The sequence below is a fragment of the Telmatherina bonti genome (genome assembly GCF_933228915.1).
Source record: "Telmatherina bonti genome assembly, chromosome: 15".
Lineage (NCBI taxonomy): Eukaryota > Metazoa > Chordata > Actinopteri > Atheriniformes > Telmatherinidae > Telmatherina > Telmatherina bonti.
Genome location: NC_136613.1, coordinates 27,385,070 through 27,442,335, shown reverse-complemented (window position 1 = coordinate 27,442,335; position 57,266 = coordinate 27,385,070). Strand labels below are relative to the sequence as shown.

Below are 57,266 nucleotides of genomic sequence, written 5' to 3'. Positions count from 1 at the left end.
TAGTTTGATAAATGACACAATCACAAGCAATGCTGCACTTGTGACAGAGAGGTGGAAGAGAAAGAGACAGAAATGGGACGGGCGTAGGGAGATTTAGGGGAGCCAAGGGTGAGGGAGAGAGATGAGCAAAGAGATACATCGCGAGGTCATTTCAGTCTTTATCCACCCACAACAATGATTTGGGTCAATGAGTCTTTCTCAAGGCAGCAAGCGTTGTTTCAGGATGTTGCAATGATGACAGGTTTCTTGAGAAAAGCACTCACATTTTCCTGTATAGCATAGTACTCAAGGAGTGCAGTTAAGCTGCCAAAGTACATTTTAAACTGCATCTAGTGTAGCTGGGCTTCATCTGCAGAGCCATTTATCTGGCTTAGCACGCCACTCACCTAATGTTCAGGAGCAATCCTGTGCAAGATAAGTCGTGTCAAATGCCCCAGACATGTTTTGTAGTACAGTAAATGTCATTTACGGGTCCCGAGGCAAGCTTTACTGAAAAGGTGAGGATGTTTTGTTGTGCACAAAATGGATTATTAAGTCTCTTAGCACTAGCAGTCGAGTTGGGTGGGCTATGGAACTTAGGCAGCAGCTGAGCCATCACCTCCAGGGCCTGCATTAACTCATAAAGATCACTGTCTCCAAACACACACAGAGCCAGTGCAGAGGTTATGTGTGTGATTGAGTGCGATTGTGAAAATGTGCATATCTTTATTTTAAGAGTGTGATTAATTATAATTTTGGCACATGGTTCATCTGTAAAAGAAGCGAGATTGCTTCATTACACGGTTTGTGTTAAACATTGTTTAACACTCCCCATAATTACACTCAGTGGTATCAGATGGAACCCCACACAGAGGTGATCTCTAGATGTGCCCTTTGTGTAAGCAACATCTCAGCGCTAGATTGATAGAGGATTGAAGGAGAGTTCACACAAATGGAGGAGCATTATAGTTTCAAATTACCTCTTGGTTTTCTGTGCAGTTTTCTGTCTTACGTCCTCTATCTTGCCATCAGTTTACCCCAGCTTTTCCCCCTTTGCTCATTAATTTTCCCTTCCTTGTCCTTCAGTTCCACAGAGGTCCATTCACTTTTCATTTTTTTGTAAAATATCTTCCCATCAGTCAGCACTCCAGCCCGTTTCCTTGTTTTACTGCAAGTAAAGACATATTTTAAGGAAGATTTATAAAGAATCAGACCACCAAGACTCCACTGTGGCTGATAAGCGATGACAAGGGACTATTTATCTGATTGATCTATAGTTGCTTTATCCATTTACGGTGGCAACCATTCATTAATGCTTTGTGTGCAAGGCTGTGCTTGTTAGTGTGTAAGTGCTGAACAGTCAACATAGGTGGAGACAAAACTCATCTCTATTAGGGATGATGTTGCATTCCTCAGGCACTATTTCTCTCTCAAAGGGACCCATGGAAAAATACGCCCATTATAGCCTGGCCACACACTCCAACGGACACAAACTCACACTCACTGAAAAAGACAGCCACATGCAGACACATGCACACAGATGTCGACAGGCAACTATATTTATACCAATGCTACTATAAATCTATCTGCTCTCTTGTCTATTTTCTCTGGCTTTGCCCATGCAACACTGAATGCCTGCACAGGTTAATGCCAAAAGGAGCGGGGAGGAGAAAAGAAAAGAAAAGAAAAGACGAGGAGAGGTTCAGGGGGCAGAGGGAGCTGAGTGCCCCATGGCATTTTGGCCCTACCTCTCCATGTATTAAACACAACCTATGGCCCAAGTGTTGCACACCACCATGCAACAAATTCCTGGAAAAAATGAACTTGTGTAAACTTGTACAGCTCAAACTAGTACAGGGCTTCTGCCCCCACCCCATCCCCCAACATCTTGTCTCTTCTATTCTGTATCATAAATACCTCAAAACAATACCTCTACTTGAGTGTAACAAAGATTATAATCGAGAGAGGTGCAGAAGGAACCTGGTTCAGACATTAGAACAGAAAAAAATATATTTCGTCAAAGGCTTTAATTTTTCAATATTCGGTTTGAGATTGCTTTTACATAGCTACAGTATACTACAGTACTATATATATATATATATATATATATATATATATATATATATATATATATATATATATATATATATATATATATATACATATACATATGTATATGTATATGTATATATATATATATATATATACATATATATACATATATATATATACATATACATATGTATATGTATGTATACACTACACACAAAAAGTTAGGGATATTCAGCTTTTGGGTGAAATTTCACAACAAGCCTAAAATGCATCCAAACCTGTACAGGTGAACTTAATCTGATCTTCTCTAAGCTTATAAATGCACATGTCCAACTGTTAAATGTTTCAATAAATTTTGCACAAGTTGCTGTTCTCTAACAAGGAGCTTAACGGCAAAAATCACGGCAGGTGTGTGATCCTTGAATTGACCGATAAATGTCCTGGTTCAATTAGAGCTGGTGTTTAAACAGTTGTCCTCATCATGCTGTTCACATTTTGACATCATGAGACCAAGACGACACTTAACAATGGAACAACAGTCCCTTGCCATTGCGATGCTTCAAACAGGACGTTCTCAGACAGAAGTGGCCACTGAGCTTGGAGTGTCACAGAGTGTCATCAGCAGGTTGCAACAGAGATATCGAGAGACTGGAAGAGTCACAGAAAGGCCTAGAAGTGGACGTCCTTTGGCCACATCCCGTGCTGATGACCGCTACATTGTGAACACTGCCCTGAGAAACCGGATGATGAATGCCATTCAACTCCAGGCACGTTTAAGAGAGGTGAGAGGCACCCAAGTGTCACGTCAGACCATTCAAAACCGTTTCCATCAGCGTGGTCTGCGTGCTAGACGACCTGCACGGGTACCTGACCGCACCACCAGGCACAGGCATCATCGTCTTGCATGGGCCAGGGAGCATTTACGCTGGACGAGGAACCAGTGGGCCTCAGTGCTGTTCTCTGATGAAAGTCGATTCACACTGAGCAGAAATGATGGCCGGCAACGATGTTGGAGATGTCAGGGAGAGCGCTATGCATCAGCCACTGTTGTCACCAGGCGAGCTTTTGGTGGTGGCGGTGTTACAGTGTGGGCAGGGGTGTCCACTTGGTACAGAACTGCCCTACACTTTGTGAATGGTACAGTGACAAGCCCATACTACCTGAATAACATCATTAATCCAGTGATTGTGCCCCTACATGAACAGCACAGGCCTAATTTCATCTTCATGGACGACAATGCTCCTGCTCATCGAGGCCGCATCATCAGGGAACGGCTGTTGGAGACTGGTGTACCTCAAATGGAATGGCCTGCACTCTCTCCAGACCTGAATCCCATTGAAAACCTGTGGGATCAGCTGAGCCGTTGTGTAGAGGCTCGAAACCCTGCACCCCAGAACCTCAATGACCTGAGGGCTGCCCTTCAAGAAGAGTGGGATGCCATGCCTCAGCAGGCAATAAGTTGCCTTGTGAACAGCATGAGACGTCGTTGTCAAGCTGTAATTGATGCTCAAGGGCACATGACCAGATATTGAGACGTTCAAATTTTTTGTTGTGGTGTAACTACCATTGTTGTTACCTTTTGTGTTGAATGAATTTTTTGAGATGAGGAAATCAGTAGTGCATCCTTCTACTGAAATGTCTTACTTTTATGATATTATATCACTGTAGCATGAACATATTGCATTTTCCATAAATTTCACCTGAAAGCCAAATATCCCTAACTTTTTGTGAGTAGTGTATATAGGCATTTCTGTTAAGAGTTAAAGAAACTGAAATAAATTAGATAAGGGGAGCCCAACCTAACAAGTTAAAAAATAAATACTGTACATGGTTACGTATTTGTTGGGAAGAACCACTAATATCTTTGAGTGGTAAATGTATGTAAAACTTTGTCAGTACTTGGCTTAAACTTTTTTCTGTGTGGCAATGATCAGAAGTAAACTTATCTTTTAACTGCTGATAATTCACCTTAAGTTCGGTGATGCTTTTCCACTTTTCCTCTTTAAAGTATAGCTTCAGAATGAGGATGGAAGAGGTTTCTCCCACATGAAAGTCTCACTTCACATCCCTAAAAGAGAATTCAGTTGAACTTCATTCAGAACGTTGAGTTTCCATCTGAAAACATTTATCTTCATTCTTCTTTAATCTTGTCTTGTCCACCATCCTGTTGGGCTTAGGTCACAGACAGATGTGTTCATCAAAAATTGCTTGTTCTTAAAGTTGTGTTTTTAAATCTTTATTTCATTCATGATGGTTCAAAAGTAGAAAAACAAACTCAAACCATGGCACTACCACATTTCACAGGTAGGCTAAAAGCATTTTTCATTCTCCAAACGTCAGTCTTCAAATTTACTGAAAATATTCTGTGTTACACTTGTCTTTGTGATTTTTAACTAAATGCTGAGCATGAGCAATGCTAGTTCAGAGTAAAATTTAATTTTTTCTTTGATGTGCTACCATGGATATCATTGTTCTTCAGTGTTCTCCTGACAGCACATATCAGTGTTAGTTCACCTGAGAGGAGCCTTCAGCAGCTTAGAGCTCCTTTGAGTTCTCACAGAAATCTGCACACCTTGAGTGGTTTTTTATTTTATTCTTTTTTTGGGGGGGGTTGACCACCTCTGCAGAGGGTAACAACTCCTGATTCCTGTTTAAATGCTTGTACACATCATATTTTTACTACATGTCATTGAATGGGAATGTTTTTTTTGTTTGTTTGTTTAAATTTATTTTTTTTCTCTGAGGGTTTGAGGATTTTGCAAAGTTTTGGGTTGTATTTATACAGCAAAATAGAACGTACAAGCCCTCAGCCAAGCAGTCAAATACATTTCAAAGAGCTAAAACTGAATGAAATAATTAATACTTACTGTTTGTGCTTTGTAGAGTCATTAATCACTAAAATTGTTTACTAAACTAGAGTTTATTAAAACTGAAGAATAACATCCTATTACAAATTATTCCTGCAGCAAGGTGGTATAATGGTTAGCAAAGCAACGTTACAGTAAGAAGATGCTAGAGGGTAGGCTTGCATAGTGGACTTTCTGTGTGGAGCTTGCATGTTCTCCCAATGAGTGTGTACTCAAAGTACTCCGGCCTCCTCCTACCCACAAGACATGTATGTTAGGTAATTGATTACTTATCACATGTAAGTTGCTATGTATCAAAGTGTCTGTAGAATAAAATAAAACAATCAAGAGACAAAGTAAAATCCAAAGCAACACGGCACAAGCTGCATTTAATTACATTAGTCTTTGAGATTGGCACACTAGGGTTTGGCTGAATTATGTAATTGACAATTAAAATAATTAAAACCTATCACTACTGCCACATTTATGTTATATAAACTAAAAAGTCCTTATATCCCTCTTTAGTGCCATGGTCAGTTTTCCCCTCAAATTTGAAAGATATTTACATAACACCCCCAAAAAGATAGAAAGACTCAGGCTAGTGATGATTAAATAGATTTTCTTATTGTTTCCTTCCTATTTTACATATCTTTGTGAAAAGTAAAGCAATGGTCTTGTCTGTGCAAATATTTAAGGTTTTCTTTTGACAAAAGTGGATGAAAAGCATCAGTCAAAGATGTCAGTACCAAAGTTGTTCATTTGATATTTGCCCCATTAAATACCATCATACAGCAGATAAACCGTAATAAGGTGACTTCCAGATAAAGTATGAGTCTTAATGCACCACCAACTAAAGGATCACACGGAACTGTCTCCTAATAATTTGTAAGATAAAATACCATATAAACACTTGTTGAAACTCACACACACACACACACACACACACACACACACAGAAAAAAATCATTTATAGAACAAGTTGAAGCACACAATAGTGATGTAGTTCAGTATACTTCCCATACATTATAATAAAACTTAAGTGTAAATGACGGCATGATAGCTTTATGGGGAAAATCCTTCTTCTGAAAACAAAAAGACAGGATATTGCCTGTCTCAAACAGAGACAGAGAGTCAAGAAGTAGTGTGCTTTTAATAACCAGCATAGATGACAGACAGCAACTTACAGATACAAACTTAAGTACTGTCCACTGAGGGTATGGTGATAACTGGCCAACCTGCACAAACACACAGTCATGCATACGCTCTAACACACATAAACACATACACACTCACAAATATGCACTTACAGTATCAAACTGAAACTAACATCCAAAGTGCATTATTATATTAGCCCTGTATATCATAAAAGATTAACAAAAAGAAAAAAATTTACAGGTTTTGTTTTGTTTTGTTTTTTATACCTAACAATGTCAAGGAAATAAAGCTTTCTCTTTTGGTTAAGAGGAAACAGCCAACAGCAGACGTTTTTATCGCCAAATTGTTGAGGACATCCACAGCAGATACTGTATCCAAAGTGCTTCGGGGAAGGATGGAAGTGAGTATTCTTGTCACATCACTACATAAATAAGAGTCTTTGTTGGCAGACAAAGTCTACACCTGTGAAGAATGGTATTGACACCCTTCTTCAAACCTCATAATGTCACAGAATTTCCCTTTTTTGTGTGTGTTTATATGTTTGACACAGTAGTACCAGCATCTTTTTGGATTTGTGTCCATGTTCATAAAATGGTTATGGCAACGTAACCAAAACAGAAACACAAATTATATGAACAATTTATGTAATTGGGTAAATTTTGGCAAATCATTCCACTGGTATGTAAACCTTTCTGGTTTAAAAACACACAAAGTTCTGGTTTTGAAGTAGTTGTCAAAGAAGGAGACACGAACTGTGCCAGCCTGTAAAGATGAGAACATTCATGTGTAGGTCCTTTTATTTAATATAACCAAACATTCTTTGGTCCTTTGTCAAAAAATAAGAAAGAAAAAATAGGTAGTTCAGAGAAGGAACATATTTGGCTATCTGTTCAAAACTCTTAGGAATCAAACAATATTGTTTAAAATAAAGGTTTTGGGGGTATTAACTACCTGTAAAAAAAAAAAAAAAAAGAAAAGAAACAACTTAAACAAAAAATATCAACATGAAAGTCTAAATCCTGTCCTTCGTTCACACCACTCAGACTAAAGCAAGAACCTAAATAGTATCAGAAGTAGTTAAAGTGATGGTAATTTGACTACTCTTTGGCTCAGTCTATCAGTGACACAGACTCAGCTGTTTTCGCACCAAACACTTCTTGCACTGCACAACACAACACCAATGGAAACGGCACAAGCAGTTCTCCTCAAACACGACCGTTTCCTCTCGGTAACCTCGCTCGCAGCACAGCAAATCACAGCCGCTGATGTCCATGGCTGTGCTGTTGCACGTGCGCCCCCGCGTTCCCAGTGAACCTGTTTTTCGATTTGCCAGGCAAAAATCTGGAGACTCATCTGAGTAGATCAGATCTTGCTTATCCGGTGGCTTAATATTTTGGCCAACGGGGATCAAGGTCTTCCCATCGTTACCACCCATCACTTTGGATGCGCCGTTGAAACGCTCCAGCAGGCGGTCGCCCACCTCACGAAAATGAGGCATTTTCTTCCAGCACGTGCGCAAAGTGCATGAGCCCGACAGTCCGTGGCACTTGCATTCAGTCCGCATGTAGAGTTTCACTGCCTAGCAGGGGAAAGTGTAGAAGGGGGGGGGGGGGATAGAGAGGTTATGGAGGGCAAACAGGTGAAGAAAAAAAAAACAGAAAGAGAGACGGTTGATCAAACAGAAAAAAAGAGACAAAGAACTTTTAACTTATACCCTGAAGAGAGGCTTTTGACAAATGACAAGTTCACTAAAGAAAAATTTATTATTGTGTTCTCAATATATCACAGACAAAAGCCACCATATCATACACACACACACACACACACACACACACACACACACACACACACACACACACACACGAGCACACACACAAACACTGATAGATAGGTGAGATAAAAGCAGACGCTATTCCGAAGGAATTTTTACCCAACCCCCCTTTCCATCTACGTTGCCTCCGGCCTTCCTACATCTAACAAGCCTTGACAACAGATCATTCACTTATACTGCACATAATTAACCCATCCCTTTCACACACACACACACACACACACACACACAAAACACATGCACACCTGTCTTTTTATATATATATATATGTATATATATATATATATATATATATATATATATATATATATGTATATATATATATATATATATATATATATATATATATATATATATATATATATATGTATATATATATATATATATATATATATATATATATATATATATGTATATATATATATATATATATGTATATATATATGTGCACACAAAGAGTGTGTACAAGCACCCATGCATGCATGTGCATAAACAGAAACCCAAACACATCACAAGTTTATTTCTCAATCTTTATCTTTGGAATATGTGTGTGATCTCTTTTTTTTTTTTTTTTTTAACTGATGTTTAAATGGTTTGTCACTAATGCTACAATTGGACTCCATCCCAAAAAATCTTCTTTCTGTACCTCTCTACCTTTGTTTGACCCTAGTGCAAACAAACTCAATAGCTGTGTCTGGTTCTTGTGCAACATTTCTGCAACTGGATGGTAACACACTAAAAAAAAAAAAAAAAAAAAAAAAAAAAAAAAAAAAAAAAAGAAATTAAACTCTTCTGAGACAAGAAGAAATTATGTCCATAATTATTACCACTTTTTCAATAAAATGTTTGTCATAGCCATTACTCATTTTGCACTAATGCAGACAACAAAGAAGTTTAAACTTCTGCAAGGACAGTGGAAATGTTAGAAGCTACCTGCCTCGGAGGCTTATAAACAAAATGTGTGGCACGTTCTTGTTTTTTTGTTTAAGAAACCTGATTCTTGTTAGAATATCAACTTACAGCACTGCACAAATATGGCTAGGGGCGACGTCTTTCTCGTTTGCATGTTCATGGAATGAAGGAACATTCCAAAGAGCAAGAAAAACTGTTTCTGCTTTTCTGTTTGGTTTTTTTATATCAAGCTTGCTGATGTGGTGGAAAACGTACTGAGAATTTTAATAATGGAAAAAGTAAAACAAAACTTGGGAAAGTGTATCTTACCAGTCTGCCAGCCTCATTGTTGTGGAGGTCAATAAGGGTTCTGATATCGCTTTTGCCCCTTCTTCTCCTGGCGTCCATGAACTGTTTTGACTTTTCATAACCAAACTCCACATCATCTCCACAGCCTCCCCACTCCCACTTAACCCCGTCCCCAGATGAGGAGGATGACAATGGTCTTGGAGGCGCCCTGTTTCTTGTTGCTTCACAGCCACACTGCAGAAGGTCCCCCATACTGCAGGCCTGGGTCACAGCATGCGTTACACCCGCCGCTGTGATGGCATAGACGAATGCTGTCTCTCGTATATCTGCAAGAAGCGGGACAACACACACACAATGTGACCAAATACAGGGGCAGAAAGTCACTTCACTTGAACTTTGGTGGCACCAAGTGAAATCCATTTGAGCAGTTTACAGGTTTTAATAACCAAATATGAAACACTGTACAGTATAACTGTTTCTGGCTAACAAAAAGCCTGCTTAGTTAGCAAAGCAAGCTAAAAGGCTAACAGGTCAAGCTAACCTGACAGAATGAACTATGTAATAGACTGGAAAAAAAACTGTAAGCAGATAGCAATGAACACACACATTAACCTGAAACATTTTGTGGAATCAAATATGCTAGTTCTTACAGTACAAAACAGGTATTCATGTTTTCAACTTGCATAAATTTTTAAGTAAAACTTGTGAAAGATGCTAATAAACATCCATCAAGTCATCTGAACATTTAATTTTAAGTCCAGTCAGGCAGCATCTCCAATTCAAGGAAAAGGATAAAAGCACTTTTTTAGGTCCTGGTACATAGATACAATCTCAAACGTCACAGGATTTGTGGTGCTGAAAGAACAGCTGTTTCTCTCTAATGTACACACACAAACTTGCACTTTCGAACACACCACAGCTGCTAGCTTATTTTGGGTGCAGAGCTTAGCACTCCTGGCTGAAGGAATGTCCAAGCACAACTGCAAATTTATTCTATGTCCTCGCCAGTGGCCAAGGCATCATTCTGACCCTCAAGTTAACACGTCATCAACTCGACTGTTGTCATTTATTCCATTACAGGGCTAAAATTAGCAAGTTCTGATCTGTAAGTGATTTGTCTTTTTTAACTAGTTTTGAATCCAATGTGTACTGTTATGTATGTTTTGAATTTGTATTTAGTTATAGTATTAATTAGAAATTGACAATAGGGATAGGTGATCCCAAAATTATCCCTGTCAATTTAATACTATCAGGTTACTTCACTTTTCATCATAACCAATATATTTTCCCCATTTAACGAAAACCATGAACATAAATACTTGACGGTAATGATTATAAAATTATAACATAATGTACTGATGAGCAAAATCAATAGAATAAAATTAAAATAAATCTTTCTCAAGTTATAAAATGATGAGATTACTAATATACAATTATTTTCGTTTTTTTTCCAATTGAATATAATAAAGTATAATACTTATGTAATAAAACATAATGTGTATTTGCATTAAACCAGTAAGAATTCAACACACAGCATTGTAATCACCCTCACTAGCAGCATCATCATAGCATAATGAAATCTGATAGGCTACTATGGTCATGTGGCAAGGAAAACATTGAAGCAGCACCGCAACCTCACAGCAAGAAGGTGGTTTGAGCCTGAGGTGGGGAGTTTTAAACAGTGGTCTTTCTATGTGGAGTTTACATGTTCTCCTTGTGGAGAACTTAAGTGGGAAGTGGGTTCTCTCTGGGTACTTCACCTTCCTCCCACCAACCAAAGACACACATGTTAGATTAATTTGTCACTTTAAATTTTCCCTGGGTGCGAGTGCAATTATGAATAATTCTTTTTTCTTTTTATGATGGCCCTCCAACAGACTGTTGACCTGTCCAAAGTGAACCCTGTCTCTCACCTGCTTAAAGTGGAACTATTATGTGCATTTCAGGCTAATTTATTTTTATTTCTGAGACCAGAAGGGCTGGGATTGATTGAATTATTGTCACAAATCGCTTTATTTACTTCAGACTGACCCTCTCCGTAGGCTGTCAGATCAGCCTGTGGGCAAAACGAGTGGATTGAGACTCTTCCGCATTAAGCCCCACCTGCCGCCACTGCACTACATCAGGAGCACGTACCGCACCTGCTTTCGCCATCATTGTAACATCTCATAAACAGAAGGATTAGGCTAATATGAACTCAATAAAAAAAACAAAATACAATGTCAACACATAGCATACAGCCCTACATGTTGGAACCTGAATCAGACCCTGAAAACGAAGTAGAATACAGCAACCCACAGCAACGAATGCAGCAGGATGTTTCTCTTTGGTAAACTCACCAGCCATCGTTGGAAATAACTTTATCCCACGTTTTCCCCCCGCCTGATGTATTTGTACATGCCCTTGTTAACCAGTAGAAGATAACCAATCACCGAACCTTATCCCCCGGGACGTCACAAGGATTTCGAAGTAGAAAAAACTCTCTAAAACGACGCGTTTTTCGTCACCGTGGAAACCGAACGGAGAGAGTGCTGGAACTCAAACTCAAACTCAAACATGAGTTTAGGTGAAAAAAAAACAGTGCCGTTCACATGTCTGATGAGGATTCAACACTGTAACACTGTAGAAAGCTCAGAAAACTCAAAATACCATAATAGCACCCCTTTAAGGATTAGGAAGCATAAAATAAATTAATGATGAATCAATGAATTGGAAATCTAAATGATGTAACAGAATACAGCTGGGATAAAGCTGAAAGACTCTGTAAGCATGTGTGTATGTTTGCTTGTTGGTTTGGTCTAGGAAGATGGCCACCCTTCCGGTATCTGGATCTGCTCGAGGTTTTCCTTATAAAAAGGGAGTTATTTCCTGTTAAATTGTCCCTACTGCCCCATGCATGCTCAGGATGGAGGACAGAATCAAAGACTAGATTCAATGCAATCCATTGGTTTCTAATTAACCTGCTGATATAAACACAAATTGGATAAATCGGGTTATAATTGGGTCATAGCTGGACAACAAAGATTTGGATTTAATGGACTAAGTCTGTAATAGACCAATTAAAGCTGAAATAAAATGAAGAGACTGCTGAAGTTTTAAGGTTAGACTTGAGGCCCATTTATACTCAACCCAGAAGATGGCTAGGCAGTCGAACAGACACTTTCGTCTATCTCCTACGTCATTTACTCACATAATTAGTTTGTTTTTAGGGGCCTTGAAGATCAGCAAATAGGGCAACAATGTTGAGCATTGAGTAGTATAGCTGACACCAGCAAAGGAACAAACCAGAGGAGAAGAAGAGGAACATGAGGAAGAAGAAAAAGGTAATGATGAGGTGCCACAACTGTAGCAATGTGAATGTTTTTGAAGAAAAGTTGTGTGAATTTGTTTAGTGGTTGAAAACAATTTTATAGTGGTGCCTGGCTGTCACCAACCAATGTCTGAAATTTGTGTCAGAATGCAGGCGTGAACTCAACGCTGCTTACTAATGGATGAACTGATTTCATTGCTATGCATGGATGTATAAAAGGCAGCGTTAAATGACAATGCATACCTATGACGCACATAAGGGAACATAAATGAACCTTTGGCCTCGGCTGATGATAAGTCTTCCAAAACAAATTTCCATAACAAAACAAAAAAGGTCATATTCCAGTAAAAAACAAAGCTTCTTTTAACTTTGTGGTAATTGGTTTGGCCAGAAGTGGTTGGGGTAAGCAAAATTAAGTGGGTGTCAAGTCCTCTTTCCTTTTTAGGGAATACATCACAACTATGTGATAGAATTCAAGCTCAAGAAATCCTATCCACCCATTGTCTGAGTGAGTGTGTGTGTGAATGACTTTCATTTCTAAGAGTTGGAAGGCAGTGAGGTGCAGTCACCACCAACAACACTGCCAAGTCCATATCACATGATTCAGTGAATGGGATTCATTAGGAATGAGAACACACATACAAAGAATGGGTGGCCTGTGACAAAACCCGCACACTCCAGCATGCCGTGATATCAATACCAGCTGTACACCCTGACACCGTGAGATATTTCCACTGGAGACAAATTTGTATGTTTGTGTGCCTGTGTGTCATTGTGTAAGAAAGTGACACACCATGCATTTGACATTTCACAACATTTCACCTCAATTATTGTTTAAGTGGAGATTTTACCTTGTTTACCTTTTAGTGGAGTTAAACTTGATTCAGGCAGCATTTAGTCAATGGCAGAACATTAACTGCACACACATACAGTACCTGTTAAAAAAAAGTTGGACACACTTTCCCTTTAAATTTGATGAGAAAGTGCATCCAAATGTTGGACTGGTATTGTGTGCATGACACACAGCTATATGTCTTTATTACAGTTCAAGTAAACCAAACGTTATCAGAAGCTACAATATACTCGAATTATGACACATTGATTATTTTAAGGACAATATGGCAGTGGTGACCAAAGCTTTGTCCAACAGAGCAAAACCAAAATAAACAATAACCAAGCAAAATAATAATAATAAAAACATGTCCTCAAGTGCCCTGATGTCCTCTTCCAAAAAAAATCTGCAAGTGGTTGTTTTATTTTAAGAAAATATTTTTTGTCAATTTTTTTCTTAAACTTTCACTTACTTTCTTTTTTGACAAACATCATAGTGAGTGGAAATGAAAAAAGCAAAGGGTTGAAGGTGAAAGAGGATAAAGAGGAAAGTGTAAAAAAAAAAGAAAAAAAAAGGTATCAAAATTCTGATGATTTGAGGCACCCTGTTCCCATTTTCCTTGCAGACATGAATTCCAAACAAATTCTCTGCCATGGTGGGTGTCTGGGCCTGTCTATGTCTGCTTCCAATTCCCTCTGCAGCATTTAGCACATATCTATTTAATCACTTTTTAAAATTTAGACAACAGCAGGAATGATCGGGTATCTTAAAGCTCAGACAATGGCCTTACTGTTAAGCAATGGTTTACAAAACAAGAAAAACAACAACAATACTTGTGTATGAATATACAGGAATTACATACTTTGGTGTGATTTGGTGACACCTGCAGCAAATGGTCCTTACATCAAGTACATTTGGTAGTTGCACATGCACGACAGTCAGCAGTGCGAGCTGTCAAGGACTAAAATACATCCAGAATACATGAACCCCTTCATTTACTAATAAATTAGTCATATTTGAATGATTAAAACTTGTGTGGGATAGGTGTTGGCCAAGTCAGTGATGGACAGCAGTTCTACTGAACTATACTATGCTTACGGTTTTGTCATGCATAAATATCGAAGTGATTTAGAACACAAGAGACCTACAGACATTGCGTTAGCCTATGAGTTAGCTGAAATACATAATGTTTGCAGTCTGTCATATGAAAAAAATAAATAAATAAATCCCAGACTGAGAAAAAACATGCAAATTTAAGAGTTAAGGGTTTACCTTCTGCAAATCATTAAATGTACTTAGGCTTCTTTCAGACTGTGAACTCAAATGATTTTCTTTTTTTATTTTGCATGATAAAATCCAACAGAGAAATAATCAAAATAGAGAATAGTAGGAGAAAACTCCATCAAACTTCCAATATTTTTGCATCCCAGCAATGTCACTTCAGTTGGTTCAAGACTGGAACAACTGGAGGAGTGCTCTGTGTAGCTGTTGTGAGAGACTTTCTCTTTGTTAGAGATTTTCTGCAGATGATTTGGCCCAGTTTCTCTCTGCAAAAGTTGTTCACATTTGCAAGTGCAATAGATGCATCCTTAGCTGAAAAGGGGGTGCCCCGTGGAAAATCTTTGTTTACAATATATCAACATTGACAGATGAGGCTCCTTGATTACTGTCTGATTGTGTTTTTTATCAGTACCTCATGTCTTTGGACAAAAGCGCAATAATACTTTTGAATGCCTACAACAATACAGCTGTGCCCTGTGGAAAGCAAAGGGCTAAAAGAATATAAAACCAGAAGAGTATGCAGCCTCTCAGAGCTGCAGCTCTGTTCTTAAACTTCTGTGAAAACACCTTCACTAACCAGAGGGACAATATGGGAAGAGCCTTTTTAATTATCTTGTTCTCAAAGTACAAAATATATTTTACTTCATTTTTAATGAAGAAATTGAGATATAAAGTGTGTAAAGTACAGCAAAAATAAAGCACATGACTTGCAAATCAAGAGTCAGGTGCATTAGAGCATATCTCTTGACTTTTTATTTTTATTTTGAAGCACTTTCTTGTCAATCATTGGCTCATAATGCTGTTGACAGAAAGAGAGCATGTAAAGACCTACTTGTGTTGTCCATATTTTAGATAAGCTCTAATTACGCACAGATTCAGCTGGGTAATAAGAAAATTGTGAAATCCTTGTCTTGACTGTGTGTATGTGTGTGTTTGTGTGTGTGCAACCACTGGACAGCCCCAGGCAGGTTTTTGTTTATTCTACTTTGCAGACTTGCACACAAACAGACAATCTATTGTTACTTTACAAAAAGAACCGCAACTTCCATTCTGCGATTACCTGCATCAATGTGTACCGGTTGGCTCACACTGCGAGTCAAGACTGCTTCAGGGTCTTTATGTTATTTAAACACAGCCCAGATCAAGGAAATAAGGATAATAACCGCCAATTATTGACAAGAAAGCAGAAATTTGACCTTGTTTTAGAGCACAGTGTGTGAAAGGTTCAAGTCCAGAGGAAAGAATTTTTCAAAACAGATGCAAAATAAGATCTTGTGTCAACATGCTCATTTATTCATTTGCACTTTTCGCAATAAAGCTCCGAAATGGCACTGTTTCAGTTATGTTGTGAAATCAACTAAAACCCCTATTACATATACATATATACACACCCTCACACACACTGACACACACACACCCACAGCTCATGTATTTCCACATTTCACACTTTTTGTCTTGGCCAGATAGACACAAGTCAAAAAGTAAACATTTGCATCTTTGAACATTGGTATGTCTGCACTTATTTAATCCTACAACTGGAAATGTGATGCATCCATTATAATGCATTATCTAAAGTATGAAATACACACAGATATGCTGGCTACAAGTTTCATTTGATTGCCAAATGTAAGTGGTAAACTAACAGAATGTTGTCATGATGTGGACATACTGCTGCTGTGTCGCTTTAAACATGTAACAAAGTGAGAAACTTTTGCGACAGAAAGCACTGCAAGGTTTCAGTTGGAAGATTGGCTCAACACTTCAGATACATTCTTGCAGAAATCTGGGGGTGCAAGTCAGGTTGGTTCTTCTCAAGAAAGCCCTACAAGTATGGCTGTGTTTGCAACTAAATAAAACTTCTCTTGCATCACCTGTTCACAAACACACTATGATGTAGTTATTTTTGGAAATGTAATTTATTATCAAAACCAAAACAGGTAACTTGTTGTAAGCGTTCAATTAAAGTGACATTTTACTTTCAGTGGAGTTGTTTGAAGTCTTTATGGGTAATCTGTGGCTTACATTTTAGTAGACACCTAAATTTTAATACTGTTTAAAACAGCTCAAAATTTTTTTGGGACAGTACAAGAAAATGCTCCAAATAGTGAATTTTAGCCCATTTTAGCTTGGCACTAGGGAGTTGTTAACTTTCTAATTTCTCAATTGAACAAGGTCATCTTTGCAGTATTTCACCATGTGCAATTTTGCCAATATTAATTATGAACCTGGAAAATCCAAACAAATACCCCCAGTAAAGTTTTACCAAAAACAATACACCATCAGCAAGTTCTCCTAAAATCAAATTAGGGTTGCTGCAATCCTAAAAGTTTAAAATAGATACCCAAACTAAAGAAAATATCTGAAACTCAAAACCATTTTTGATGGACAACGATGTTGCCACAGTGCCATTAAACAAGTCAAAAACTCAGTTTTAAAGCCCAAAAGTTACATTGTGAGTCTTTAAATGGTAACTAAAATGATTTAGTTATGGCACACGAAGTCCAATGATGCTCATAGGGACTGACTTAAAATGGTTTTAGTCACAAACATTTATTTAACAATAAAATAAAATGAGATATAAGAAAAGATTCTAAAAAAAAAAAAAAAAAAAAAAAAAATAGATCAGTGGAGAATCGAATTTAACAACAAGATGTTCTTTGTTTTCATTAAATGTTGATTTACATTTCGGTCTCCTAACAATAAGTGAAGAACAAATTGCCTAAATGACATAAACAACAATAAAAGTGCAGTTAACAAACCACCATCTCAGACTAACACATTTTATTTTCTGTCATTTTTATATTAGAACAGTAGTTTCAACTGGAGCAACAAAGAAACCATCAGGAGTTAGGTCAAATTCAACAACACTACAGGCATTTTTTTTTTATCATTCACAAAACTGTTTTATGGGCTTAAAGCTTAAAAAAAAAAAAGAAAAAAAAAAAAAGTCTTCTTTCATTATCTGCTAAAAAAAAGCTTGAGTGATCAAAAAAATCATCTAACAGCTTATTTTCACAAAATCTCTAAATATATGTGAACAAAGTTAAGTAAACAACTTTGAGATGGTAAGTACAGAATTTTTTTTTTTTTTTTTTTTTTTTTTTTTTTACATTTACTGGTACTAGTCTATGATAAACACCCATTAAGACCAGATCCAGGTAATTAAGAGTGGAAGCTTCAGAGCAAAAGAGCACATCCGGATAGGCCAGAATTTATTCATTTGGTCAACCTTTGCTTATTTCCTTTTTTCTTTTTGATAATAACAATTTAGTTACATGAACAATGTCTTGAAACCATTACATGGGTTACGAAGTGTGTTTTTTTTTTTTTTTTACACAAATGTTGCCCTTGCTTTACACACATCCATGTTCTTTTGTGAAAAACCTTTGTGTACTGATTTATAGATGTGTTACAGGTAATAAAAAAATAAACACAACTGCTACACTGCATTCTAAGTAGTTTCCTTAACTAAGGGTTCATATTGCCATTTGAGGAATACTTGCAGGTTCAATATAAATGATAAAGCTTTGAGCAAATTATTAAAAAAAAATATCAAGTCAATAAAGAAAAACATGTGAAGTGTCAGTAGGGTTTGACATAATACATAAGTGAGAACAGAAAAAGCGTATACAACATATTTGGTCCACTGTTGAGCTGCCTGAATTAATATTAAATGTAGCTTGTTTGTTAACTAAACACAAAGACGGTCATTGGCAAGGTCTGGCAAAGAACAGACAAGTAGCTCTCTAAGAATGTAACCACACAAGAGCAAAGCCAACACAGTAATTGCAGCAGACCCAGCAATGACCCAATGTCACTTATATTACAGACTTCAAAGAGTCTGAGTAAAGATGCTCAGAGATCTTAAGAGAGATGCTAAGAGAAAATGCAATCTTGGCTAATCATTTCAAGTGCACCCAATCTGATGAAGAGGAGAGTCAGTCAAGTGTGAATATGTGTAGTCTATAATACAACAGCCGCCCTTGTCTGTTCTGACCTCACGTTGACGTAAGGACATCGACTGCACTCCCAAGATACTGATGGCTGAAAAATTAGAAGTGACATTTTTGTCATGTGTTTACAAAAGCTTAAACTTAAAAAGATTTCGGGAGAATTAATGGAGAAGGCAAGGGATATTGTGTCGGTCTATGTCTACAAATATCAAGTTAAAAATGTAATAAATCTATAGAACTTGACATAGTTAGAAGGTATTGTTTGAATTTATTTTAACAGCTGACCAAATCCAAACAACTGCTATGATTTTTATAATACAGTTTATTTTATATGACAATTACCTTGTAAACTACTGTTCTAACTACTGGACTGCTTTCAATGCATTTACCAGCAATGCATGCCTCAAAACAATCAGGCAAAAAATAAACAAGCTGCAAATCTTCAAGCAAATCTGATGTGTCATGTCTGCTTGGCCGTGTGCCCTGTGTTACATACATTTTTTATCCTACGACTGTCTTCGATTGTTCTTCTCTGTGGGCAAAACAGATGGAGCTCTAAATTTATAAGCAACTTCCTGCACCACTTGCACATATACTGGATGTTTTTGTTTTTTTTATTAAGAGAAACAAGATGCCAGATTAAGAAAACATGGAATCAAAATAGTCATAGTTATTCTAATGTCACCAATTCACTGTAGACCAAATAAATGCCCATGAATGAGAAGCTTTGCAATTCACCTATAGGTTTCAGTGTAACAAAGTTTTCTTGCACTCTTACTGGTAGTTTCACTGCTTACCATTTCAGCTATCAGAGAAAGGCCATAACAGCTACAAACCAAGTCACTATTATCTTCCTCAGTACCACAAAGTGGGAATTGCACTTAATTGGAAGAATTTCTATTGAGGATGAAAAGAACTGCACAATCTCTATGGTAGACAATCAATCAAATTGGCAACTCGGTCATGTGTTTTTTGTTTACGGGTCAATCAACATTTGCTCACGATAAGAGAAAAGGAAAAAAGACAAAAAAGGTGTCTACTGCCACTTAGAAAGGGATATTTAACTAATAGCAGAGTAAAAATGGGATGATTAATAGATATTGTTGAATGTTTATGTTAAAAATGATAATAATAATAAAAAAAAAGGTAATGTTGAATAGGCAGGAAGTGATAGAGTTGCTATAATATAAAGTCTGTAAGAAGGGAAACAGAAAGCTGTGTCACAAAGAATCCCATTACAAACCTGTTAGATTTTACTAAATTTGAATGTTTTGACTAAACAAAACAAACAAAAAAAAAATGCTTCTGCACAACTATTTACAGTTTGGTACCTTTTGCTTATACTTTTGGCCTTTGTGCTAAGCTACTTTAATTGACTACTTACTGTAGCTTATATCTGAGATGTACTGTAGACACACAACTTACAGCTGTATTCTCATCAAATCCACAAAAAAACTAAATAAGAATACTGTTACTTCAAAGAGGAATAACTTCATATATTTTAATACAGAAAAAGACAGGACAAAATTATACACAAAGGCTATCAGTACATAAGCAAAAGTGACTCACCTTGCTGAAGTATTTTGCCAAAGTATTTGTTGTGACTGGTGCAGTTCCATCGGCGGTACCTGAACTGGTACTGGCACTCCCTGACACCCAGTCTGGCTCCTTTGGCCACCTCGCTGACAATCTCCGGTTGGGTCTGGCACAGCTCAGCTTGCTTCCCTGCCAGGCGTTTCGCTTTCCTGCAAATGCTGTTGGGGTCCATGACCAGAGGACTGCCCACAGCCCTGCGAAAATTTAAACCAGGTTAGGAAAGAGGTCAATCTCTGAGCAACATGTCAACAAAGGAAAGTTCACACTGCAATCAGTCCCTGCCAAAAACCAAAGCAAGCTAAGATTGTCTGTTTGGCAATTGAGCCTGCCAGCTCTGCCCACCACATCTGAGCTGTGGCGACAATGTGCTTGTTCAACAGGCACGTGGGAGACAACAGAGCACAGTTTCCCAGAGGCATCTTAGCTCTGACGTCAGAGTAACAAGTCTGTATTTTGCTGTTGAACTGCACTGGAAAGAGCTGTGTGGTCCTTACAGAGTTGGAAGTCATATATTTGGAAGCCCCTCAAGCAAAAGACATTTAATGGTTTATCTTAATGTTGCTTAAGTTGATTTTGGTAAACCAAAAAGTAGACTAGATTTCCTGATTAGGAAGCTTTTCTCTTAATGTTTTGGCAGTAATAAACCTAAAACCTCACACACCCCTAAAATCTGTTCTCCTTCAATCTTCCCCCCGTTTTCCCTTTAATCAAACAGAAAAACATGCATTTCATTATTTTATTTTGCATTGAAATCATTGCTGAACTTTTTGTTAAAGCTTTCTGACAATGATTTTGAACTCTGCATAAGAACAAACTGATTCATTCATTCGTTCACACTGCTCAAAAAATAAAAGTAACACTAAAGTAACACATAGTAGATCTGAATGAATGAAATATTTTTATTAAATACTTCTTTCCATAGCTGAATGAGCTGACAACAAAATCACACAAAAATTCTCAATGAAAATCAAATGTATCAACCCATGGAGATTTGGAGTTATTCACAAAATTAAAGTGGAAAAACACACTACAGGCTGATCCAACTTTGATGTAATGTCCTTTAAACAAGTCAAAATGAAGCTCAGTAGTGTGTGTGGCCTCCATGTGCCTGTATGACCTCCCTACAACGCCTGGGCATGCTCCTGATGAGGCGGCAGATGTTCTCCTGAGGGATCTCCTCCCAGACCTGGACTAAAGCATCCGCCAACTAATGGCAGTCAGGCTACCCCTGGCGAGCACATGGAGGGCTGTGCGGCCCTCCAAAGAAATGCCACCCCACACCATTACTGACCCACTACCAAACCGGTCATACTGGAGGAATTTGTAGGCAGACCCTGTCATGTCTTTCACATGTGCTGTGTGAACCTGCTTTCATCTGTGAAGAGCACAGGGTGCCAGTGGCGAATTGGCCAATCTTGGTGTTCTCTGGCAAATGCCAAACATCCTGCACTTTGTTGGGATGTAAGCACAACCCCCATCTGTGGACGTCAGGCCCTCATACCACCCTCATGGAGTCTGTTTCTGACTGTTGGAGCAGACACATGCTTATTTGTGGCCTGCTGGAGCTCATTTTGCAGGGCTCTGGCAGTGCTCCTCCTGTTCCTCCTTGCACAAAGAAGGAGGTAGTAATTCTGCTGCTGGGTTGTTGCCCTCCCATGGCCTCCCTCACGTCTCCTGATGTACTGGCCTGTCTCCTGGTAGCGCCTCCATGCTCTCGACATTATGCTGACAGACCCAGCAAACCTTCTTGCCACAGCTCGCATTGATGTACCATCCTGGATGAGCTGCACTATCTGAGCCACTTGTGTGGGTTGTAGACTCCGTCTTATGCTACCACTACAGTGAAAGCACCGCCAGCATTCAAAAGTTACCAAAACATCAGCCAGAAAGCATCGGAACAGAGAAGTGGACTGTGGTCACCACCTGCAGAACTACTCCTTTATTGGGTGTGTCTGACCAATTGCCTATAATTTCCACCTGTTGTCTAACATTTGCATTCATTTGCAACAACATGTGGAATTGATTGTCAATCAATGTTGCTTCCTAAGTGGACCGTTTGATTTCACTGAAGTGTGGTTGACTTGGAGTTACATTGTGTTGTTTAAATATTCCCTTTATTCTTTTGATCAGTGTACATACATACATATATATATATATATATATATATATATATATATATATATATATATATATATATATATATATATATATATATATATATATATATACATATATATATATGTATATATATATATATATATATATATATATAAATGTACATGTCTTCATTATGGCTTTTTTTATTGATAACATAGCATGTAATCAGTTTTAAGACTAAGTTAGTGCAGGACAAGTGGGACAAACCAGATAGATACCAACCACTGTCATTGGTTGGCGTTATATTTTTGCTCATAGGCCAACTGCAGTCAACAACGTGAATATCACCTCACACCAATGTAAGACTGATTTATGTTGGGCTAAAATGAATCAGGCTTGCCTCGTGTAATTTAAATATTTGAAATGTTAAAATATTTATATATCATTCATTTGATAAATACAGCGCTGGACCTCCTAAACAGCTTTGACAGATGAGTGTATATAATATGGGTAAATAGTTTATGCTAACTCTTAATGGAGAAAACGAGCCATGGCTTTACTATGTTAAAGCATTGCCAGCATCTGTGGACATTCAATAGCATATCAGGAAAGTGGCTGTACATGATGACTTTACTTCCACTCTCAATCCCAAAACTGTCACCGACTCATCCTCTGTGCACTTCTGATTCAGTGTATGTACGAGACAGGTTTTCAAACAGCCTCATGTCATTTAGTTCATATCACACCCCCATAATACTTATATGTAAGCCCAATGGATCCAGTGCTTTAGGTTTCAGCATGAAACACGGAGGGAAGGAGAAAGTGGGGGTGAGTAAAGGGCTACCTCAGTTTTTCATTCAGCCTTGTCCCTGTTAATCACACCTCCTGATATCATTCATCTGTCTGGATAGTTTGTTTTAAGAAGCAGAGCAAACACTCTCACCAGTCCTCTCCCTAGGCGATCTTGATTCTCAACAAGACCTGTGTGTGTGTGTGTCAGTGTGCACACGCAGACACACATGCATGTACACTTACTGTAGCTGCTCGATTCCTGTAATAGAAAATAGAAAATCAAAATCTATTTTTGTACTAATAAAGCCACTGATATGATATCAGCAGAAAACAAAAAACAGACAAACTGCTTCTTTATAAGTTGTGTTATGGACAAACTGATCAAATAAACACTAAGACATAAAACATATCATGAGCAATGTAGACAGCATGGATTATAGTTATTTCCATTTTTAATGGTATTAAATCCATCTAAATCCTACATAATCCACCATTATAACATGTAAACCGGAAACCTAGATGGATAAAAGAAAATTATGTGTTGACAAATTTACGTGCAGAAGTGCAGCTTGAAAGCTAAACATGTTTGTCTGTGTACTGCGGGGACCATTCTCTCTATGACTGTTTCGTGTATTAACAACATTGCTATGGAAACAAAGCATTGCTTCGATTACAGGTATTTGTGTGCTTACAAAGTGTGTGTTAATGTAGATTACTATGTGTGTTGGCGTTGTCGTCACATAGATAATTAAGACATCCAGACAGTCTGTAAGTGTTAATTAGCAGGTAGAGGTACAATACTTAGCAACATATACACTCCCTCTCAAAAACCGCTTATTATCTAACCATCAGGGAGAGTGTGTGTGAGAAACAACACAGGGCTTCATGCAAACAGGGAGAATCAAATTAATGTGCAAAGTGTATTTTCAGTGCACTGTGATTGGATTTTTATGGATTCAAGGAAGAGAACTGGCTTGTTTGGTCCTCTCTGTGTGTCTGTGTTTATGTGTGCCAGGGGCAGTGTTGGGAAGCCAGCTCTGTCAGCAGATTACAAAAGCCAGTCTGCTTTTTATAATGGGAGGTGTAGAGTTGTAAAAGTGGTGAATGCACTGGATAGAGTCCTGTGTCACTGTTAGAGAGAAAAGGAGTCTGGACTTGGGGAAAACTGGGATAGTAAGAGGGCTTTGACAAAGTGTGGAAACATTTCTTATGATCTCTGTTAACACAAAGCAAACCACTGCAAAGTGGACTGGTGAAAGAGATAAAGAAACACTAACACAAGAGTAAAACATTAAGTTCTGGCTTTGGCAAGCAGGCAAATTTCTTTTTACACTACAAAAAAAAAAGAGCTATTGTCATTAAAATGTGGATATTAATCAGAATGATTTTAGTAATCACGTTTGTGTTAATTATTTCCTACTCTGTCTTCTATTTTTATCCAGCTGTACGCTCCTGAAAACGCTCCACTCTAAAAGCAGAACAACATGTGATTTTTCACATTACTTCACACACTGCCTCACATCAAAAACATTTTCCATTGTAATGATATAACAAACCATGTGATAGGTTTGGGCAGGACGTTTCAATCTTCAAATCATCCACTATCAGTCCAACATTTGATGTGGTGAATGTGCACGGAAAATGGGGAGTCCCCAGCTCTTACATGTTATTTTTAAGCAGATATGTGGAAGAGAAAAAGTACAAAATTATCTAAATGGAAATTTTTAAACTTTGACGGATGGTTGAGCATTTATGAGTCGGCCAGAAGCAGCACCTCTGACTTCTCCAGTAAAGCTAAACTCCACTGGTCTTAATATCCTCAGCAAGTAAATGTGTCGAATGGAAGCTGGGATTTTTCACATCTTTTCAGACTTTCAGCTCAGCAAAAGTCTCAGCCAAATACCAAAAGCTGATTTATTTAACCAATCATTCTAATGATGAAGTGTTCATACGTTCTAAATATCTTTTGCTTTCTGTTTAATGAGTTTCTAAAATGGACACTGACACTTTCTGAATGATTTATATTTGCAGAATGAGCTTTTGTTTGAATATGCATCATCCTTTCTTCTCCTTCTATTCCCACTGTAAAACGATCCCTCATCAAAACAAAAACAAAAAACACAACAGTCCCACATGTTGTCTTCTTCAGCCTGAGAAGATGCATGTGAGCTGTGAAGTGCTACTGGTAAAGGTTGAGGTTAGCACACTTTTCAAGTGTAATTACGTAACTACCCTTTGATGAACTCAAGCATAATGTAACTTAAGAGTTAAGCAATGAAGACAGCCATCAAAGTAACTTGTTTTTAAGGAATTCTAGCACATCAAAACAATACCTTTTGACATGGTGTTTTTTTTTTGACAGGCTGGAGGATGTGCATTAGACTGCCTTAGAAGTTTAGAAATGGGGTGTGATGAGGGAAATGGGATTGCTGGAAATGGGGTGAACTCAGGTGGAAAGGCACATCGCTGGAGATAGAACCAAAAAAGGGATGCATTAATTGGATGAAGCGATAAATGTACTGAGAGTACCAAGCATTCTTGTCCTTGTTTGGAGAGGAAAACACTGAAATCCTCCCTATAAGGTGCAGTGTATGGGAATACTCAATTAACATACTTCATGTGCAAAAAAGAAAAAAAAACAGGCAAATAAAGAGGCATTTGTGAAACAATGAAAATTGACAAGAACTGTGCTGGTTTAAAGGTATGCTTTGCAGGATTTTTTTTAATTCTGATTACAATTATTAAGCTGTTTTTATGGTAATTTACTGAAAAGACTTCTTAAACTGGTTGTTAAGATCAGAGGTGTGAAAATTGTGAATGTTTAGGGCACATCATTCATCATGGGCAATTTTATATTAGTTGACCACAATCAATAGTTTAGATTTATCAACCATCAATAACGTGAACAGGAAGTTTTTTTTGTTGTTTTTTTTTTTTTTTTGTAAAATGTCCCATTTCCATTGAATTAAAATGAATACATATCTGCCTTGACATAGAGCTGCATTTCTGACCATGAACGGGGATTTTATGCATGTGGATTCTGTGATTATTTCTGGTATTCTCAGCTCCACTAATGAACTTAACTTTACAGAAACTGTATTCTGCAGTAGAGTTTAACATACAGTCTGTGCAGTACAGAGGTCGGTACTTATACGATAACATTTTTTAAATATTAAAGATAGCTGTCTGATTTTATTTAATGCCAAACAGCATTAATTCGAGTTAAATTAATGCTTTTATTATTGAATTAAAGCTGTGTGTTTGAGAAATGAAAAAAAAAACAAAAAAAAAAAAAACATCATAATGCCTACAGAAGCATTAAACAGGAAAGAGGTTCCTGGTCTTACAGTTTAGACAGTAACCAGATCATATTCTGTCATGATGTGGTGTTTTGTGTTTCTCCTTAGCTCTGGTTTCCTGTTTTGGTTTGTAGTTCTCCTTGTTTAGTTCTCTGTTGTCCAGGTTCCTGTTCATTAATTACACCTGGTTTGATTTTCTGATTAGTTTCACCTGTGTCTCGTTGTGTTCTGTGTATTTATACCGCTCAGTTTTGGTCTTGAGTTGCTGGTGCATTTTATTAGTCTGCCCTCGCGTTTGTTACTGGAATTAAAATCTTGTATGGCTCCTGCATACTGGCTTGCCGACTCCTGCATTTGGGTCCACATCCCCACCGCCACTGTGACATATTCATAACGGGATGTGCTGTTTTACATATGAACGTTGAGAAACAATCAGGAAATAACATTTTATTTTCCTGATTCACTGCTTTCTGTGAGTAACCACAGCCTGTTTTACTTCCTCATATCACTCATGCCTTTAGTTTTTTTTTTTCATTTTTGACAAGAAATACTCAGAGAAAGCCCAAAAGCAGCAGGATTCACAGTAACTTGGGTATTTTCCAGAGAGACAGTTAACTATTTGAAAATATATATATATTTTTTTATCTTAATCCTTAGTTTAATGTCACACATTGACATCCGTGTCTTTTTCCGCACAAAAAATAGGAAGGACTACATTTAAATTATTAGATTTACAAACACAAAACACTTAAATTCTCTGAAATACGCCTTTAAATATCAACTGTTTAAACTGGTTAGCCTACTGGCTCTCCTGTCGTCCAGATGTTTAAACAACCACAATAAAAAGCCTGAAGTCTCATAGATGCAAAACCCCCACACAAATGAAAATTTCACATATCTTACATTAACATGTACCTGGACAGCTTCCTAAACAGGTGCGTTTTGTACAGTGCAGACATGTAGACAGATAAAATGCTCACATGCACTTTCAGAACATCAAAGTTAGGCAGTAATCAGAATCTCTCAAGCAAAGTGCCACTCTCCTTCAGTTTGCCATTCATGATACAGCTCCTGAATAGATAACTCAAGCAGGATGTTCAGCCACTGATAGTATCACGGCCTTTGAGGAAACACTGCCTCGCATGGACAGTTCTACGTAATGATAAAGACCCAGACAGAGAGAGAACAGAATTACTGTCAGAGATAAAAACAGATGAAGAATCAAAAGCTCTCAAATCAAGTCTTGATAGGAAGGCTTCCAGTACTACAACCACAATGACTTCACAGATTGTCCATCAAGATCCTGACTTTCAGTCTGCATTTCAGTTTGCTATGCTTTGTTTGTGGGTGTTTATTTTCACATTTTATTGTCTTTTAGACAATATCAAAAGGTTAAATTTTTTTCACAACAGTGACATTAAAGATCAACAACATCTCAACTGCAGATACAGTATCATAAAAGACACTTTATAGAGTATTTTAAGAGGTCTTAGGGGTCTCAGGCAGGGATTAGACGTTAGTGCTCAAAGAGATCCTCAGTATTCATTAAAGATCTCAAAGCAACATAGATATAGGTCTGCAGGGGTCTTCTGTTTTTCTTCACTTTACCTACAAATGTGTGAATTTCATCTCCCCTTAATCTCTCAAGTATGCTGAAGATGAAGATAGTCATGGCAAGCACTAGTCTTCGATGCCAGAGTGGAAAAAAGGAAAAGGGCCAAAGGAGGACAGAGGGGTCTGAAAAGGGAGAACTTGCTAAAAAGGTTTAGGGTGATGTAAGAAAGACTGGAGGTGATGTGCAAAAATATGTGTAAAGTGATAGAAAAATATGTAAATATTCTTAAAGTCAAACAAATAATTTTCTATCTCAGGATAAATCAAAAGATCAATCAATTCAGAGTTCCCTTAACAACTATTGTTCTCAGTATGGTACATGTCCTTCAGTGTAAAACGTGTTTGATCATGTTGCTGATGTAAAACAAGGCTGAGAATCATGAAATGTCTCGTAGAACAAAACAAAAAAAAGTTTCACCTCTCATAATTTCGGTGCAACCACCAGCAGAAACAATTCAGTATGGCCGGCAGGAGAGCAGCAAGAGAAAGCAATTTCACATGAGAAAAACATTTGTTCTGTTTTAACAACAGTGGCACACCCAACAGCATCGCAGCCAAAAGATACACATCAGACTCAGACCACAGAAATATTCAGACAAATACAAAAGGTTAAAAAGGTGCGGATGAGCTCAATGCTACCTACGGACTACAGAGGGAAGAATTTTGAAGTTAAAATGAAAACTGCAGCTTTTTGTAAAACAAGCGAGACTAAGAGAAGTGAACTTCATTATCTACAAAATGAAGTCAGCTGCACCGAGTTAAATGTATATCAGCTAGATAGGGGCCATTAAACTATCACTTGCCTTTTAACAAGAGCATATGACATCAACAAAACCCCTGGCTAATTATGATATGTTTTAGACAAGTTAAAAACGTACTTTTTCGTTCTATTGGAAGCAACTTCTGGCAGTCATCAAAGTGGTATCGATGTTTTTAAGTGGTAGCAAGATCCAATTTATTCAACTGTCTGTTATTATGCAACACTAAAACAACGTTTAAAAGTCAGCTAGGACCAACTAGCAAATCTTTTTTCAGATACTTATACAGTGTAAATGTACATTTAGTAAAGGTGTGCTAGCTGGATGGTGGTGCTGCAACTCAAAATGAGAATTATTATTATTTCTTGAGCCAGTTAGTTTTACTCCAGATGGCCACTCAGATATTTGTTTGACTTGACCAAAAATAACTTAAACTCAAAGACCAAGCACACCTGATATCATCCTGATATTTGAAGAGAAAAACTGCAGTAGGACAAATGAGAAAATTAAATTTACACATTTTTGACACATTCCATAAATGTAAGGAATGAAATCGTGTATGTGACTATTATCTCGATGTGCGACTGTCTCGTTTTCATCAGCTCCTACACACTCAAAAATAGAGGTACCATCTTGTACCTAAAAAGGTACAAATGCTTGTCGCTGGGGGTGTACTCTTTTGAGAGACATTTCTGTACCCTTCAGTTCTGGTCTATTTTTGTACCTTATCAAGTTCAACCTCACCTTATCAAGTTATGGTTTTTTTATGTTTTCACAGCATTAGGCCTGGTCCATGCAACTTAGCAATATTATCTTATCTTTAATCTAGAAATAATCTTCAAAAACCAAAATACTGAGCGGCCATACACTTAGTTTGCAGCATCTGACCTTCATTGTCTGGTCTAGTAAATGACTGTTAAGTAGTACTACTGTCATCACTCAACTCTGCTCTAGTTTGTAACATTACAGCCATTAACATTACATTTTTCAATGCTGCAGGTACCCTTATGGTCGAAATGGTACAAATTTGTACTTTATGTCACTTTGAACCCTTTTTCATACTCTGAAGGTGTGCTTCTGGTCTCTTAAAGACCAGTATTGTACTTTTGAGAGAACATTTCTTTAAAATGTACCTATAGGTACAGAAATGTCCTTATCTTGTACCTCTATTTTTGAGAGTGTAGTAGTGATAGATTATTTCCACTACAAGGTGGTGTGAATTTACAAAGCTGTTTAATAATCCCAGGAAATGAGTGATAGAAGATTGCTTCACTACTATTGTACTGTAAGAGTCGATACTGATACAGTACAATAATAAAAAACGTGGAGCCAACGACAACAATCACCAAAAAGCTCTATATGAAAACCTTTGATGAATATATATATATATATATATATATATATATATATATATATATATATATATATATATATATATATATATATATATATATATTCATTCATTTTCCGAACCGCTTATTCCAATTCAGGGTCGCGGGGAAGCTGGAGCCTATCCCAGCCGGCTTTGGGCGACAGGCAGGGTACACCCTGGACAGCTCGCCAGTCCATCGCAGGGCCTATATATATATATATATATATATATATATATATATATATATATATATATATATATATATATATATATATATATATATAAATGTAAGGTCCAGTGCAAACTCTGGCAGACTCTAGCGTATCCTGAGTTTACCACAGCTATGCCCAGTCATTTGCAAAGTAAAGCCGCCAACAGAAGGTCTGCAAATCAGCTGTTAATAGCTAGCTTTGTTTCAAAACAAAGTAAGTTGGATGTTAGATGGGAAATACTAATAGTGGGCCGAATCTGAAAGATGATAGCTGCAGAAATGGTTGCCATTAGTTTTGTAGAAGCTAAAGGTTTGATGGATTTTATGAGCCTAAATTGAAAGCCTCATTGTGAAAAAATATTAGCATATACATAAAAATACTTAAGAAAAAACATGTTTACACATTAGGTGAGCACATAGTTAGTGTTAAAAACTCTTACTGCAAATACATGACAGTGTATACAATGGGGTTGCATGTCACACATCATTACATGCATACGGATATCATTATATACTATATATTATATAGTGCATAGTACAGTTTCCAGGCACAAGTCATCCTATTGCAGAAAACCTTGCCAATGTATTTTCCACAGGCAGCAAACACAGAACTAAACGGTAAAGCAACAACAAAACAATGTATGTGACAATGTTAGCAACATGACATTAGTCAATCTCAAACATTTGCCTAGGCTTCTCTATGGTGCGTTAAAAAGCTCAACTTTCTCTAAGGCAAATTCCAAATAGGAACTAAAGTTGGGATTGCTGGGATAAGCTCCAGTTTCCCCACGACCCTTAATTGGACAAAGCAATTAAGAAAATGGATGGGTGAACTAAAGATGGTGGAATTTTCCATTCCCATATAAATGACTCATTTATAAATACACAGGTAAATTATAAAATAGCTAAAACATTTATGTGATCCAGATTTCTTTAAGGGATTAAAATAGTGAATCGTAAATCTTCATTAATCACACTAATATCAATGGGGTTTAGAAATAAAGGCTCTTAACTCCTCCAAAAACTGAAGTAGACAATGGTGTCTGCCTTCATTTGAGGCGTTACTGTAAATCTACTAAACCTATAAAATTAAAATGGTTAAAAAAAAGAAAATATATATAAATGCCAGCTCTTGGCCCGGTATGATGAGAAAGTACAACCACAGTTCAATACAGCTATTTTGTAGATGTAAATTTAACCCTTACAGTTCCAGATTCTATATTTAGCATGTAATGTTGTTAAAAGACAAGCAACTCTTTTCCCCAACCATGGCAAAGTTAAAACGAAACAATGTCCAAGGAGAAATAACACTCATTCTGTTTGCAGTTGTAAGAGTGTTAACAGATTAGAAAATTCACCTCTGAAACAAAGAGCAGCATCTGTTTACTTTCTAGTATAAAGTTAGGTAATACAACTATTTCCATCCAATCCATGTATTTTCTGCAGGGTCACAGTGCCAACCCTCAAATCAAACAAGAGGCAGGTTACACTCTGATTGAGTAAATGATGTACACAGTCAGTCCAGGTCAGGTCAAACTTTAAAATTAATTGAAAATTGGTATATCTTTACATATAAAGCTCTTAACCCAGTCTTGGATAGTTCTCGCCCTCTTCTCTGTGTATTTTTGACACTGGTTGACACCGTTGGCATGCGTGTCTACACAAAAGCTTCCATGCATGTTGCAAAGGGTAGATACACGCAATCCAATTCACACACACATAAACAATTTAATGTCAGTTCTTTACTGAACACGTTGCCAAACCCACATCGCCACTTATCTCTACCCATCTCCCTGGTCCTGATTAGACATTTTGCTTTTCAGAGCAGGACTGGAGTGGATGAGATAAGATCTGTTACAATGACGCTCTCTTGCAGTGATTGAAGCTCTGACTGTGCACTCTGTGCTTTGTGTGTAAATGTGTGTGCGTACAGCACATATGCCCAGAATTGCAGCATATGACTAAATGAGTGCTGTTTTGCATCTTTTAGTGCATATTAAAAGATCCACTTTGGACATATTTGGACAAACACAAACAAGATCTTACAAAGTGAAAGGTCAAAACATACAAATACACACACAAATAGAGTGTGTATGTACACATGCGGCACTGTGGCATGTTCCAGGCAGGCTGACTGCCAAACCAGGGCTGTGACAGATGCCCACAAATAACAAAGTTGGCCATGCTAAAGCAGCGCAGTCAAAACTAGTATAAGAGAGCAAAGACATTCCTCACTCCTCTGAGCTGTGCTCTCTGCTCTCAAGCCAAATGATTAGAGTGCTTTAATCAGCGGAGGCTCTGAAAGGGCAGCTATCTCCCAGCATTTCATATCTCTCACTCTGCGTCTCTCATTGCAGCTCTCTCTTTTCCTTCAGCGACAACCTATCCATACGATAGTCATTTTCCTTCAGAAGGCAAACGGAGATAGAGACATTCAAAAGGAATGAGCATGAGACGGAGAAAGAGCGATGTATGATGGTATGTCCAGCATCTTTCAACAGAGAAAATCATTGTCCTGGCAGACTGGAGACCAACCCGCAGGTGTGGCTTCACCCCGGCTGCATCACAGTCACTCACTGTGTGTGTGTATGTGTAAGTGAGTGTGTAAGTGAGCCAGCGAACAAGCGAGTGAGTGAAAGAAGATGACAATTTATGTCAGTGAGGATAAAAAGGAAGTAGCTGATTCTTTAGTGTTGATTCCCTTAATCCACAACAGCTTTGTTTAAAATACAGTAAATGTCCAATTCCCAAATAATAAACGGCTAATTGAGCACTTACATAAAATCTGCAGAAATTTTGTAGATATTTCAGACACAATTAGCTATTATGCCTTTTTTTCTTATTTTGATTCAGACTGGAGGATTGGCTTGAATAAACCATATCAATTGACAGCTCTAAAACTAATTACTGCTCTGAAATTTTAACGCTGAACCAATGATAGTTCACCACCCAAATCTAATCATGTATTTCGTAATATACAAACCGAATCAATTACTGAATCAATTGCACTTAATAAATAAGCTGAAGGAAGTATATGACTGTAACTGAGTTTATTGAAGTATGTCAGATATTGCAATGATGTGAAAAAGAGAATTCACATCCTTTTGTTGATAATATCAGGTTCATTCCATTTTTAAGTCCAGCTTTGGTTTTAATGACTTAGTTATTTTTCTATTTTTTGTAACATGTTAACATTAAGACTGAAACCCCCCCCCCCCCCCCCCCCCAAAAAAAAAACTGATACAGCTCCAAGTCATATGTTCATAAAAAACCAGGGTGCCAAGCAGGAGCACACACCTGGTGTCCTGTACCAGTAATCGATATAAATCCCTGAATATGAGTTTTTTCATTTAATCAAATAAAACCTTTAGTGATACTTTAATGTGCTTGTCTCCCTCTATGTAGTTATTTTACATTTCAGTCTTACAAGGCAATCTATAACAGGAAGGTTTTGTTTGTTAACATGTTCACAGTCCATGGTTAGATTTGGAAAGATGACAAAATGAAATAAATTGTGTGGTGTGGGTCTTGGATACAGCCTCTCCAGCATGGGAATAGGGAAAACTTACGCCTCCAAAAGTCCCATTTTCAGTCCTTGTAAACTTTTGTGGCCAAATCAACAGAGAACACTGATGTCATGAAAGATGTCGTGAGTCCATTGAAATCCAAGTGATCAGACTGTGACACACCGAACAACATCATCATACGGTGAATCAGAGGCTGCATCGCTGCAGTTATTATGGAAAGGTGGGAGTACAATTTCTTCAGCGTTATTAGTGAAATAGCAGTGTTTGGCTCTGTGCACCAACTTATATCAATGCACGTTGCTGTGATCCTGGAGGTTTTGCAGATGCTGCTCCAAGCTCCTTAATAGTTGCCCAAGCCGGAAGAGTTTTTGGGTTGAACAATGATTACTCCTACCGATGGTCCTTTTCATTGATATGACTCTAATAATATTCACATATTGTCTACTTTTACATCACATTTAAAGTATGTGAAAGAAAAAACATCTCAGTTAAGGGCAGCCATTTGCCAGTCATACAAGTACATAGACTTGCAGAGCCTTTCTGACACTACATCCCACATTGACCTTGACTGTGCAGTGAATGAACAGTGGGAGGATTCAATAGAACGAAACCACAAAGCTTCACTTTCAAACACAGCAGAAGTGTGTGTGTGTGTGTGTGTGTGCATGCGCGCAGGAATAAAAGACAGAAATGGGATTTTTTCTCTGACGAAACACTATGCAGATGTCAATGGAAGCACTTCACAGACAGAAGCGTGGAAACCTGAGTGAAAAGAAAATATGTTATCAGCTCATCTGCTGCACATGTCTGTCTGTCTGTCTGTCTGTTGAACTGTCACACACCTTGTGGAGCTGAGCCTATATGGATTGTTTTATGATGACATATCCTCTGTGCCTAGAGGGCCACCTGACATTCCTCACCCTGAACTCCTTCCACACACACACACACACACACACACACACACACACACACACACACACCATCAACACCACCTCCACCAATCTCCCAATCTTCTAACTCACTGCAGGGAATGAAGAGCACACACCTCGCACCTCCTTGTTTCTGTCTTTCCTCTTACACAAACCTGCTGTGTTTTTCTCTCCACTCCAAAGATGCAGCTTATCACAACTTTGTATTCACATCTAGGGGTTTATATCTATCCGGGGTGCAAGAACTTCAGTATCTATCACTCAGTAGTTAATCCTGTATCTCTGTAGGAAGAAGGCTTGGATAACTAATTTTCTCCGAAATGAATGGGTGAAATAAAACAGATTTAACCTGCTAACCGAAAGATTTGTAGGTTTGTTTTTTTTTTTCTGAATCATGCTTTGTGTTCTTTGCCTTTTGTTTATTTTTAATGCAAAACATATCATGTCCAAAACAGAGGTTAATTACTATGATGACCTTACTAAAAAAGTTAATGGGAACATGCTAAATGATGGCGCTGCATTTAAAAGACTGGACGTGCTTAAAAATTAAACATAGCCTATTTGATTTCTCTCCAAACAAAATAGCTCTTTCGCAAGAGTGTGAGGCACATAAAACACGTGGAAACTTACCACCAGAGTCCGATGATATTGACCGGACAGAGCAAGATGAAGAAGAAGGCCAGTTGGATCCGTGAAAGACGGACCGTCATGTTGATCGCTGCAAATCCTCAATGAGATTCCTCCAGCAAACTTTAACGTGACGAGCTCAGCCAACACCAACTGCAATTATTTCTTAAATGCATAAGAGGTCCTCTTTTTTTTTCTCTTTTCCTGACAGCACGAAATCATGAAAAGTTTACGGCTAAGTGTCTGTGAACGAGAGCGCAAAAGTTCGACTCCTCTTCTGTTGGGCGCATCTTAATGCGCAACGAAGTTGGTCAAGTGGCTACTGAAGAGATGTCCGCTTTCAAAGGTGTGGTTAACCTCTTCATTGTCGTTGTGCTCTGTCTGTCGTTACATGCTTTCAAAAAACGCTTTAAGGAGGGGAGAAAATACTCAAGAGAGCGGCGGAGGTTTTATCTGACTGACGCGAAAAAGGCTCCGACTGTGGAGTCCCAGAGTTTCGCCACTCTGAGAAGTTGGCACGCGATTAGATCATTAAAAATAGACAAAGATTAAGCAAAAGAAAGTTGCCGACTGTTCTTCTTTTACTGATTGGTGATGGTTGCAACGCGCACTGGACTGACGCACCGATGGAGCGGCTGAAATCATTCCCGGTGCCCACCGGCTGCAGGTAGAGGCGTCTCTGCTGCGCAGTCTGTCAGTGTGTTTTCTTTGGATGATAAAGGCAGGGAAAAATGAGCTCGTCTTCTTCCACCTTAGTGTGACGTCGCTTCGGGCGAGGCGAAATCCTCGCTGTCACTCTGGGGAGGGAGAGAGAATGAAACTACAATTAGTTTTAGGAGGACCTAAGAAAGCTGAGACAGGGAAAACACACACACTGAGACACATATCTGGTATAAAAGGTGTTTACAGTCACCCTGAGTTAGTTTGTAGAGGTGGTGTCAGTACAGGTGTGATGGCACCTCTCTGCTGTTTGTGCCTTGTCTATTTTTGGATTACCCATCACCTCTTAAGAGCTCTTCAATATCATATGGGATACCTGTTTCAAACAACTTTTGCACACCAAAGAAGTAATAAATGACTGGATTTGATAGGTTAGTATAGTACAATATTGCATATGTGTGTAATGTGTGTGTGTGTGTGTGTGTGTGTATGTGTGTGTGTGTGTGTGTGTGTGTGTGTGTTTGAGGTGGTGGTGGCAGGGGTATATTATCACCTATCTGGCCAAGGGCATATCCACTGAAATTCAATACCACTGTACTGTGGTCGCCCATAAAAGACCTGTCACCCGACTTAGTTCCACAGCAGTGATGCAATTAATCACAAGCAACACAAGCACACTCATCCAGACAAGTATCACTTTCATTAAGGGTCGCCAATGCCACAACCATAACTGGAGATTAAAAGAAGCCATAGTGATTGTGCTCATTTACAAATTCACAGCTTTATTTCAGGGATCTACAGTAGGGGTTTAAATGCTTTCATGGTTCCAGTCCACCTTATCTTTCTCATGCTGTGGATTTCTGGAGCACCTCATGCCCCTCTGTCTGTCTGGTTCAGTTTAGCTTGTGACGTTTTAATGCCCACCTCAGGAAAATTCCTTACTCGTAGGATGGGTCAGCCGAAATGGCGGAGTGCAAGCAGCTGCTCATGCTCTGTCAGGAGGATGTCAAAGTGACGACTGCAAAGGCAATTCACAGTTTTTGCATCTCCTTAGCCACGAAGCCCAGATGACATAAGTTTCAACAACTTTAGAAATCTGTTATTAGATTACATCAGCATGGAAATGATGTCTGCCTCCTCAAAGGATCAGTCAGTTGAATTTCACTCTCTCTGGTCTCCTGTGATCAGCTCCATCACTTAGTGTAGGGGGGAGAGTGTGACCTCATCCCGCTCGGGGCTGGGGAGTGGCTGGGTGGCTCAGGTGGCTATGGGTCTGGGGTGGACCCCTGGACGGGGATCTTGGCTGCTTCATTACTGGGGGGGCTAGGTTTCCAGACCTGGCGGGAGGCCTTGGGTTGATCAATGGTTGGAGTTGCCTTTTGGCGGTGGGGCGAGGTCGCTGGCGGGGGCTGGATCGGCGGGTATTGGCTCCGTGATGGGTGGCCGTGCCGCTGTGGGGTGGGCGGGGTGCGGGTCCTGGGCTCCGGTGCCCGGGGCTGTCCCCTGCTTCTCGGGGATGGGGGGTCGGCCCTGCCGTGGGGGGGTTGGGCTGACCTGGACCTGCCGCTGCAGTGGGGGCGGGTCCGTGCCCTGGTGCCCGGCAGAGGGACCCGGGCCCAAGATAGTTGAGGATGGGGGGGTGCCTGTGTATATATGGGGTGTGTATGGAGGAGTGTAGTGGTACATGAATGTATGGGGGGTAGGGGTGCGTGTATGTGGGAGTGTGTTGAGGCATGTATGTGTGGGGGTGTACGTATGAGGGAGTGCGGTGGTGTATATGCGGGGTGTGTATAGAGGATTGTAGCGGTACATGAAGGTATAGGGGGTGAGGGGTGTGTGTATGCGGGAGTGTGTGAGGGGTGTTGGGGTGGAGGTTTAGGGGACTGTGATAGTACATGAGTGTGTGGGGTGTAGGAGGTGTGTGGTGGTTTATATGTGGGGGGTTTATGGGGAGTGTAGTGGAGCATGAGTTTGTGGGGGGTAGGGTTGTGTGTAAGGGGGAGTGTGTTAGGGCATGTAGGTGTGGGGGTGGAGGTTTTGGGGCGTGTGATAGTACATGATTGTGTGGGGGGTTGGGGTTGTGAATGAGGGAGTGGGTGGTGTGTGTGTGTGTGTGTGGGGGGGGGGGGGGGGGGGGGGAGGGGTAAGGGCTTGTGTGTGTGGATAATCTGGTGTTAAATGCATGGGAGATAGGGGTGTGTATATAGAGGAGTATTGAGATGCATGTGTATGGGGGGTAGTGGCCCGTGTGTAGGGGGGAGTGGGGGGGTGCATGTGTATGTAGGTGTATAGGGGGGTGAAGGGTCATGATTATGAAGGGGGTAGGACTTCAGTGAGAGAAGTGGGGAGTTGTGGCGGTTTGTTCTAGGGTAGGTGGAATGAGAAGGGGTGTTTTGTGATGGGCAGGGAGGTTAGTGGGATGTAGGGTTTTGGAGGTGGACTAATCTTTTGGCCGTGTATCTGTTAGAATGGGTGTGTATGTGTATAGATGTATGTGTGGGTCTGTAGGTGTGCATGTGTGTGTAGATGTGTGTGTATACCAGGCTGATGGTGAGGGGGTGTGAATGTATTGGTGTGTAAAGGAGAAGGGAATGCAACGTGTCTCTGGGTGGGGGCGTCTCCTAGGGGTGTGGGGGCGGTGGGCCCTTGGTCTGTCTCTCCTTCTCCCGCCCCTCCTCTTCTTTGCCCCCCCCACCACTTTTGCATGTGGTTCGTTGGTGCCTTCTGGGGCCGGTGGCGGCTCCTTTATTGGGGTTGCTGAGGGCCCTGGTTGTTGGGGCAGCTGCCCTTGGCCTGTCCTGGCCTTCGGGGGCCCCGGCAATGGGGGACGTGCCTCGTGCCGCAGGTGGCTCATCTTCTTGAGGGAGGCGCGCTTCCCTCGGGACCTAAATCCCCGGACCCCCCTCCTTCCCTTCTTCCACCACACACAGGCAGGGCGTTGGGAGGCGGACACGTTGATCTGGATGGTGAGAGAGGCCATCAAGGTGGTTTCGATCGCTGCACCCAGCATCGGTTCACCTCCCAGTTTTAATTACACTTAGTCAACATAACACAAAAAACACACACTGACAACACATGGACATATTTTGGGGGGCGGGCCATGCAGTGTGCGGTGGGCGGGGCTGCTTTGGTGGTCCCCCTCCCAACATGATGTGGTTACTTCTTCCCAATTTTAATTGCAAACAACACACACTTCACAATCATTCATAAGCTGGGAGGGAGGGGGGTGACAATGGGGTCCTGCCACGCCCCTATTTCTGGGGCTGTGCCGGAGGAGTTTGGGCGGGGGAGTGGTGCTGTTCAGGGGGCCTGGGTCTGGGCTGGCCTGGCGGGGGTGGGACTGCTGCTGGCCCTGGGTGGTGCTGGATCGGCTGCATGTGTGGGGTGGTGGGGGGGGCGTTGACGGGGGTGGGGGGTAGTTGTGGGGCCCTGATCGGGGCCCTCCTATCCCCTGCTCCCCCGGGGGTATCTCACAGGGGACACGTTGGGAAAGAAAGGTGAGGGCGTGCATGAGCCAATGGATGAAGTGGTGAATGAATGTTAGGGTAGAGGGGGGGTGGGGGGATCAGGGTGAAAGAATTTAGGAAAGTGGATGGCCGCTGGGATAGGAGGAAGGGGGGGTGTATGCAGATGGGTGGGGGTGCGTATGTGGGGTTATGTTGGTGGTACAGGGAAGTGATGGGATGGGTGTACAATGAGGACTGTGAATGTGGATAGAGGGGTGTAGGGAGGTATGTGTGTGTGTAGAGTGGGGTATGCGTGTACGGAAGAATGGGTGATTATAGAGGGAGCAGGGATGTGTGTGTGAGGGGGTGTGTGTGTATAAAGAACGGGGGTAGGAGAGTGTGAGTTTGAGCGTGTGTAAGAGAATGGGTGTATAGGGTGTGTTTAAGGAGGAAGTGTGGATGCGTGTGGGTGTGGGTGGGGGTAGGTGGGTGGGTGCATGTGTGCGTGTGTGTGTGTGTGTGTGTGTGTGTGTGTGTGCACATGTGTGTGCGTGTGTGCGTATGTGTGTGTGTGTGTGTTTGTGTGCGTGGGTGCGTGGAGGGTCTTGGTGCTCGGGGAGCGCTGCTGGTGCACTGGGGTGCGGCCTGGCTGCCGCTCGGTGGCGGTCTGGGGATCCCGGCCCTCCGTCGGTGTGGGCTGGGCCCTCTGCCTGCGGGGGTGGGGGGTTGCTTCTGGGCTCTTGGGGCCGTGGGGCCCGCGCTCTGTCTGCCCTGGGTGGCCGGTGCCCGGCGGGGCCGGTCCTCGCTGGTCCGGGCCTGCTGGGGCCTGTTCCCCCTGACTGCGGGGGACTCTGGCTGGGACCCCCCTCTGCCTCCTCCTGGGTCGGTGCATGGATGGCTCCGGGGTGGGGCGGTTGGGGTCTGCGCCTGGGGATGGCTGCCGATGGCCCTGGTCTCGGGGGTACTCCTGGCGTGCCTCTTGCCTTTGTGTGGGAAGGGTCACACTGGCATGATCACCTTTTCCGGAACACGTTCCACTCTGCATGTTCTGCATGTGACACAGTCACCGAGTCGTCACGCAGTTTTATTCACTAACAGCAGCTAGTTTTCTCATTTCTGTTTGTTTCTCATTTATATTTAACTTTTTAGATTCATAGTTCAGTTACTATGATCTAAAGTTGGCTTGTATGTGTATGTATATGTGTTAATACTGGCAAGTGCGTATATGTTTGTACGTATGTATGTGTGTGTATGTGTGTGCATAGAGGTGTGTGTGTATATGTATGTATGTGTATATGTATATGTGTACATATGTATATATATGTGTATATATATATATATTATGTGTGTATACGTGTGTGTATATGTATGTGTATGTATGCGTGTGTATGTGTGTGTATATGTATGTGTGTGCCTGTATGTGTGTATGTATACATCTGTAGGTTGTTTTCTTTCTTTTTGTTTTTGGGTTATTTTTTAGTTGTTGTTTTTTTCTCTCCCTTTTCTCTCCCTTTATCTCTTTCCCTTTTCTTATGAGGTGTTTCTTCTCCTTTCTCTTTCTGTCTTTTGTCTGTCCTCTCTGGTCCAGCAGTACAAACTCTACAATTCAAACAACAATACAAAATAAACATAGAAATAAAATAAAAATTCAGAAAGTCAAGGGGATCATTATATCTATAAAGCTTCCCTTGGCAAAGAAAATTTGCTCAGCAGAACACAGCATCCAGACCATCATTCTGCTTGCCTAAATGCTGGACAAGACAAAAAAAAAAAAAAAAAGTTTCAACAACTTCATTAGATTGCAATGGTCCACTAAATAAATAAGCCTGTAGAATGAAGGGCTTGATTTACAGCAAAACTGAGGAGATGAGGAATGGATGAACAAAAACACTGACATTTTAGTTTCTATGTTGTTCACATAGGCCTGCAAGTATGATATAGAGCTGTAAATGTAAAAAGAAAATATAATATGCAATATAATTGAGAGTACATTTTCAATATTTTGTGCATCCCTACTTTTATCCAAACTTCTATATTGCACCGTAGAGCAATCACATTCCTATAAATAGAAAGTATTGGCAGAGCTGATCCTAAATGTTGTATGCATTGGTCCTCATTTGTGATGTTTTATTTCAGTCATTCATGCTTGGAAACAATTAGGCATTCCTGATGGAGTCTATTTGGTTTTTCTGCAAACTACTGAGTGATATAGTTGTATTTTCAATCATTGCCATGTTTTGGAATAATTTGACTTACATTAAAAGTAGCATTCCTATAAACAGTTCCAAGGCATTGTTGGATGTTTCTGCAATACAAGAGATGCATTTATTTATTTCAGTTAACTGTTATTTTACCAGGCAAACATTAACTCACTGGCTGCCAAGGACATCTGCTATGACAATGGGTGGCAGCCGTTGGGAACAAATTTTTATGAACAATGTTGATCTGAAAAGGGGAGAAGCCAAAAAATGGAAGGATGGGGGAGAAAAAAATATAAAACATATTAAATTTAGCCCATCTTAGGAATAGCTGTGAAAAAGCTGTGTCAGATTGTGGTAAACCATTTAAAGATGTCTATACAAATTTACTTTATGTGGCTTTTGAAAACAGAACCAGAAATAAAAGAGCAGAAATTCAGTGTTTTTTGTTATAAGCTGTCAGTTGATGTAACGGAGAAAAAAGGAGAGTTGTTCAAAGCGAGACGTGGTTTTGAGGATTTGTAGCATGTTAACATGTAAAGAGCATGTGTTACTGATCCTAAAATAAGTATTTTTGATGTTGCAGAGCTTAGAGTTATCACAACTCTTGTAATTTTTTTTTAAATTAAAATAATAGCTTTGAGTAACAGATATGAACTATGGATGTGGTCTGAGTGATTCAGTCTCAATGCATCCTGACTACATTCATACCTGCATACAGAGCTGTTACCTGGTTGGATGGCTCAGGCCACCTGACATATGTGAAGATCTGTATGTGATAGACAAGTGAATAAAAAATGAAACAGAATGATGCGGTTCAGTTTGATATAAGTGTTACCTGTATGTTGTGTTTCCTATGTGGTCAAGTTTAGGCTTTGTTATGTTTGCAAAATGTTGCAAAAATACAAAAAGTAAAGTTCAAGTTGCACCATAGCAGAGGGAAAAACCCCAAAACATAAATCATCATCTTTAATGTTCGGCATTGCCTTTACACAGAAAATTCAAGTGTTCAAGGCTAACACATAAATTATAAAATAAGCTTTTCTGTTCTAACCAAAAGAAGGAAGTAATATTTTACTGAGAAAGGAAGTAATATTTTACTGAGAAAGGAACATTTCTACATCTGTACGGAAAGCCCACAATGGAGGAACAAAAGAAGTTCGAATAAAGAAGTTAATCTGGATGAAGATGAGAAAAAAGAGTCAGGAAAAATGAAGATGAATCATTAAAAAGAAAAAAATGAAAAAGCTGGAAATATTATTAGAATAAATAAATATGGATGTGTTCAGACAATAAAAGATAAATAAAAATAGATCATTTAACATATAATCATATATTTTATTGTTTTTTTGCCTACTTCAGAATTTAAAGAAGAATCTGACTTTAATTTTCTCATCTTAGTAAATTTATTTAAATCTTTTAAATTATTTATCAATTGGTTTACATTTTATAATTTACCTTTGGAATTTGTACTTTTATTGTTCCTTTATTTATCAACCAGATACATAGACAGAGACCTGAAGGCAGTTTTATTTGGGTACAAAGAGGGTCATGGGAAGGGTGGGGTTGTGTGCTTGGTTTGAATGTATGGTTGCTTATATGTGCGTGTTAGTGTGAAATTGTTCTTATGTTGTAAAGCACTATTGAATACAGCTGTACAAAAAATGCTATATAAAGTTTGATTTGCTTTGATCTGCTTTTGTGTTCACCTTATATGGTGGATATAATAAATGACAAATACAGATTACAAAGTTTGAGCTGGAATATCTTCCATCCAACAACTTTTAGATGTAACCCTTGTCCAACACACCTGAATCAAATAGCTGAATTTCCTTATCTGTGTGTCATTCAGCTCTATGGAGGCCTGGTAACAAACCATTCATTTGATCCAGGTGTGGTGAAGAAGAGTTTCATCTAAAAGTTGCAGAATAGATCTTGAGGACTGGACTTGGGCACCCCTGGTTGAAACAAAACTATAAACTGGAGAACATAGAGGAGATTAGCATTTCTATCAATGTTCAGAAGATGGCAGAACAAAATGACAGCAGTAGTATGTAGTTGGCGTGTACAGCCCATGAACAAAGTATGCTGTGTTTTATCATTAAAACATTCTGCCATTTTTACCGCTGTCAACCATTTTATCTTACATCCAGTCAAACTGGTCCCTACACTGCCCCTAGTGATTACTCACACATAGCAACCTGCAAATGAATAACAATGTTAGGGAACAGGACTACCGACTATATTCTTAGTCTGAAAGTAGCTACAACTACTTACCAAAAGTAAAAACTGCATGAAGCATGCAACTTAAAGTCAACAAGGAATGAAAAATATTGGCTATGAAATGGTCTGTTTGCAAGTTAACATTGGAACTTATGCAATGACATTTATGACACTGACCGAAACATTGTTAAAAGAATTAATTTAAGCTCTTGGCATCAAAGTAATGTTTTTCTCTAACTTCAACCAGAAAGGTATCAATGAGGCCAGCTGAAAACCACTCTCGGCTACCACCCTCTTTCTTCTAACTTTGTGGGTTTTTTATACAATAGATTTTACAATTATGTCACTTCTAAGATTAATCTTTTATAATTTATATTGTAATGCAAGTTTCACATTATAATAGATCTAAAAATGCCTTACATTTCAATTTTCCTTCACCTGCGTTGATTGTAACCCATGTAATTGGCTTACTTATAAAAGACCTTAAAATAACTCAACTCAACTTTATTTATAAAGCCCTTTAAAACAACCAAAGTTGGGACAAAGTACTATACATCAGCCAAAACAACCAGAGAGTAAAACAATTAAGAGATAAATAAATAACACAATAAAAAATTTATCATACAAGGAATAAAAAAAAGTAAATAAAATAAAACATAATAAACAAATGAATAAATATTAAATAAAAACCATTAAAACGAAAATATAGCACACTGACCAGAAGCAGACACACACTGGGTTAAAAGCCAAGGAATAAAAACGGGTCTTAAGATTTAAAAATAAACTTATTCTTCCTTAATATGTGGCATAAGCCATTTATTAACCAATTAGCTAATCAGCGGTTACTTCATACTCAGATGAATACTTTTGTATATTACACTGCTTGTCTTCACTGCTGGTCTTCAGTCTTTGTATTCAGAACTAGATTCAGCAACTTCCAGCTTAACCAGTAAACCTCGTAACAGTACAATCAACCCATTTTATGGCACATTAATCAGCATTGTAATTTGATTACACAATGGCATGCATAACCAAGAAGAAATAAGATACACATGAACTGATGGTATGGGATTCTTCAGTAAGACTGATCATTTTAAAGAGTCTAGATGAGTGACTGCTTTCTTCTGGCTTTTCTTACTGGTGGGACTTCCTTCCAGTAACTTTGGCTGTAGTATTTGCATCAAATACAGCATTTATATCATGTCAAGTACAGATTCATCATGAGGAATATTTGATAATTGTGACTTTAAAGTAAAGATTTAACCTTTGGCTGCTTTTTATAGTAAAGCTTGGTCAAGTGTAGGTAATAATTTATGCACATGAGGACTATAACCTCGGTCTAGTTAAAATCTACTGATGGATTAATGGGAGACACCTTTCTAGATCTTACTGGCCTAAAATGCTGTTGTATACCATTAGAAGAAGGGGAATGGTAACCATGAAGGGATGATGATAGTGAACATTACTTAGTAAAACAGTTTTGTATAAATGATTATTGATTGGGATTGAAGAGAAAAATTTACCATATGAACCATTCTTCACACTACTAGCAACATAAGGTTTGAGCTGTTGCTGAAGCTAAACCATTGCCCTGGCATGCGTCAGATGAACTCATCATTAATCAATCCAGACTGTATTCCTATTTTGTTTGACGATTCAGGTTTTTGTGAAACATGTGATCGATAAGTTCATGAATTTAATAGACATAACAGTAAAAGAAGCTGCGAAGACGGTGCTTGGAAAGTGCGGACAATGGATTTCTACTTGTTTGGCAGGAAAGTTGGCTCTATTTTTTCAAAATGTGCATCTGTTTTATAGTTATCTCTACAAAAGTTTGCTGTGATCATTTATTGAACTCCAATGAGAATACCAATCCTGAATACATATTGACAGTGTTTTACATGGCAGTGTGACAATTTTCAGAATAAGCTGACAGATATTTCTGACTTGGTTTGATGCAGATCTTTCAATTTGAGCATATCGGATGCTCATTTTAGCCAAATATTGTTTTTTAAGATTTACGAAATTACTACATCAATTTGAAAAACAAAGATTGGCGTGCCATCAAAATATAAATGATCTGTAGTCATGTGAAAAAGAACATAACCCCTCATTTAATTAGTAAGTTCTACAAAACAGAACCTGATAAAAAATTATCTGGCCCTTAACAGGTCTGTTAAGGTAGATACAACCTAAAATGAACAACAACACATGGCATGTTATTTCATGATTTATTTAGCAAAAATTAAGCCAAAAATGCACAAATAGTGTATAAAAAACTAAGAATACATCTCAGTCTCCACAGGAATTATAAAAAAATAATTAAAAACCATGTGTTACTAATCAAATGTATTTGATTAGTCGACTATCAACAAGTGTGGGACCATCTATTAAAGTACTAGTTATAGCAGTCTGTTGTGCTGGGACATGCAAGAGTTGCTGCGTTTCATTGTTGGAAGGGCTGTAGGACCATTTCCTAACAAGTTCATCATCATTCTACGGTGAGAGAAAATTCACGATTGGAAAACATTAAAACACTGATAATACAGAACAGATTATTTGCCACTATTTTTTCAGTAGTGGGGGTTTCACACAGTGAGCAGTGTTCAGGGAATCCGCAAACTTACAACATCTCAGCCATATCTTAGACTCTACAGGCCTCACTTAACTTTTTAAATGTAAATCTCATTACGGTGCTATTACAAAAAGAACTGAAGAAGTGTCATTTGTTTGGAAAGAATGAAGGAGAATACCTCTTCTCTCTAGAATGGGGGTCTCACACTCCCATCCTCAAGGGCTGCCATATGGCAGGTTGTTGCTGTTTTCCTGTTGCAACACACCTGAATCAAAATAATTAGAATCAAATGGCTTTTAGTCAACTTCTTTACAATGACCCATTAATTTCATTCTGGTGTGTTGGACCGGGGAAACAACAAAAATCTGCTGGATTGCGGCCCTCAAGGATGTGAGTTTGAGACCACCACTCTAAAACAAACACTGCAGTATCAGCTTAGCTGTGTAAAGTTACATCTGTCACATTGGACGAGCTGGCTTGAACTTTGAATTTCCCCTCGGGGATGAATAAAGTATCTTTGATTTGATTTGATTTGATTGAAGTACGGTGGTAGAGCAATGATGATTTAGGCTTGTTAGTCGAAATGACTTAGCCACATGACTTGTGCACCTTGCAGTCATTGAGTTGAGCAGGAACCCCTCGGTTTGACAAAGTATTCCAGAGTCAAACATGAGGCCATCTGTCAAACAGCTGAAGTCTGGATGAAACTGGATCATGCAGAAGGACAATAATCCCATGGCTGAAAAAGTTATGAATCAAGGTGTTGTAATGGTCCAGTCAAAGTCCAGATGTCCACCTGGTTGAAATGCCATTGTGGGACTTTCAGAGAGCTGTGCAAAGATAACCGTTTACAAACCTCAATGAAGCAATGCATTATTATAAAGAAACGAGAGTATAAGTATAATGCATTAAACTGTTTTACACAGTATTTAACATTGATGTATAATTACATTTTTACACAATTCTGATGCATTTTGTCTACGTTTGAGAGGACTAAAGAAAGGCTGGGTGTAATATGACCTGCTGTGATTTATAGGAGATTTAAATTGAAAGAATATATTTCTTTTTGCATCTGGCTGATTGCAGGTATGTTTTTTTTTTTTGTTTTGTTTTTAACGTGTTGATCTCATCACTATTTGGTTCAAGTTTGCTCATAAGTGGATTTTAATGAAGCTCTAGTAGCTACTGTCTCTCATATGGTCAAAATAAAGCAAATAGTTGGTGACAACAGAACAAACTGTGACGTTTTAGCCAACAAAGCTTAACTCTATGGAAGGCACTGTATTGATATGTGACCTGGGACCAACTGCAACAAAATTAGAAAGTTATGAAAATTGAATTATCTCTCAATGAGCCATAAATAACTGCAGCACAGCTGTGAACAAGAGCTTGACAATTGTATACTTTACTATACTGGCTGTTTCCTCTCAACCACCTTGCCCTCTCTTCTCCTCTGTATTTTCTCTCTCATCTTGTCCCCCTCACTGCTGGGTGAGTGTGTTTTTTTAGGGAGGGCTGATTCTTCATACTTGGCTGAGGCTTTATGGACAATAAAGATCTGATTTCAAAGTCCGGCAGGGTGTTGAGCCTGGGGTCCTGGCTCAGCTTTAGTTGCCTGCTGGGAGGAGACACTACACAGCCCCTAACCAGATGGCCCACATACAGTAGACAAGGGATGGGCATTTTAGGTGATTTTTAAAGTCGACAAAAAGGGCTGTCAAAATTGATGTCGATTAGTTGTGACATCATCAGAAAATCAACAATAATGAAATGAAAGAAACATCTTTACAGGGAAACTGTAACGTGTGAGATGTTATTTGTATAATGTCTATGTTCCCTACATTAGAGTTTTACTTTGTTATACTTTTAACATTCAGGAGGCTTTCATGTCCTTTGTTGTTCAGCAGGCAGAAGAAAAATTAGGTCAGGAATTGAACCTGGGCTGGCTGTGTTTTTTAAGGCAGCTGCTACACTAGGTGAGCTAAACACTCCACCCGCAGGAAGGTTCAGCTACAACAAAACCAGCCTCATCTTTCTGACTGGTATTTTTTTATCCTGAGCGCAACATTTCTTTGACGGTTTAGCATCTGTGAGCTCTGGTCTGTTGCCTCCTCTATGAGTGAAAACTCCAACAGAAGCAGCAGTTTAACTTTTCTGCTTCTGCCTCTAAACTGAGTTCCCTTTACTCAGCAGGGGTGAAGCAGACATGGGACTCGGTTGCAACTAGAGGAACTGTGTAGTGTTTGTTGCTAAAGGTAAGTAGCATAAACTTCATTCACTTCTAAACAGGTAGTTTGTCTAGGCAACATTTTCTGTTCATGGTGCCCCCACTCTGACTTCAACCTGTAATGTGCATCTAACCAGCTGACTTGCTCTCTCTCTCTCTTTCTCTCTCTGTCTCTCTGTCTCTGTCCTTCTCTAGCTAAACTTACTGTACATGTAATACAGTGCTGTAAACAGTATCATGACAGTAGAATGGGACTTATCCAAACAAAAACAGTCAATTTTGTGTGCCATTTCAACTAATCCATTACTTGTTGTACATTCCTCATACTTTCACATTGTGCATGATCTTTAGCACTACAAGGCTACGTTCAGACTCCATCTCAGTTCCAACTTTTTGTCCAGATTTTTGAATCGCAGTCTGAATGACAAAAATCAAATTTTTTAAAATCTGACCCAGGCCACTTTCACGCGTGGTCCTCAGATGCATATCCCAACTGTGTTAAGCCACTTTGGTCTACACAGTCATGTTGCATTTAATTTTATTTGACATTTACATCACAATGGTTAAGTAGATGTCAGAATCTGCCGGAAGAGGTGGGACACAGTAAGATCAAATGTAAAAAGTGGATGTAACAATGTTAGATCATAAATTGTTTGTAGTACACACAGAGTATAGCATCCATATTTACTAAATACTGGATGCTGCCTGTGATATAGTGTTTTTCTCTGTGCATCTGTGTCACTTCAGCATTACATTACTTTCACACTTGTGTGTGATAAAGGTCAGAGAGAAATTATTGTAAACGACCACGCAAAAAAAAAAACTGATTTCGGTATCAGATTGGATTTGAGCTTTAAAATCTGTGGCTTGAACATGGCCAAAGTCTTGTCTGCAAGGAGCAGCCCAACATGGTTACTGAGATATACTGATGTCTTCAAAATAACTCATAACTGTTACAGTACTTTGATGCTATGTATTGGATGCACTAAGCAAACATCTTATTTTAAAAGCAGAAAAAATGTGGTGAACTGGTGAACTACCAGTTTAATGCAGGGTGACTGAAGACGGGTGTTTTAGTTTAGTTCTACATCAATGCTGCAACATATGGTAAACCTTGAGGTGGAAGGTATTTGTGGTTAATGGGCCATCAGTATTTCTCTCAGTCCTCTTCTGTTAGTTTTGCAGCAACAAGTGTGTCCTTCTCAAAGACATGTTAGCAGAGCAGATGCTCACCAGTACAGGAGCAGTAACCAGGTTTCTTAAGCTTAAGTTGGTGTATCACTCAGCTTCTCCTTGTACCCTGGACTGGAGTCCCCTTCCTTGTTTACTCCCCCACTGTTTCATCTAAATCACATAGCTCAGAGCAGAGATATGCGACATGTCCCTCCAGCATGTATAATACATCTGTGGAGACTTAGGTCAGCCCTGAAAAAGAGAACGCCCTGATAGATATGGGAGCTTCACTAAGAGCTGCCAACAGTGCATTTTTTAGTCATTACATTAAGCCTATCATGTGGGTTTTGTCCTAAGAGATATTTTGTTCTTGAAGAACAAAAGAATGGTGATGGTAGAGCTGGGATTCACCAATGGCATAAGGAAAGCTCTCAACACAGCCCACGCCACATTGTCAGACACTGATGGGGGTATTTGGAAAGAAATCATACTTGTTGAACTTGAAGTCCCACTCCTGCCATTATCAGTCTACTAAGCCCATCAATTTGAAACAAAATAGTTTATTTCAAAATGGCTTGATTATGACTGCACCTTTTTACTCATTCAGTCAATGAGTTTCTATGAATATACTAATCTTGTCCTGCCCGTGACCCACTCTGCAATCAAGCTGATTTTGTATGCCCTGTTATGCACATGCAAGAGTCAGGACTAATCTTGGGGTAATTTTGATCAAAATATTTGAACTAAAGAGCAGTTATCAAGAAGAAATACACCCCTCCTTGTTCCTTTCCTTGACTATTTATCTGACCTGTTAGATAACTAGTTAAATGAGTAACAAATGTTATAATATTTATGGTCCAAATTCAGTAGATTTTGAATTGAATTTGCCTGAAAACTGAATATTGATGATCTGTGTTCTCTTTGACATGTCAACCTTGTGCTAGCTTATCATTGTAGCTCTTGCATTTCAACTCATCAGCTCCACACAGTGCGAGAAAATTAGCTGAAAAGTCCAACACAGCTTAGGTTGGTCTTTCAGTCTAGGACCTCACATGTCAGGGACTGTAGGTGACGCTCTCATTTAAGGCAGAAATCAACAACAATAGCATTGATAGCAGACTTAGCTATCAAATGTATTCCTCCTCTTTCTGTCTGGTATTGCAGCACATAAAAATATGAGATTCTACAAGGTTATAAACAGCATGCTGCATAGTGCAGCATTCACTGCATACTGAGGGGTCAAAACTGTAAAAAAAAAAAAAAAAGCAAGACACATAATAATGAGTGAAACATTTAGAAAGTTCTAATGACTTTTGTACCTATCTCTGCTATGCAGGTGGCAATGGAGATGTCCATCTACAAATTAACCTTTAAAAAGACACTCATACCGAGTGCTAAAAAAGGTTCAGGGTATAAGTGTTACGGTCATGTGGTTTTGTGTATTTAGTTTTTTTTTAACTTAATAGTAAAATGTTTGGAAACCCCTACCTTGGTTGTTATCAAATTTGGCACTTGCATTTGTATCTTAATGCACAGAGTACCACAGTGTCTGAATACATTACAGGGAACCTTCTCTAAATAGCTCAGAAGGACTCAGAGGTCTATATCTCTGCATCTAATCTGTTTTTACGTCTAACCTGATCACTGTGTTGCTTTTTAAAATCCCATTATTTAGAACTTTGATTCTAAATAATACCATAAACTGTAGTGGGACAATATTCGGAGTGAATAAAAAAAACAAACAAACATACAAAGCACAGCAATCAAACAATGACATGCGAGAACTTGTGATCTCTCATTTGGTCTGTCATTAAATAAGCTTTAAAGCATTGGTCTGGATTATGAAGTGTTCCCCTCCAACCCTCCTCCACCTAGGAAAAGCTAACAGACCTAACCCCTGTCCTGCCACACCTATCATACTCACGCTACACACACACACATTCCCACTCTGACACTGGTTTTATCTAGGCGTGAAACAGATTCCTACGGGCTGCCAGAATGCACCACCTATCTCTGGATGTGATTCTCTTTCACCCTCTTTTTCCTCCTATTATTTTTTCTTTCTCTGTGCCACACATGTGCCCTTCCATTTTTCTACAGAAAAATGCCTTACCCTAGCTGCAAGTCCACAAAACACATTCCCGGGCGATTATGATCAAAAATGATTAGAAATCCCATTGGGGCTAATATTTTATTTGACAGCTTGAATTAGATCTAAATCAGAAACACATGATGGCCCTAACCTTTTTAAAATAAACCACAGTCATCTCTGGAATCCCCAGGAGAAAGGCATGTTCAAGAAATTCCTTTATAACTGGCACACGCACACAAAGACACACACACTGAGAGTGTGAGAGAAAGGTTGTAGTATAAAATATTAATACCTCCTGCTGCCACATGATTTTACATGTCCAGAAACAGAAAGTCTGTTTTCAGAGAGGAAGGAACTGAGCAAAATTATGTTCTTGTTACAGCAAGTAACAAAGGTAAACCCTGGCTCTATCTAAAGCAAGAGATTTGTCATCTGGTGTAACACAAATATATACTTCTCTTTCTATAAATTCCCCTCTTGTTAACCATGCGACCCAGTCATAGTTGGTCACTTGTTTTTGGATCGTACCTTTTGACAGACTTGCTTTAGTTTGAGCCCATCTCATACATTCCACTCTTGGAGTCCTAACACCTACTAGAAGTAAACTTTGTGTGAAACAGTCCCAGCTATCTCAGCTTCATAGGCCCCCAGGCCTTGCTTCCTCTTTTGATGGTTCAGTTGTTCTACTTGCTGCAACATTTGTTCAGGCTATGGACACCATGGATAGAGAAGGTTAAGAGTCTGATGCTCTTTTCCAGTCTACCTTTTCAAATATTAACAAGCATATTTCTGTCTTTAGTAATCACAGCCTTGTGATCAACTATTTTACAGACTTTCCTTTTGGCCTTTTAATGAGCTGCTTTGGAAAAACATAGGAGTTGCATTGAAGCAGACTGCATTTACAACATAAGAACCATTGTAAGGTTTGACTGGGGTTGAAGATGTGTAAGCTTAGATCTCTCCTCTGTGCTTGAATTTATTATGCTCACCAGTAAAGTGACATGGTGAAAGCACCTAACAAATCGATGTAATCAATTTTAATTTGCAAAGTATGTAAATGCATATTAAATCATCAATAAAATTGACCAAGACACTAAAATATTCAAATAGCCCATATATGTATACTGTTTAAAAAACATTTCTGCTTCATCAATAAGATGAGCCATACAAAGCCAGACAAAACACACCATTAAGGTTTAATTCACTGACCAGGAAACTACCTGAAAATAAAAGAGGAAAACTCACATGAAGTAAAACTGTGTCATAAAAACATGTTTTTGTGTCTGTATTCTTGTTAGTATACACCAACTAGCAAGCTGAGATGACATTTACTCTGGCAGTAAAATATGAAATAGTGCACAGCGCTAGAAGTACAACACAACTTCAGCTACACATAAGGAAAGGAAAAACTAAATAGAACTGCATATTTTTTCAGCTTCGTTAACAAACTGTGTCTAATCAAATTATTATAAAGTCTGTTGCTACCCTCTGACAAATACAGTATATCTGTATAATTGTTGCACTTTCAAAGGCTTTAGGACTGTTTTTTTTTTACAGGTGAAGGGAATTTTAAGTCACTAAAAACAAACCTTTAGGAAAAGTCCAGCATGATATGGAAACACTGTGTGCATTGTGGTTGTGTGGTTGGTAAAAGCATCTCACCTTTTGCACAGGTGAGATGCTTTTCTGCAAAAAGGGTGTATTTTGCTGCTGATAACTGTGAAGAGATGACCTGTGAGTGCTGACAAAAACACTGCATGCTAACAAAATTATTTAGTAAATTAAGGGAGATAAGGCATTAAAGAGAATATCATTACATTGCCAAGACAAGGATGGAAAATAAGAAAGCACGCATGTACTATTTAGGTCATACACACTATTTTCTGCAACTGTGAAACTTGTGGAAATGTGGTTGTTTCCAGATCTATACTTTTTTTTCCTAACAATACTGTGTAAATAAGATCAATTTTGACAGCTACACTGTTAAAACAAAACCAAAAGTGAAACCAAACTTGGAGCCAGTCAAGCAACTCATAGATTTCTATGAAGCAGAAATAGTCCAACAAAGTTGTAGCCCTTGATGTGCTGTTGGCTTTTTAGCGTCAAAACAAAGTGATTAATTCAGTGAAGAAAATCAGACATTAGTGACCGAACAGACTACAGCATATCACAGAAAAGTTGAGGGGCTGTGGTTATTATTTTTATGCACAGCTAAAGTACAAAAAAAAAAACATTTTTAAAGTGTCAACTTAATGTACAACATATATGAGGAAAAACATTAACTTTTACACATGTCTCCACCTACTTCATCCCATTGGTGTAAGTCTCATCTTGCATTTTTCCCTGAATCGCTATTCCTCCACCTACATCACATACCTGAAGTTACTTTAATAATTGCCAGTGCGGTTGTGCTTTTCACCATCAGTGGCAGTATAGCTCGATAGAAAAATATTTAATGTTTTGTTTTTTGACTTGTCCAGGGTGGGTGTATCCTACCTCTCCCCTACTAGCTGCTGTGATAGGCTCCAAAGGGACATTGTGTACATTCTCTTTTGTTTAAAAAGATAATTGATATCTTCTTTTATATATATGCTACCATTGGTGTCTTATAACCTCTACTAAAAATCTGTCTCAATCTCATTCGCAAATTTTAAATTTGTTTATACAGCAGGTAAGGTGGTGGTGTAACGCCATGATAGTCTGCCATCTTGAAACTACAGCCACCAGTAAGGGACAAATAGCACCAACATAGAATAAGAACGTGTTTACCCTGTAAGTCCACACAGTAAGACACTGAAAAAGAAGATCAGCAAGAGATGCTTTCTACCCCAGCAGTGCATTTCCATTAACAGAGCAGGAACCGTTTTCACCATCGCATAGAAAGTAAAAAGGCACTCAAAAGGCAGTGTGACTGGAGGATCTAAAAAAGGAGAACGGGCTAGCATTCCCCAGGTAGAAAGAGTTCAAGATGGAAAAATATTTTAAAAGTGACGCTGAAGTTGCTAGATTTCTCATCGACAAATCAACTGTAGCGCCCATATTCATGTTATCTTTCTTCATTCAGTTTTGTTAGGCGGTGTTGCTCGTCACCGTGGGCAGAATAATAGCAGTTCCTGCTAAAATACACCAACCTCACTGAGAAAGAACTGTATGTTGACGTGGTTTCAGTAGCTTTTAAAGTCGTTGTAAACACTGGCTTTTTCTCACAGTAAATGCCAGCTTATAATGCCTTCGCACCAGCTTTTTAGTCCGGCTTTACCCCGACTGAAAGTTGCCGTTTATTGTTACTATAAAAGCTACTGAAACCACATAAACTTAAAGTCCCATCAAAGGAGTATAACTGGATTTCATTGTACATGTAGTGTTTGTGTTGTTATGTGTGTACTTACTGGATAACAGAGGTTGGATTATGTTTTCAGCTCCATGCTATTAATTTGTTCTGCTCGTGCACTAAACCAGGTTATTCCAATCAGCACAGTGAATTAACCCAGTTCAGCGGCTGAGCAGCACAAATACACAGCATGGAGAGTACTTGTTGAAGTGTTGCCAAGGCTTTTTGATACATGGGGGCTAGCATTGTAGCATTAGACATTTAGAAGCATGACGCATTAGAATGCATTATTCATTTGCAATACACAATTTCAACATAAGATGGGAATAATTCTTACACAATGTCCCTTTAAGTGGTACATTGATGGAGTGCAGTGTTGACTTTTAGGGCATTCTGGTGAAGGGTGATCTCATATTGTTTGACCTTTGCTGTGAATAAGTTAAAGCTGCCCTTATTGCTAAGCAGCTTTCTGTCTGTTAAGGGTTACAGGGTTAAGACAGAGATGTAATGAATCATATATGTATATATGATGTAAAAAAAAAAAAAAAACAGGTAACATTCAAGAATTATTCTTCATGCATGTTACAAAGTAAGTGAAGCAAGCAGAGCTACTCACTTGCATAATGTGAATGACAAGGTCAAAGGAGTCATAAGTTGCGATGAACTAGCAGAGAAGTCACACAGACACACAGTTAGCTTAGGGCTAAGATGTTTGAATTCAATCCAGTCACATTTCACTAAGTCCTTAAATCCGATTTTTGTTTAAACAGACTATCACTTTAAAATAGTGGAGTAGGTAGCAGTCAAAAAACACATCTATACCTTAAAGGTGGAGTATGTAAGATTTTCAATATTTTCTAAATAAATTAACTAAAAAAATAACTACAATCATAATAAAATAGTTTTTTTAAACATGTAGGTTCCAGTCTGTCCATATTTTATGTGTTATTAAATTACAAGTTTAATTAATGACAAAGACCTTTCTTAAATGTTTGCCTACCAGTAAAAATAAGTGCTTTTGTCATTTGTCATTAATTAAACTTGTAATTTCATAACACATCAAACATGGACAGACTGGAACCTACACATTCAAAAAACTATCTAATTATGATTGTAGTTATTTTATTAGTTAATTTATTCTGAAAATATTGAAACTCTTACATACTCCACCTTTAAGAGTTGGTAAAAGCAAGAGAGGTGCAATGCGGTGTTAGCCAGATTGCTAGCTTCAAGATTTCAACATGACTTCATAACCTTTGCAACTGTCTTTGCAACTGTCTGTTTATATTTTGATGCACTGACTATGTCTGTACTGCAGACATACAGGAACCCATTACAGCTGTATCCACTGGCAAAAAAGAAGCTGTTTTTCAGTTTCCTAACCTGTAAGCCTTATGTGTAGGAGTAGGAGACTATATCCTTTAATTTTCAGGAGCAGACAAACAAGCCAACACTGCTGCCAGAGCTTTACGGTATCTGCACCATTATAATTCTGTGTTTTTACAGGTTACAACATCAGCTCTTTAGCGCTAGGTAAGCCTTTTTCAACAGAAGCAGAACTGCTGAGGGCACAACAATACTGACTACTGTATTTGAAAATCCTGTCAGTCATATTCCATCAAAACTGCAGAACTGGATTGTGTCCAAATGATCAGCTAAACATGTTAATTTAATCCTCACAGTGGAGTCAATCTGAACTCTTCTGTCAAGTTTCAGCACAGCAAAGTATGCATGTAAATAATTATACTTTCCAAATTCCCCATGAAATGTTAACATTACTATTATTTCCAACCCAGTAAAGCAAGATGGGAAGAGAGTAGACCAGATCTCCAAATGTGCCACGTCAATTAGTGACCAATGACTATGTGCTGATGAACTTGAATCGTCCAACACATGTTTTCATGTTAATTTTTATTTACCATCTGGATTAAACATATGTGCTGGTATCTGGTTCATGGTCAGTTTTCAGTTTCTGCTAGTTATGACCAAATCGTTGTACATAATTTTTTTCAATGCATGTTTGAGGAGTCGAACCATTAAAAAGAGACAACAAGGGCCCATGCCAGGAGAAGTATTGCTT

The 57,266-nt window shown here is 38.8% G+C and overlaps 1 protein-coding gene across 1 annotated transcript; it reads right to left on the bottom strand.

The window, feature by feature from the left end:
* Positions 1-7,149: 7,149 nt before the first annotated feature.
* wnt6b (wingless-type MMTV integration site family, member 6b) lies at positions 7,150-35,344 on the bottom strand (the record flags this gene model as incomplete). The annotated part of the gene is made up of 4 exons (XM_079254845.1): positions 7,150-7,611; positions 9,085-9,389; positions 20,009-20,229; positions 35,265-35,344. The coding sequence occupies 4 exons, from the start codon at positions 35,342-35,344 to the stop codon at positions 7,150-7,152; spliced, it is 1,068 nt and encodes a 355-aa protein (XP_079110971.1).
* Between the last annotated feature and the right edge of the window lie 21,922 nt (positions 35,345-57,266).